Source organism: Tachysurus vachellii, chromosome 16 (assembly GCF_030014155.1).
Source record: "Tachysurus vachellii isolate PV-2020 chromosome 16, HZAU_Pvac_v1, whole genome shotgun sequence".
Lineage (NCBI taxonomy): Eukaryota > Metazoa > Chordata > Actinopteri > Siluriformes > Bagridae > Tachysurus > Tachysurus vachellii.
Window position 1 is genome coordinate 10,596,308 of NC_083475.1, and position 58,678 is coordinate 10,654,985.

General features: G+C 37.3%; 5 protein-coding genes across 9 annotated transcripts; 2 read left to right on the top strand and 3 right to left on the bottom strand.

The window, feature by feature from the left end:
- The first annotated feature begins 325 nt into the window (after positions 1–325).
- Positions 326–8,170, top strand: LOC132858631 (protein mono-ADP-ribosyltransferase PARP11-like). Its single transcript, XM_060888998.1, has 8 exons — positions 326–438; positions 819–974; positions 1,218–1,338; positions 1,434–1,509; positions 1,686–1,758; positions 1,871–1,998; positions 4,248–4,399; positions 5,037–8,170. Exons 1-8 carry the CDS (start codon positions 433–435, stop codon positions 5,351–5,353), a joined length of 1,029 nt encoding a protein of 342 aa, XP_060744981.1. The 5' UTR covers positions 326–432; the 3' UTR covers positions 5,354–8,170.
- A 1,025-nt stretch (positions 8,171–9,195) lies between these two features.
- LOC132859157 (protein mono-ADP-ribosyltransferase PARP11-like) lies at positions 9,196–12,884 on the top strand. Its single transcript, XM_060889790.1, has 7 exons — positions 9,196–9,351; positions 9,424–9,538; positions 9,676–9,751; positions 9,853–9,925; positions 11,519–11,652; positions 12,191–12,348; positions 12,425–12,884. Exons 1-7 carry the CDS (start codon positions 9,241–9,243, stop codon positions 12,688–12,690), a joined length of 933 nt encoding a protein of 310 aa, XP_060745773.1. The 5' UTR covers positions 9,196–9,240; the 3' UTR covers positions 12,691–12,884.
- Positions 12,885–13,183: 299 nt separating this feature from the next.
- On the bottom strand, positions 13,184–19,217 carry pyroxd1 (pyridine nucleotide-disulphide oxidoreductase domain 1). Of its 2 annotated transcripts, none has more exons than XM_060889788.1 (13): positions 18,955–19,217; positions 18,683–18,781; positions 18,500–18,580; positions 17,953–18,072; positions 17,629–17,757; positions 17,184–17,257; positions 16,566–16,747; positions 16,317–16,387; positions 16,123–16,225; positions 15,783–15,895; positions 15,031–15,153; positions 14,578–14,715; positions 13,184–14,074 (listed from the first exon to the last, which is right to left on the bottom strand). In XM_060889788.1, exons 2-13 carry the CDS (start codon positions 18,764–18,766, stop codon positions 13,826–13,828), a joined length of 1,467 nt encoding a protein of 488 aa, XP_060745771.1. In that variant the 5' UTR covers positions 18,767–18,781; positions 18,955–19,217; the 3' UTR covers positions 13,184–13,825. The 2 variants fall into 2 exon arrangements, with proteins under 2 accessions (XP_060745771.1, XP_060745770.1); XM_060889787.1 differs by having other exon boundaries at positions 16,317–16,390.
- A 3,652-nt stretch (positions 19,218–22,869) lies between these two features.
- On the bottom strand, positions 22,870–24,399 carry LOC132858760 (islet amyloid polypeptide). The gene is made up of 3 exons (XM_060889220.1): positions 24,320–24,399; positions 23,476–23,604; positions 22,870–23,038 (listed from the first exon to the last, which is right to left on the bottom strand). Exons 1-3 carry the CDS (start codon positions 24,397–24,399, stop codon positions 22,870–22,872), a joined length of 378 nt encoding a protein of 125 aa, XP_060745203.1.
- Positions 24,400–29,687: 5,288 nt separating this feature from the next.
- On the bottom strand, positions 29,688–57,362 carry LOC132858787 (mucin-2-like). 4 transcript variants are annotated; one of them, XM_060889244.1, is made up of 44 exons: positions 57,295–57,362; positions 57,114–57,143; positions 56,604–56,829; positions 56,025–56,154; positions 54,565–54,628; positions 54,373–54,452; positions 53,641–53,830; positions 53,430–53,549; positions 52,838–52,958; positions 52,592–52,727; positions 52,116–52,187; positions 51,879–51,951; positions 51,126–51,257; positions 50,870–51,019; positions 50,631–50,725; positions 50,417–50,549; positions 49,567–49,810; positions 49,238–49,278; positions 48,371–48,459; positions 47,472–47,626; positions 46,853–46,991; positions 46,466–46,564; positions 42,827–43,021; positions 42,249–42,491; positions 41,869–42,025; positions 41,559–41,672; positions 41,205–41,346; positions 41,095–41,126; positions 39,763–40,995; positions 37,237–39,696; positions 36,892–37,092; positions 36,435–36,673; positions 36,151–36,337; positions 35,833–36,034; positions 34,426–34,604; positions 33,968–34,037; positions 33,753–33,862; positions 33,611–33,642; positions 33,216–33,363; positions 32,698–32,735; positions 31,276–31,383; positions 31,134–31,173; positions 30,705–30,807; positions 29,688–30,169 (listed from the first exon to the last, which is right to left on the bottom strand). In XM_060889244.1, the coding sequence occupies exons 1-44, from the start codon at positions 57,338–57,340 to the stop codon at positions 29,998–30,000; spliced, it is 8,970 nt and encodes a 2,989-aa protein (XP_060745227.1). In that variant the 5' UTR covers positions 57,341–57,362; the 3' UTR covers positions 29,688–29,997. The 4 variants fall into 4 exon arrangements, with proteins under 4 accessions (XP_060745227.1, XP_060745228.1, XP_060745226.1 ...); XM_060889245.1 differs by having other exon boundaries at positions 37,237–39,270; positions 39,337–40,995; XM_060889243.1 differs by having other exon boundaries at positions 37,237–40,989; positions 41,098–41,126.
- Positions 57,363–58,678: the final 1,316 nt, after the last annotated feature.

Below are 58,678 nucleotides of genomic sequence, written 5' to 3' on the forward strand. Positions count from 1 at the left end.
TGAATGAATGAATGAATGAATGAATGAATGAATGAATTGTTGCACACTATGCTACAATAAATGTCCCCCTACCCTTCAAATGTTCATTTTGAAATATGTAAGTACGGGTTGCACAAATGAACAATTTAAGTAGTGTAAAATCTCACACAAAAGCTCATACATTTCACCAATCTGTGTTATTTTATATTACGTTCGTACATCCGTGTGTAGACGGATTATTTTTCGCATCCAGCTCAAAACTAACTACAATCTCGAGCTTGAAATTCAGCGCGTGGACTCTGACACGCCCCCTTCCACCCCTCCTTGTGTAAGCGCCTTGCGTCAACGGATGACGTATGCGGAAGTTTAAAAAAACAATAACAACTGAGCTTCTGGGGAAACAGAAACCGAACCTAAATAATGATGACAGAATTGGGATATTATTGCATTTAAATGAAGGTAAATGTGTATACATTGGTGGTCAGATCATAGCAATGGAATCAATAACAAATACAAATACAATAAATATATATATACATGTAGCCAGACAAAATAACAATCGGTGTAAAGTTGAATCAGCGATTATATATATATATATATATATATATATATATATATATATATATATATATATATATATATATATATATATATATATATATAAAGTGTATCATATAGAATAGTGTATCTCATCCATGTATCCTATGTTTAGACCCCATTGTTAAAGATGCCAGGTTATGCTGTTGTATACTGGATATATACATATTAAAACAACAGGACATTTAAATCCAGCTGTTTGCTACTAAATCCAGATGTCTGATGTTTGTCTTTTGGCACAGATGCATTGCTCCGTAACTGACAAGTGTGTTCAGCATGTTCAGCAACTGTGTCCCAAAAACAATGATGAGGAATCCTGTGAGGAGGAGATGGATACATCTGAGCCTAACTGGCATTGGTTTTACTTGGCTGAATGTGGAGTGTGGCATATGTTTGAGGTAGGTGTCTGTAAGAGAGCTTGATTGTAGTTATCGTGTGTCTGGAGAGCATCACGGTTTCCTGCTTGAACACATAATCAAAGTCTTCGGTTCGTGCTGAACTTTAGTAGACATGTTACTACAGAGGATTTACAAAACCTAGGTGGCCGGGAGATATACCAGATATACTGGTTGATGCTGGTTTATAAACGAACACTTGCATATCCTTTGTTTGACAGCTGCACTCTTTTGTGTTCCCTGTAGATTGATCCCAGTGCAGGATGTTCGGTGACCAGCGAACAGATTGAAACAAACTACAACAGGAATCAGCATGGGTCCATGGATTTCTATACACCTAAATATAGTTACAGATTAGATTTTTCAGGTGGCATTCCAAAGTGCATACTTAACACAGCTATCTGAAATCTCCTGCAGATAATGAAGGAGATCTGACATGTCTCATATGCCTTTTATTTGCAGTTATGAAGCAAATCAACGTCACGACTGGAAAACAGAGACCGATAAAAAGGGCTCTACATTCTGCCACTGGATTTAGGTAAATCATGTATGCAAAACAGGCAGAAGTTTCTTTTTTTCGTTCATTGTTTATCTATCTATCTATCTATCTATCTATCTATCTATCTATCTATCTATCTAAAATTTGTTGTTCTCTATATAGCATAACATGCAGTCAGTGCATTGACATTGATGGCTTTATTTATTTGTGCTCAGATTTATCTGTGATAACCTGGCTCTGCCAGTCCCTTGTCACTGGGAGAGAGTTAACACAGATGAGCCATATCAGGTATTATAACATCTCTATAAAATGTGGTAACATTCCGCTGAGCAAGAGCATAGCACACATAGAAAGAATTGCATTCTTTTCTTAATATCCACCTTGTGTCTCTGTCCAATAGCTCATCCCTCTATGCAGAGACACATTTGAATACAAAGAGGTGGCCAGGCTGTATGAGAGGACCATGTCTCAACCTATAAAATCCATTCAGAGGATACAGAACCTGGACCTGTGGGAGTTTTTCTGCAGGTGTACACCTCTGGTCTTTTATGTCAATGCTTTCAGCACATTTCCACACTTCTTTTCTTACATATTATATGTTACATGATACTCACCAGTAGAGATAATGGCTGTAGAATGGTCCTCATAACAGCATCGTCAGATAGCACCTGTTAAGAAGTACAATGAAACATTAGCAAATATAACAAATATATTGGCATTAAGTCAATGGACAATGGAATAAAATGCAATGAGGTAAGATAAGTGGTTGGGTGGTTTGATGGAGCCATCTTTATTTACAGCAATCTGGCAATATTATATATATATGTATACAGTTGTATGAAAAAGTTTAGGAACCCCTGACAATTTCCATGATTTTCATTTATAAATATTTGGGTGTTTGGATCAGCAATTTCATTTTGATCTATCAAATATAAGGGGTGGAGGGGGGCGTGTCAGTAATATTTCAGTAGTAAATGAGGTTTATTGGATTAACAGAAAATGTGCAATATGCATCAAAACGAAATTAGACAGGTGCATAAATTTGGGCACCCTTGCCATTTTGTTGATTTGAATACCTGTAACTACTTAGCACTGATTAACTGGAACACACAATTGGTTTGGTGAGCTCATTAAGCCTTGAACATCATAGAAAGGTGCAGCCAATTGCAAGTTGTTGTTCTCTTTGACTCTCCTTCTGAAGAGTGGCAACATGGAGGCCTCAAAACAACTCTCAAATGACCTGAAAGCAAAGATTGTTCAACATTATGGTTTAGGGGAAGGGCCAGAAGTGGCAGGCCATGTAAAATATTGGAGAGGCGAAGGTGAGGGATGGTGAGAACGGTCAAAAACAGCCCACAGACCACCTCCAAAGACCTACAACATCAACTTGCTGCAGATGGTGTCACTGTGTATCGTGCAGCAATTCAGCACACTTTGCACAAGGTGAAGCTGTATGGGAGAGTGATGCAAAAGAAGCCTTTTCTGCACACACGCCAAAAATCTTAGTCACTTGAGGTATGCAAACGCACATTTGGACAAACCAGCTTCATTTTGGAATAAGGTGCTGTGGAGTGATGAAACAAAGATTGAGTTATTTGGTCATAACAAGGGGCGTTATGCATGGCAGCAAAAGAACACAGCATTCCAAGAAAAACACTTTCTACCCACACTAAAATTTGGTGGAGGTTCCATCATGCTGTGGGGCTGTGTGGCCAGTGCCGGTACTGGGAATCTGGTTAGAGTTGAGGGTTGCATGGATTCCAGTCAATATCAGTCACAAAGTTGAAGTTACTGTTAGCTGGATATTTCAATAAGACGACCCAAAACACTGCTCCAAATCTACTCGGGCATTTATGCAGAGGAACAAGTACAATGTTCCGGAATGGCCGTCCCAGTCCCCAGACCTGAATATCATTGAACATCTGTGGGGTGATTTGAAGCGGGCTGTCCTTGCTCGGCAATCATCAAACCTAACTGAACTGGAGATGTTTTGTAAGGAGGAATGGTCCAAAATACATTAATTCAGAATCCAGACACTCATTACAGGCTACAGGAAGCGTCTAGAGACTGTTATTTCTGCTAAAGGAGGCTCTACTAAATATTGATGTGATTTTTCTGTTGGGGTGCCAAAATTTATGCACCTGTCTAATTTCGTTTTGATGCATATTGCGCATTTTCTGTTAATCCAATAAACCTCATTTTACTACTGAAATATTACTGTGTCCTTCAGTTATTTGATAGATCAAAATGAAAGTGCTGATCCAAACATCCAAATATTTATAAATGAAAATCATGGAAATTGTCAGGGGTTCCTAAACTTTTGTATACGACTGTATATATATATATATATATATAAAGAACTTACAACAGTAAATGATATGTAAAAATGTCTCACCAGATTCTTTTCTCTTTTTTCTGCTAAAAAAAAACCAGCAAGCTATCAAGAAACCTCAAAGCTGTCTGTCCAGGGAAGGTAATCTGGAAATTTCAAAGGAAGCACTTTTTTGTTTTACGTACAGTTCTATTTAATAAGACTAGAGGCTCCTTTCAAAAATGGCAAATTAATATCTCACAGAAAGCTTGCAGCGTTGCATACTCTCTGAACTGTGCTGTTATGGAAATTTAATCAACAGTCAGAATCAAGAATTCTACAGTGCTGTAGTATAAATTGTAAATAATGAGTGTAAATATTTGAAAATTATTTTTGACATTATTGTTTGTTAGAGGGCACATTAAAGTTTTTGCTATTGTTTTTTTATTTTTTTTTTCTGTCAAAGGAAAAAGGCCCAGCTGAGAAAGATAAAACGTATTAATGACATCGATGAGAGGATGCTCTTTCATGGGACAGGTCACAGTAACATCCAGGCTATTTGTACATACAACTTTGACTGGCGACTTACAGGAAGTCATGGTGACGTCTATGGAAAAGGTAAATTATTTCCTGTTTTTGTTCATGAAAACACATATGAATATACAGAGAAAGAGAGAGATAGAGTCCCTCTGAAACTACCAGAATGGCAAAGCCAATTAATTTGTTTCTGTGGTACGTCATAAACATATATGCTATACACATTTGGGTGTAAGGTCAAAAGAAGCATATGACATGTGAGTTTATGATTTGAGCTAAACCATCCAATTTTTAGGTGAGCGAAAATATATGAAAAGATAAGTCTTTTCTAATTGCTTCTGATAACTGCATCAAGCCTGTTTCAAAACTCATTTCCTCACCAAATTTTTGGTTGCTACTTTGGTGATTTTTTTACTCCAGCCTCCTTTTCCCCTGATGACATTGTGCTGGCAGTGTGTTTTGGGTCATTGTCTTGCTGAATTATGAAGTTCCTCTTTTCCTAATTTGGATGCAAATTAATTTCAGGGTTTTAAATTTCAGATTTTATTTCCATGCATTTATATGTATAGATGTAAAAAAAAAAAAACATAGACCTGAGCTCTTTCTGTAGGATTAGTTTATGGTTTCATTTACTTTGATTTACTGTTTGCGGCAGGAGGAGTATTTTCAGCATTAGATGAGTGTTGTGTTTATCTTTGTGTTCTCTCTTTCTCCACAGGAAGCTATTTTGCTCGTGATGCCAAGTACTCCAGCAAGTTCTGCCACTCCACCAGCAAACATAACTTCACACTGCAGAGACACGGCCTGGCACCGCCCATATTCCAGACTGACCCACCATATAAGTGCATGTTCCTGGCACGGGTGTTAGTAGGGGAATACACAGTAGGTCACCCACACTTCTGTCGCCCGCCTTCGAAAGACCTGAGCATCGCCAACTTCTTTGACAGCTGTGTGGACGATATGGTCAACCCGAAGATCTTTGTAATATTTGACAGCAATCAGATCTATCCTGAGTACCTTATCGAATTCTACTGATGAAGAGGCAGAGGACAAATTGGACTAGTCATTTTAATGAAGAAACAGGAATGGTTGCTTTAAAGAAAACAGCAAAGCCCTAGTATGAAGAGCCATGACTTGTCTGTGTCAGTGCCAAAGTTGAAGTGTGTACATGATGACAATGACATAGGACAGGAAACGTGGGCTTCAAATGCATACTAGGGTGTCCCAGCTCCAGTTCTGGAGGCTAGAGTCAAGCACATTTATCCCTTATTCAGAATAGTTATATATTCAAGTTTTTTTTAGGGGGGGTGGATTTCTCCCCATTTCCTTCAGTTTGGCCTGGCCAGTTGCCACCCAATAGATAACTCTCACCTATCACAAGGCTCATCAGCTACCCGCCAATATGTGTGGGGCAAATGTGCTTCATTTTAAGCCAGCCTCCTCATGTTAATGCTGCTCATGCTGTGTCTCAGAGCAGCATAACACACTCGGAGGAAAGCATCGTCATCACTCTTCTGCAGACATGACCTCATAGCTACCCGTGATTGGCTAGAGTCTCTGTGATTGACAAGGAGAGAGGTTATGCCATCCCTCCCACTCAGCAAGCATGGCAAGCATGGATGATTGTTTGGGATTAGAACCCATATTCCCAAATGACAGGGCACACACTTTTCAGTTGCACCTCTCGGGACGCATTTACATTTACCACATTTGACAGACACTTATCCAGATTGACAGAAATGCTCTGTGGTGCCCACTGAAAATACACTTATATACATTGAGTAGATGTCTGAGCAGGGACATAAGCAGACTGTACTGTACTGTATGCCTCCACTTGTGCACCTTTGACATGTAAATCATATTCTATCCATGCTCTTATTAGGGCTGCACAATAATGGCTTAAAAGATCATTGCAGTTATTTTGCTCAATACTGAAATCAGAATGGTCACTATAAGTATGTGGATACCTGACCATCACATCTATATGTGGTCCTTCCTCAAACTGGTGCTATAACTGGTACAATAAGATTTCCTGTGCACATGAAGAGATGATTTGCCAAAGTTAATAGGGAAAAACTTTAGTGCTTAGGATGAACTCTAATGGCAATTAAATACCAGGATCCCTCACCTGACATTAATACTTGAACCTCACTAAAGCTCTTGTGACTAAAAGGGCACAAATCCCCACAGTCACATTCCAGAATATACTGTAGTGTGAAGCCTGACCAGAAGAGTGAAGTTTATGATAACAGCAAATGGGGAACAAATACTGAGTTGGGATTTTCAGCAGTCACATATGGGTCTGATGGTTAGGTGTCAACATAATTTTGGCAATACAGTGTATATAATTATAGTGCCCTCATACAATTGGCTATTATATTATATTATATTATATTATATTATATTATATTATATTATATTATATTATATTATATTATATTATATTATACTATTTGTATGATGGTCTGGGAAAACCTAGCAGAGCTCACTGTGGCTGAATTCTGGATTTGTCCAAATTATTTATTTATTTGTTTGTTTGTTTGCTTATTTATTTAATATTTTATTAGTTCTAGATTATAAGTATTTAATTAATATACATATCACATTAGAGTGCAGCCAAATAGCTGTTTTAGATGCCAAAATTGTGACCATTATATAAATGATTATTGTGCAACTCTTTTTTCCATATAATTTCATGTCATTTGTTTTTTTTTTTTACCTACCTCACCATAATTCTACCTCATACCATGCAATTCTGCACATATCTCATTAAAAAAAGAATACCACAGTACATTTTCACTATAGTGCTTTTACAAATTGCCTGGTCAATGTACATCATAAAAACCATGAAACCATGGTTGACTTTTTTCAATGTTGATCTGCTGCTCAAGCATGTTTGTTCTGACCAGCATGGGAGAGCAAACAAACAATGCATCTATTCAATTTTAGATTTTTTTTACCCCACTTTTCCCATTGCATCTCTAATATACTGTATTTCAGTGATGTTAACTGTGTACAGTTTCTACACTATATGGCCAAAGTTTGTTGATACATTGACCATTGCACCCATATAGTCTGTGGAAGCATGCAGTTGTTTACACTGCATTCGTTTTCCTTCACTTGAACTAAGAGGCCCAGCTCTGTTTCTGCACAACAGTTTCTGACCTCACATCAGTGCCTGATCTCACTAATGCTTTTGTGGATGTATGGGCAAATTCCCACAGCCACGGACCTGGAGAGCCTTCCTGAAAATGTGGAGGTTATTATAACAGCAAGACACTTCTAAATCTGAAGTTTTATTATCCAGCAAGCATAAGAGTGTGTTGGCCTGGTGTCGTTAAACATTTGGTCATATATTGTACTTATCTAATGTCAGCTAAATCAAAAAGCATTGACAGATGTTTCTGTAAAGTAATGAAACTGACAGAAAGCAAAGGCACCTTTCAATCAAAGGAAATTGTTATGAAAGCACTGACCAAAACACTAAATAAATAATTGTATTACATAACTGAGGTTAGGATTGGGAGAACAGCAGGATGCGATGAGGCGTCAGTTCAAATCTGGAATCGTTTCAGATTTATTTCTCACTGGCTCATCTGATACTTTATTGTTTAAGTCCACTCTTCCAACCAGCGTAAATGGATTTCTACACAAACTGTGTGAAGGTCTGCAGATATGTTTCCCAATTTTGCTACTAAAATCATCATGTAATGCACATTTTAGTGTTTCCCATCAGATTTAATGCATGAAAAACATGTTGGTCTGTTGAGCTGAGTCATGTGTATTAGAGCAGAGAAACACGTTACATGAAATGTAGTAAAACACTGCAGTAAAGAGTCCAGTTGACCAGAATTGTTTCCCACCACTCTCCTTTAGCACCACTCACCTCTTCTGCTTTAATAATGACTTCAATCAAAAGTCAAATGACTAGCTCTGAGCTTTTAGTTACAGTAGTTACGGTTTTATGCTAGTGACTAGAAGGTTGTGCATTTAAATCCTAGCACTACCAGAAATCCTAGCACTACCACAAGACCTTTAACCCTCATCTGCTTGGTTCTACAGTATGTTTGGTGATATGTCTTCAGCCTTACTTGGCAATCCTTCTGCATAAGGAACACTATTTACTAAGTGACCACTATAGAAAACCTGTGATAGTGTACCTGAAGAGCTTCTTGAATGTGGTTACACTGATATTACATAACACAAAACAGCATGGTGTCTAAAAACAGTATAAATTGTATAGTCTTCATAGTCAACTACAGAATTATTGGCACCTATCCTACACATGTGCAAATGAAATGAATAATTAATAATGTGCATGAGTTTATTTTTTCTGTGAAACACTTTGCTATTACACCACTCACTTTTTGGGTGAGTCAATCAACATGGCACATCTTGTTTATCTTTTTTTATAACAACATTCTTGATCCATCATATTGTAAGGGCATGTCCCTTACAATAAACTTGTGTTTGTAACAGTAACGATGTTTAGGGGTGTCAATAATTTTGCCACAAAAAATATAAGAACATGAGTGATTTTTGATGAAGTTAAATAACTTTTATACGAGCATTTTTGTCTATAAAATAGCTGGCAATAATTCTGGAGATAAGTGTACATATTTAGATAGATAGATAGATAGATAGATAGATAGATAGATAGATAGATAGATAGATAGATAGAAGCTGCAGACTATGAACTCTGATTGTAACGATTTGTGTATATCTAGAAAAGGGAAGTTGTTAAGGGAAACAATAGCCTCTATTACAATGACACAGTTTGGACTGGAAAACACACAGGTGACGCTTCAATAAATGTTCCCTCCCTTCAGACAGGAGTGTCTGTTTGTTACTTTGGTTTTTACATAGTCCACGTTAAGTTGGCCCAACTGCATCAACAAGGAATCTTCTATTTATTTGCCATCATGTATGGTGGTTGGAAGGTAGGGTATAATGACACTGAACCTATGGACACTTCTGAATATTCCTCGTACTGGCACTATGAAGCGGAGTGTGGCATTTGGCACAGAACTGAGGTATAGTTTCATTTCAGTACCATTCAAAAACTCTTTCCTACCTGCTTTGCTAAAGCAAGTTTTCCTTTACAGGATGATCCAATAAACCCAATCAGCAGCTCAGATTTGGAAAGGCTTTACTTTAACAACCCATATGGAAATATTAATATCAACACAGCAGGAAGCAACGTCAGAATTGATTTTATTGGTAATGTCATTTCTCAGGCTATTATTTAAAACTTCCTATAGCTATTACAGTATATCTGTAATACAATATGGACCATAAATACAATAGACAATGAAAATAATATAAATAAATAAATAAATAAAATTGTCGACATACAGGGAGATTGAAGATCAACCTAAGGACAGGGCAGAAGCAAAAACTAAAGCGGTCTATATTCACTGAGCGTATCATCAGGTCTGTGTATTTACTAGTATTATTTGCTTATCTACACCATCTGATTTGTTGTTAACTTTTCAAGAAATGAAAGTGAAAATCCTGTATTTCTAATGAAACAGATGCAAATGTGCAGACAAGCCTCCATCTGTACCTGCGCACTGGGAGGAAATGGATCCTAACGCACCTTATAAGGTACAGCTTCCTATAATGGAAAAGCAAACTAGACATTTTTAGATTTTGTTACATCATACCTTGTCTGTAAATCATTTATAAGAGCATTTACAAAAGAAATTTTGTATTTATGAAAATCCTGTAGTTTTGGAAAAAACATTCATATCCTGCTATCATACAGTATGTGCGTGAAAATATATGCATAAGAAAATTAGCGTGAATCTTCAGATTTAAATCATGTAAATTTTAAAGTTACAGTACTGTTTAAAAAGCTTTATCTATGTAGAATATTAATGCACACATGTTGGGAGTATTTTTGTAAAACTCAGTCATGTTAGACACATTAATTAAAATAAATTTAAAAAAAATTATTTTAAATATTTGTCAAACCATTTTTTTTTACTCTACATCTAATTTAAATAGTCCAGAATTTTGCTCCAGATTTTGGGCTTCCAGGTGATGTTAGACTGTTAAATAATGTATATTTTATTGACATAGATCTAAGTAAAAATAACTTAATGGAGCTTTGTCTTTTATGAAGTTTTGTGGGCAATTGCAAATAAACTGTAATTTATGGGTGATTGGCATTCATCAACATGTGTACATGAGAACAAAGAAACTTAAAAAAAAATATATTTGTCGGGATTGTGCAAACATTTACACACAACTTTATTAAAAGGTTGATTTAGGGATTTAAAAAACTATTTTTTTTAAATAAAAAAAAGTATAATCCTCGTGAAGCTCAACAAGTGTAAGTCAAAATTCAATTTGAATACAATTTTGCATGCAGTGTTTAAACTGAATTATACTTTTAATCAGACACACAAACACTTATTTCTGAAGAACAAACACTAAGTCCTTGAAAACCTGAAAGTAAAAAATATTAACTAATTTTTTATAACCTACTGTGAATAATCTACTCATTGTTGTCTAGCCAAGTAGTGTAGGTTTGTGGGTAATGTGCCTCAAGCCTCGGTGAGTGCAGCTCTGGGTTTGGAGTCAGCTTCCGTTCAAACAATGGATCCCTCGATTCTCATCACTAGTCTCAAACATCCACTGTGCTGACTGTGCTGATATAATGCCAACAAGGGGGCACTCAATCCTACACAAGCTACAAAACCTAACAAGCATTCTAGTTTAAAATGCCTAAAATGCCTTAAAATGCCTAGTTTAAAATGTCAATCCACTATAGCAATAAGCCCACAAAGTTACTTTCTAGGTGAATAACAAACAAGTGACAGACATAACTTAGATAAAATTCATGATTTAACTGATAAAAATATACAAATTGTGTGTAGTAGGGTGCAGATTTTGGAATGTTAAAAGTAATGGAGGGTTGGCAATAGAATGTATTTCAGTGGAAATCATGCTCATTGAGCAGTGACAAACATCAGATTACTGGGTTCTGATGAAGTGTTATATGGGATATACTGAGCAGCGTTGGATGCTATGACAAAACATTTGTGGACACCAGACCATCACATTCATTTATAGTTGTAGCCCTCAAACTGTTGCCACAAAGTTAGAAACACACAGCTCTAAAGAACGACTTTGTACACTTTAATTCATTTTGTAAATGTCATTCATCAAATAATGTCTCCCCTTCTTTTCCAGGCTTTTGCTGTGAACTGGCAATCAAGTGAGTTTAAGGAAGTAGAAAAATACGTCCGAGACATTGGTCTACTCAAGGAACCCCTGAAGGTTATCTACAGAATACAGAATGCTGACCTTTGGGAGCTGTACTGCAAGTAGGTACAATATCAGTCAAGTTGTGACAAACCTGTTCATTAAAAGGCTTTCTTTATTTTTTATTATTTTGTACAAATTTAGATCTTTCACAATCTGGGTCCTGGAGCATGAAAAGCCTGTATGCAATTCACTAAGTTCAACTCATTAGCTAATAAACAAGAAGGATAGTGGTCTAGGACAAGGACTCACAAACAGTTTTATAATAATAATGATCTCACACACTTACACACGCATGCACACCACACACACACGCAAACTTTCAGAGTTGCAGTGACAAAAAAAAAGAGTTTCAAGATTCATGATCCAGCTTCACTTTTTCAAAGCCAAAGCTCGAGCACTCGTTGACTTATTCTCCTAAAAACTAAATGAAAACTGCTTGGTTGTAGAAACGATTAAATTTACAGTGAAAATTAAATATAATTATGATTAGAAAAATCATAACAATAAAAATATTTACTCAAACTATTATTTCAAAACTTTTTACAGGTATTCTATTTTGCCATTATCTTTATTGTATATTAAATCCTTTTCCTGTAGGAAAAAATCCCAGCTGATGAAGATAAAAGGTCAGTCAGACATTGAAGAACGAATGCTCTTCCACGGCACAGGCAAAAACAATTTGCATAATATTTGCTTGTACAATTTTGACTTCAGACTGTCTAACTCAAAAAGGGATGGTCACGTTTTGGGCAAAGGTTAGTCGGGTTTGATATTTTTTTGTCCTCATACTATATTTGGTTATTATTACAAAAGTTATACATTTTCTTCTAGGTACATACTTTGCCCTACATGCAGCGTATGCAGACCACTACAGTAAAGCTCGTAGCCAACGAGGTGACAACACACATATAATGTTCCTCGCACGTGTGATTGTTGGGAAGTCCACACTTGGACATCCGGATTTCTACAAACCTGATGGTGATCAAAATGAAAATATACATGACAGCTGCGTTGACAATACCTTATATCCTAGGATTTTTGTTGTCTTTGATCCTAACCAGATATATCCTGAGTACGTGCTGGAGTATGGAGGGTAATAGGGTGAGAAAATGATTGTGGAAAACAGAGACATTATTGGTCTGTTGATTTTGGGCTATAGAAGGTAGGAACAAATCTTTGTCATTTAGCTTTATTTAGCTTCTGTTAAAGTTTAATAGAATAAATAATAGTGCTGGAGACACTAATATTACATAAGTGAATATTGTAGACTTAAAGACAATTTTTTTGGCATAGTTACTACAAATTTCTTACTCACAAAGATCTAGATAAGAATCTATCATGAGTGAGTAGCAGCAACGGTTAGCTTTTAATGGTTAAATATTAATGATTTTTTGTCCTGGCCCACACTTCTGCTGTGTCACAGCTGTTGTAGGAAGAAAATATTGACTATCACGCTGCACTTTTAACTTTTTAATATTTTAATCAAAACTTCCCTTTCTGTCTGCTCTAGCTCCTTCTGGTCCACATAAAGCATAAGAGAGGATATGCCCAAGACGCCTGTTATGATTATAAACCTTAACTACAGCATGATGAGTGGCTCAACTATGGTCATTTATTTTAATTGTTAACATCAATTGAAATTTACATCCAATTTTATTTAATCAGGTAAAATATGCGAAATCAGAAAGGTATGTTCAAAATGAGGTCCAGGACAATGAATTCAGCCAACTAAACAGATAATAATAACTAACTAAATGTGTAATTTGCGGATAAGTCAATTTATAAAGGAGTTAATATAGAAATGATTTTCAATACTGAGGTCCACCATGTTACTCATAAGATGCTACTTAATACTTCTGCAAATGCAGGCAGAGGCAAATTGCCATTCACATGGAAATCTCTACAAGTTTTCACCTGTCCCACAAATAAGCCCACCCCCATTACTATATATGATTAGCAAGTAAACTTATAAAGAACAGGTCAGAGCTGAGCAACTCTGTTCCACTTGGGGCAAAGCCTATTTCCAAGAAGGAAATACCATCACTGGAAACCAAGGCAATTGAAATATTGGCAATATAAGTTACCTTTGAAAAACAAATCTTTGAAACGATATGGCAGCTTTAAACAACTCAAATACAGGTAAATTAAAATGATGTTGCACTTTATATTTAGGATTTTATATATATTATAATGAATTATAAAACTAATGTACAGGATCCTCAGCATTGTTAGTCAGTCAAAGTAGTCCTCAATGTCAATGTTGGGGTTAAGCAACTCTGCCCCATAGGATGACAAATCCATCTGGTTGAGAATGAGATTCTCAAAGGTCTCTTCCAGGTCAGTCTCTCCAATAAGGACAGCCCCCACCATACGGCCTTGACTCAACACCACCTTCACATATTCCATGCCTTTAGTGCAACGCACCAGCAGCTCATGATCCAGGCCCAGGCCCTGAGCATTAAACTTTCCCAGCAGCACCACCTGTAGGATATAAAACAAATAAATCCAACAATGTTCCACTGTGCAAAAATCATATAATTCTTCATAACTGAAGCCAATAAAGAGGTATTAAAAGTTGTTTATGTATGATTAGGAGAGTATGGTTTCTACCTGATAAATCACTACAAATTGTGTCACTTTAGTCCAGACAAACTGTTAAAACTTTCTACTCTGGTCTACTACAGGTACTAATAATAATATGATGAACTATCTACAGGGAGTTAGACTTGTCCGTTGACAATTTGGACAACACTCCAAAATGTCTGATGCAAATATGGTAGACATGGAATGATTTCAAACATGGCACTTTGCTAAGACACATGGAGTAAAACAGCAATGACTCAAAAACCAGGACTGTAAAATGACTGAGAAACAGGGAATAAGTAAAACATTATGTGAGAGGTGTACTGTGACAGGGAGAGAGAGAGAGAGAGAGAGAGAGAGAGAGAGAGAGAGAGAAAAAATAATATGTGAGCACTAATCACCTTGTAGTTGAAAAACTTGGTCATGTGTGAAAACAGCTCGAAGCAGAAGTCCAGCTCAATGGCCTCCTCCAGCTCATGGGCTGCTATACAGCGTGCAGCATAGAAGCCCATTTGACGTGCCTGAGTCCATAAGCGCATCTGCCACATGGGGGCACAACAGCCACAGTGAACATGAGACTCAATGCCACCAAACAGCACTTGATATGTAACAGTAAAGTGCTTATGATTTAAATTTTTATGGCAGGGACCTATGATTTGAATATGATAAAATTTAAGATGAGTATTCATGCAGACTAGAAAAGTAGATGTTAGAAAAGTAATATTTTTTGTATCAATCCTCCAAATTACTGAGCACATCAAACAGAATTACACACAGGCAATAACTACACAAAGTAATGTGTGCATGTACAAATGAACTAATGTGCAGGTGAATTAATTAATTAATGAACAAACCTGCTGCCAAAGGGGACTAGGCTCCCAACCTGCACTGCACACATCTCCAGCTGCATACACATCTGCTTCAGATGTCCGCATGCACTCATCAACTTTCAACCCACGATCTTTTGCCAGCTCAAACTGTATTCATCCAAATAAATAAATAAATAAAAAGCACACATTTAAAATTAATTTTCCAACATGTTTTATTTATGAAGAATATTTATATTTTTAATATTTATGAAGAAACACAGGTCTGTGGGGACTAGAGGGTGACACGGGAGTGGGTTTTCAAACCTCTTCCGTCCGATCCCAATCTGCAAAAAAACTGGGGAAAATCCCATCCTGTCCCAATCCCAGAAGAATGACTCCCATTCCTTCCCACTCCCGTGTTTTTTTTTTTTTCCCCATTGATTTAACCAGCCAAACCAAAACAAACAGATTATATTTTTTATTTATATCAAAGGTATATTTGTGTATTCCCGGTCCCGCCCACTCCCGCTGACATTTTTTCCTGTCCCGTTCCAGTCACGTGATTAATAGTGATTTTGTTTCCCATCCCACGGGATTCCCCCCGTCCCGTGTCAGCCTCTAGTGGGGACAAGAGGGAGCTGTGACTTTAGCAGTGTGTCAATCACAAATCTACAAAGGTTTCTATATCTATACACTATATATCTACAGACAACAAACGTTGCAACTATCTTTTTTCCTTCTTTCGCTGACAGGAGGGCTGGGTGATTTAAATGTATGTAACGTGTCTCAGTACTTACATTATTACCATGAAGAAAAGGATCGCTATTTGGGATAACACCTGTAGCACTGATTATAAAGTCGCAGCCATAGACCTTCCCATTGGTTAACTGTGCATAAACTGGCCACACACCTACGGAAAGAGTTTTCAAATATTTAAGGTACCTGGTGTACTTTAAGACTTGTCAATAACTCTACAATCTGCAATTACTAGAATGTCTGTGTAGTTTTAATAAAATTACACAGGTTTTAATAAAATATTTTCACTGTGTCATGCTGTACTGTGATTTTTCAGATTATATATCCCTTTTGCACCTTACTGGATCACCTAGATATGATATAATGCTCAAATGATGTTACCTAAATCACTGTTCTTTGTATAGAATAGTGTTTGCATGAAGTCCTCATGGGAGTGGATTGCTTCAATCTCACACTCGTATTCTACATGAACGTTGTGTGATACCTGGAAAAAAAAAAGAGTGGAAGGAAGTTGTTCTTGATAAAAAAATATATATAGGTTATATGTTTTTATACAAGTTTGCACACATACACACCTCCTCTGCTCCTCTTAGACTGATGTCTTGATGCCAATCTGGACCTAAGGCACTACCAAGATCTGCTGCAGCTGGTGTGAAAGAACAAACATTAGTATAGTACATGCTGTGTGGTTTAAACATTTTCAACAACAGGAGTTACAAATAATTAAGACACACAAAGTTTTAGCAATTCTGAGGTTTCAATTTACGCCAGCTGTACGCTCAGCCTGATTGTTCATGTGTGATCAAATCTAGGTTTTAGTGTACCTGCTTTAGGTTTTGTAGCTTTGTCTGTGGTGTATCGTGCTCTCCTGCATTGCAATGTTTTCTCAGGCTTCTCCATCTCCAGTGAGGGGACGAGGAATTGAGCAGCTCCAGCATCAAAGAACGTATTCCCTATAGCCTTGTCCTTTATGGCCCAGATCACTTCACAGGCCTCCACTTCATAGCTACAGACACAAAAACACATCAAGTGTAGTAATAGATTCAACCACAAGAGAGCATAGAGTCTCTATGCTTTTATAGTGTACAACAATTTTAAACTCTGGAAGGTTTTTCCTGATCAACTGATTATTTAAACTAGATATGTTAAACCAGAGAACACAAAAAAGTCCAGTTGCAAGACGCAGGGAGTGCAGGGAGAATTTAGGAACAGAGCTGGGAAACACTGGGATTTGTAACAGTGACTTTAGTGCAAATGATTACAGATATAAACCCACCTACATACTTTATGCAATTAGTTCAGCATAACACATTTGTAGCTGCAATGGTATGCTATGCATACTCTAGTCTATGTTTAAACAATAGGTACGATCAAACATAACTGCCATTAGCTTGAATAAAATTGACATTAAACATTCTGGGAATCTGTAAACAGGAACTTACACCAATTCCAATGCAATTCCTCCATTCCCAACAACTAGCATGCGCTTAGCTTTGGAAAGCTGCTTCTGGAAATCCTGTAAATAGAAAATAAGATAAGTGTCTTATGTCTGTGATCAAATGTATTACACCCTTACATTATTTTTTATCCTAACATTTAAATACTTTGGAAATACGTAATCGTAAAATCCATTTATTTACAGATACAACAAATGTTAAAATAATAATCAACAAATAGCGATAGCGGAGTGTGATGCAGAGAGCTTTTACATTTATTAAAATTGTTTTAATCTGTTTATAATTGATTTATCGTTGCAGAATGTCTGTAAAATAAGTTAAAGATAATAGATAATCAGGTATGTGTGAATAAAGGTGTGTGTGCAAAAGTCACTGAGAATATGTCAGTAAAAATGGAAGTGATTGGGTCATTTCAACAGCCTGTCAGTACCTGGGCGCTATCTGTGTCTCGTATGCCCAGGACATGAGGGTTCTCCTTGATGACAAGTTTAGGTCTGGCACCAGTGCACACACAAAGCTTCTGGTAATGGACGTTATGTCCATCCTCAGTCTGCAGCACCTACATGCAAAAACTCATTAACATCGCTGAAGAGTTTTTGATAAATACTACTAATAATAATAATAATCATAATAATAGATGAGGTACCTATCCAGAGCACTTGTCATGTACATACACACCTTACAAAAATAATTACAATAGTACTATTAGCAACCTATGATAAATATAAAACACACACACAATCATTTGACTCACGTGCTGTTTTGCATGAAGACCTCTCACTGTTGAATGAATAACCTTCAAGTTAGGATACTTCTCCTCTAAAATGTTGGATGGCTGTTCTTCCACATCAAAGTCCTCCAAAGTCTTGGACACCTTTGAGAAAGATGTGTCACATCCTTATATTACACAGTCAGTATCTCTGAGTACGGAGAGAGTACTGATTTTAATCATCTGATCCTTGAGAATATGAGGGACCTGCTACATAGAATTAGATTATAGACTTATTATTGAGATGCAGGAACATCAGGTGCAGTGATCTGTAATACACCTGAGCTGTCAGTATGTGAAAGTTATATGAATATTAATTTATATATATATATATATATATATATATATATATAAATATATATATATAATATTAATGCTGTTACCTATGCTGACATGAATATAAGAGTTTAGGTTTCTATTAAGTTAATGCAATACTGTTGACATTGGTGCACTGTGTGATGAGTGTCTTGGTTGCTTATGGATGAAATATTTATTCACCTGTATTTTTCACTGATTTTAAAAACGGACCTACCTGTCTTAAATTAGTCACAGTCTTTACCAGTGGGGCAGCGGTGAGAAGAGCAACTTCCTCCTTAGGAAACTGGAAGGCCAGCTGGACAGGAGCAAAGAACATAATGAGACATGGTTAGATGGAAACAAACAAATACAAAGCATAAACAACAGCTCACTATAAAGTCAAGGCGGATCAATTTACCTGTTCCGCACAGGTGACCCCTGAAATTCCTCCACCTACGACCACAAATCTGAAGTGTTTCTCTGCCAGGGAGCTTCCTGCCATACCACTCGAATACACCTACACATATCCGTATAAAAACACACACACACACACACACACACACACACACACACACACACACACACACACACACACACACGTTTATGTTTTCTGTTCTAAAGTGGAGTTTCTTGTCCTAGTCGTCCATCGGTTTGTTACTTTTCTCTTTATACAGTTTCTACAAAACTTACTTTAACAAAGCTGTTTGATGAATTGGACGCTTATTTACTGCCACACAGCGCATGCGCAATAAGTCTGAGACTAAAGGGTCCACTATAGGACACATAAAACCTCACATAGTGTGTTGTCGCTGTACCTCATACCCTGAGTAGTGCACTTATACATGTTATCACTTATAAATGACTTCATTTAGAATAAGTCATTTAGAATGTAACACAAAGATCACGCTTCGTTTTCCAAAACATTCACGACTTCCGTCTATTTACATCAGCGCACTACGGCAGCCGACGAGGCTCCAAACACATACGGTACTAAAAATGAATTGGATATTGAGCCGAGATTTTTTTTTTCTTTTTTCTTTTCTTTTCTTTTTTTTTTTTTTTTTACTTTTTTTATTTGTTTTTTTTTTTTGAGAACGAAAAAAGGGAATTTACAGAAAATACAGCATATAAAGTATGAAGTTGTTTAAAAAATAAAATGATTAATATAAATATACCATCATATTATATTTTAAGCAAATACCACAGGTTATTAAAAAAAAATAAATAAATATCTGTAATTGCCACAATATTCTGTTCTGAGTCTTGACTGTTTCAAAGTATCTCTTCTCTTCATTGTCTTCCATTATAATGTCAAGTGCAATATAAAATAATCAGGTTATATTAAAATATGATTATAATATAAATGAAATATTTGTATCTCTTTGTATTTATAGTATAATGAACTGCATAGATTCTAAATGTTGAGCTGTCTTTGTTGACTGTAAAATGATCATATTTACCAACAAATTATCCAAATTTGGTAAGGTCATTTTTGTCAGGAAAAGGAACCAAAGGCAAACATTTTTATTATTTAAAAATAAATGAGGAGCTGAACATAAAATTTGGTCATACAAAAGGTTTGTTATGATTTTGACATTTTAAATGACTTTAATAAACTGAATTAATCATAAATACTGCTGTATTGTTGAGTAAGAAGCATGAGCATTAAGCACCATCGCACTCATAATGGCACAAACACAGGTCTGTAGCCAACCTACATGCACCAACCTGGGGACAAAAACTTCCCCCTAGACTTCCCCCTAGACAGTGAGTAAATATAGCCATTTCTTTTGTATGCCTATGTTTATTAAAAAGTGATGTTAAACACTAGCCGTGAGGGCTCATGGGTATGCAAATGAGAGCCTGAAATTTAAATAAATCATCAAATTAACCTTTAACTCCACCCTGCCACGTCACACCTTCTCTCTCTCTCTCTCTCTCTCTCTCTCTCTAATAAGTAAAAGAAACATAAATCTGTAGCATGAGCATATTAATTTCCCTGAAAAGCGTGAACAGTCTTTACCCCCATCAGACTCTGAGAATGCTGATATTCAAGTCACAACATCCAAATTATTCCCAACCGTTACACACTAACTATTATCCACTAATTTATCATTGTCACTAACACTGCCTCTGTTAGACACACTTGGATTAAAAGAGAAACAGCGTAACAGCAGAATAGAAGTCAGTTTACTTTTGCCATAATAATTATACATACAATTATGCACAAATTATGATCACAAACAGTCTGGAGTGAGTCACGACAAGGTCGTCTATTACATGAAGACATTTTTAAGGAATGGAAGACCACCTGACAGGACACTGAAAGATTCTTCATCATTGTTATTAAATCTGTATTTTGGCATAAGAGATGGTGATCTTGTGTTTGACAATTGAAGGTTTGTGGAATTTATGACAGAAACTTTCATCAGTTTCAGACTCAGCCTGGACGACTGCCAGTAAGGTGGTGGTTATATGAGCCATGCCCCTGCTCCACAATCCTGATTGATTCATTCACATGACAACCATTTTCTTTGCATGTTTTATTTTTGTCCTTTATGGGCACAGCAGGCACGATTCCTACATGAAGCAGTTGTTCTACTTTGGCAATCGACACTAATGGACAAAAGATGCCGATGTATTAGATATGCTGTAACTGTGAGAAGTAATATGAATTTACAGTTGAATTTAAGTTTAAGGTAAGATTTATTTTATACTATAAACACAGACAGAGAAAAATAAAGCTCAAGTACAGGTAGATTTTAAAAATCCCTGTTTAAACAAATAGGTGCGTATTGTGGTGTTTTTTGATAATAACTTTTATAAAAGGGGATATGGATGAACAAATCACATTCGATATCATGTTCAGAAGAAATTACCATACAGTTATTATTTCCATCAATTATTCATTCATTCATCTTCTACCGCTGATCCGAACAACCTCGGGTCACGGGGAGCCTGTGCCTCAGGCGTCATCGGGCATCAAGGCAGGATACACCCTGGACGGAGTGCCAACCCATCACAGGGCACACACACACACTCTCATTCACTCACACACTATGGACAATTTTCCAGAGATGCCAATCAACCTACCATGCATGTCTTTGGACCGGGGGAGGAAACCAGAGTACCCGGAGGAAACCCCCGAGGCACGGGGAGAACATGCAAACTCCACACACACAAGGTGGAGGCGGGAATCGAACCCCGACCCTGGAGGTGTGAGGCGAACATGCTAACCACTAAGCCACCGTACCCCCTTCCATCAATTAATTTATCCCTAAATAAACATCACTATTATAATTTTGATGTTGAAGGGAATGACAATAAACTCTTGATTCTTCAAAGAAAATATCCATAAGAATACAACAGTGCACCAGTGACATGTGTGCACCTGAACTTAAATCAGTATTACTCGTAATTACTATTATATATATTCCAGGATAAAATAAACCCATCTATCCTGTTTTGCACTAAACATTTCGATGTGTGATATATTCTGAATTTTCTGTTAAGTACTCATATGTTGTTGTATAGTGAACCATATTTGATGGAATGGGTCTTATTGTGTATTAGCATTGCTTGGCATGTTTAAAGTTAATTACATTTGATTCTACTTACTGTTTAACAGCAGACTGAACTCATTTCATCATAGACCTGTTTTATTTTGAGCTTTGTCTTATAAGCAAGGGTTTACTGTATGATCAGATAAACAGGATTAGAGGTGAATTGGTCATTGGTGACTAATGTTTTCAGCATAAAAAAAGTGACACAGTGTTGGTAAGCGTTTACTTCTCCACACATTCATGTAAACAAGGGCAAATTCAAGGGCCATGATACAGCAGCAGACACTTTTTTGAGATAATTACAGACCAAAAGCATCATATGTTTGCAGATTTTGTTCAACACTTGTACAATACTTAAGCGAGCACACACGCACACACACACACGCACACACACACGCACACACACACACACCACCTCCAAAACCTTTGTTTTCTTTGCTGTTTATTTATTCTAGTGTGAATAATTAAAGCTAAAACAACATCTTCCAAAGTCTCTAAAGGTTTTAAATGCTTTAAATGTAAATTATTTTGTGTGTTAGATTTCACTGTAGTTCACTGTAAATTATACTTAACTCTATACTTTTAGAATGTGTTGTATATAGTAAGTTTCATATTGATACATGACTAATTAATGGTAGTTTCCATATATAAAAGGTATATTTAGAAACACTGCCAGAAACAATAATTTTTTTATTCATCTTTATGTTTATTTCTTTCTGATATATGTTTTCTTTAATGAGGGCCTTGTAATGCTATGATGACTTATTTAATATGCAAAATGTCCCTATAATAACATTACACACAAAATTGTGCTTTTAAGATTCTTTTATTACAAAAGAAACAAAACGGTACTGTGTATTATGATTGTTGAATGTTTCATTAACAAAAGGCACAGACAGGGAAAATAAATAAGTAAAATTACACTCAAATGAGACGCTGTCATCATTAGCAGCAGCAGCATCATCATAACCATCATCATCATGGACAGTTTTGTTACAGTGGGTCTTTGTTTGTACATATACACAAGAGATTTAAGAGGCAGTCATTGGGGTGAATGGAACATGTCTCTCTTGCCATAGGTGTTTGCGCCTATGTTAGTGGGGATGTAAACAGTACCAACGGTGTTACTGGAGCGAATGAGGAAGTCAGCCAGCCTCTGGGTCATACATGTGGCCGTGTTGCATCTTCTCTTTTCTATGTGGTGCTGCAGGCTGAACAGATACAAAGTAAAAAGGATTCTTTAATATCATCTTTATCTCAATACCTTGCCAGAGGCTCAAACAGCTTAAAACACCACTTTTAATCTAATACCGATATTTTTTAAATACATTTTAAAATTAATTTCATACTCGTTCTTAATATTTAATTTTGTACATCATAATATAGAAATATAGTCCTTCCTGATTATGATCATTACCAGGGATCAAGATAATAATACAACTATCACTGATAAAAGATGTTTATAATTGCGTTATTGCTAGAATAGTATTGTTCTCACCCACCCCAGAAGAGTTGCATCAAACTTATATATAATGAAAAAAAGGCTGGAAAAAACATCTCTTCGCATCTATTCACTCTCAAAAGCACTTTCTCTGTTTCATCACTACAGCAGTCACATACAGAGCATTTCACCATTTAGCTCAAATACCCATTGGCTGTGTTGAGTCCCCTCTCTGGTCGCAACCCGGCCAGTTGGAGGTTCATCAGCAAGCCTGAGTCCGTCCAACTTTTCCCATCTAGGGATTCATCCCCCTGTTCAGTGGAGGAGATGGAAAACCTGCATGTGAACAGCAGGCAATGGGTTCACAAAGGCCTTCTATGTTTCTTTAAAGTTAATAAAATAATATACAATACACAAAGACAAACACATATTGGAAATGATTCTAACCGGGAAGGCACACCTATCTCCACTGCTTGTGTTTTAGGGGGGAAAAAAATTAATTAATAATCATTTTTTTACTTCCCTTCAGCTGCACGTTTTGATGTATATTATATCTTGCACTATAAGTACTATATTTGTGTATTTGGAAAAAAAGAATGTTTTGTTTTTTTTGCTATATCAGCCAGAACTTATTAAAATGCAAAGACACTACCAGTAATATATCAGTGCTGATACATAAATATATATTATATATATATTATATATATATATTATATATTATATATATATATATATATATATATATATATATATATATATATATATATATATATATATACACAAATACTTAAGAAATAAATACCATTCATTTACTGTGTAATACCTAACACTTCATGTGCATTTAAATGCATGCATAATGTTTTTTTTATTATTATTTACATGCATAGAGTTATCATTTATTGAATCAGGCCATTTGGGCATTATTTAGAATTTGAAACACAATTCTACACAGACAAATCATGTAACCATGTTTAATTCTTCCTTTAAAGATTCTTTTTTTAATTGGTCCTTCATGACTTTTAATAAACACACATCATACCCATTAACTTACCTGTTTTTTGGTGCCGTAGTCACAAACTGCAGCAGCATAAGTAGCAGAAGAAGCAGGGCAGGCAGTTTTAGATGATACATGGCAGGATTCTAAATAGTACACCAAAATTAATTAAGAATGAATCTGAGCGATTCTAGTGCAATGGGATAATAAGGGATGTAGTCCAGTCATGTCTATTTTGAAGTATTCATGTTCATGTACAGTTCATGTAATATAATATATTTAAAGAATAAATATCAAACATCCAAAATTAATTACAAAAGACTGCATAAAATGCAAGTAGTGTAAAAACAATATATATGACAAACGTCGTCAAACAGAATGAAACAAACACTACAGAACAGCAGGATGTGTAAAGCATGTGTGTAAAAATGAGACTGTGGAAATTGCATGACACTGTAAACAATAAAAAGTAGCGGCATAATACTATGTAGCAGATTCGGAATATGTAATTAATAATGAAACAGAACAGTCGAATATGCATTAATTTACAATTAATTATTTTTTCTTCCATATATTACCAAAAGAAAATATTGAAAACTGTTTTTGTACCTGATTTTCTATAACATTCTTTAAAAATTCTATTTAACATAAAATACAAGGTAGCAGGATTTAAAAACCCACTGCATTTTAATTAACAATGCCACATTTACAAATGTGCCTGGTGGAGCTATAAAGAAAAAAACACACTTACCTTTTCTAGTTTAGGTGCAGGTGAGAGCTGCAGCAGGAGTTACTGGTGCTGTCACTGGTTTTCTCTAAGCCTGTTATAGGTTTCTCCCCCAACCACTTATGACATCACACTTCTCCAAATATAGCCCTCAATTTCCATGTTAGCAGTGGGTTGGGGAGGAGAATACAAAACCCACCGCACAGGTCAATAAACATCCTCAAGCCCTCGTCATCTTCTTTGCCATCCTCATCGTTGATAACAGTGACGTCAAGGCAGTGGGTTGCTCAGTTTGGTATAAACCTTTGGTATAAAATTTCATTAGTCTTCATTAGGACTTTTTCCTCTTGGCTGATAATTGAGTCTAGCTCATATTCTAGGTGATTCGAGGACAGTCAGATTCCTTTCATTTGCTTTGTACAACTCCTTATTAAACTTTCTTTTAAACACAAAAATACTCTGATACATTTTAGCAGGAGTTGAATTAAACTTATATTGAACAAATCAACTTGAAAAATTAAGGCTTTAAGAGCAAAAGTGTGCACCTGCATTAACCCGACTACCCCACCAAATATCTGAACTGAATAATTACAACCTAAAGTTCTTAGGTCAGAGCTTGTAGGGAAAGAGGTTATAAGCTACATACTGGCTGATGAACCATTACTGTGTCACACATTTGAGTTCAGCTTTATTTTTAATAAACAGACCTAAGCCAGAAAAGAACATGACAGTTACTGTCACCTCTACCTGAGCCATGATAAACTTGAAACTTGAGTTACACTCTTATCCAGAGCGACTTACAAAATTGCTTAAGTCTCCATCATTGGATGCATTAAATAGTGTATATATGTATGTGTGTGTATGTATATATATATACATACACACACACATACAACAAACAGGTAAGAAAGTGCTAGTTGAAGTGTTTGCTGAATAAGTAGGTCTTCAACAATCGTTTGAAAATAGCCAGTGACTCAGTTGTCCGGACCCCTAAAGGGAGTTCATTCCACCATCTTGGTGCCAGAACAGAAAAGAGTCTTGTAGTATACTTAAGTGTAAGTCTGTTTATCACAGCAAATTCTTTATATGTTTTGTTCTTTTAAGTTGAACTTAATGGTACAATCTTCATAATGACCTGTAATTGTTTTTGTAAACTGTTTCTAACAACAGAAATTGATACGAAATCCAGTTCAAGACATCGGAGGCACAAGCTGAAAAAAAGAGGGAACACATCCTCCTCTTGTTGACACCAATTAGTAGAACAGCTCTTACACACTTGGCTAAGTGCTCCATTTTCCCAATTTACCATAACTGAGTATTTGGTATAAATAGGTTTGCTAGACTAACTTTAAAGGATTACGATAATCCAGATTATAAATACATGCAGTCGAAAAACTGTAGATAGACTTAAGACACTACAGTATGTCAAATTGAAATGACAGACAGCAGAAGCATCTATTTAGAGTTTTTTGGTTTGTACAAAAAAACAATATTTCTGTTTTCTATGTTTGAAATTCTATGGAAACAGCATCAAAATGTTTTAAAAATATACATAATCATAAATGTAGTTGCATAAATATTCTACCATTTTGTGTGGAATAGCTTGCCCAACATAATTCAGATTAGAGGAATAAAGTTACCTTTAAATTCAATCCACTAAGGTTCAACCCTAATAGTTTCATTGTCAATATAGAAATTCTATATTTTACCCTTCTGATTTCATAAAACAACCAGCCATCACTAACCATACTAACCATACCACTTACCAAAGCAGTAGGATATTGTAAAACTGCTTCTATCCAAGAGACACTGATCCAGCACTGCTGTGATGAGACTTCTTAACTCAGTAACCAACAATGGAATGTCTGGAAAGATGAGAAAATAAAGCTTCCATACCAGACTTGGGAGGAATAAGGTCTAAAGGTTCTTTGACATGCTGACAGGTTGGTCCACAATGTACAACTAACTTTATTTAGGTGCATTTAATTAATCTCGAACCCAGTGTACTGATTTTTCGTATAAAGTAATATATTAAATTAGAGCAGACTGGCTCACCGTGTTCCTGCAGGAGCCATGTATGAAGCTTCAGCCAGCATAGCACTTAATGAAATGTACGTCATTCCGTTTTGACCACACATAGGATCCTACTGGTTTCAAGCCAGTGATAAAGTGGGACAACAAAGTATCATCCCTTGTGTTACAATGGACAAATGATCTTTAAGAATAACTAAATGAATGTCAAATGTAATGGACTGAAATTACCATATTTTAATAAGTGAACTTTATATAAAGATAAGAGAAAAGAATAAAAGAAGATAGTAGAGAAATGGGGGGCACGGTGGCTTAGTGGTTAGCACGTTCGCCTCACACCTCCAGGGTTGGGGGTTCGATTCCCACCTCCGCCTTGTGTGTGGAGTTTGCATGTTCTCCCCGTGCCTCGGGGGTTTCCTCCGGGTACTCCGGTTTCCTCCCCCGGTCCAAAGACATGCATGGTAGGTTGATTGGCATCTCTGGAAAATTGTCTGTAGTGTGTGATTGCATGAGTGAATGAGAGTGTGTGTGTGTGCCCTGCGATGGCAAGCCGTCCAGGGTGTATCCTGCTTTGATGCCCGATGATGCATGAGGCTCCCCGTGACCCGAGGTAGTTCGGATAAGCGGTAGAAAATGAGTGAGAGTGAGAGAGTAGAGAAATGAAAGTACTGTAATACTGAAAGATAAAAACTCAATATTTATACATCTGTGGTATATATCCTCTAAATCAAATGAGTGAATGAATGAACGAATGAATGGATGAATGAATGAACTTAAAAATGTGAACTGTATGTCTGTTTATCACAGCAAAGTTTTCAATCAGTATTCATTTCCAACATAATGGTGACATGATTGAATCTTATTAATTGACTATTTTTAGGAGACTGCTGCAAAGATGTGCTAACTTTTGCGGGGTTTTGGACCAGTTTGTGGTAGAAATATGTTATATAAACTATAAAACATATTTCTACCACAAACATATTTCTACCATATTTCTACCAGCTTCACCCCTTCATACTGTCATATGCAGGGGTGAAGCTGGAACACACATGACCTCTGAACCTCAGAATACAGGCATGAAATTCTATATGTAACATCACTTCTTATCCAGCAAAAGGAGCGGAGGAGGCCTATGTGCACTGACATGTGAGCTGTCTGATAATGAGATGGGTACTTACAGTATGTCACAGTGAATCCATACTCTCCATTACTCCAACTAATTATTCACAAGTTCATGTTTCCCATTCTCTCTTACTCTCTCTCACACACAGACACACACGAAAAATAAATAATCATGGTTTATACAGCTCAGCTCCCACGCACTGAATTGCTCATAACACAAGCAGCTGTTGACATCAGATCATTTTATTAAATTAGGAAAGTAATTTAACTTGGGGCAACGGAAGAGATGCTGGAATATAATTGAGCTGTGGCTGAAGTGTGCTTCAGTGAGGTGAGGAGATACAAAAATGACATCAAAACTGTTGATGGGAGTTACATTCCAGACATTTTTTCTGAACTGAGAAATAAGATTTCTAACATATCATATTTTTAAATGTAATGTTTTTCTTGTTTCTGAAGAATATGAGAATATTATACGGTAACACAGTGAATGAATCTAGGCTGCCTCAGGGGCTCATGGTCAGCTATTTCATTCTGAATCGGGTCTCTTTCCATGGGCCTAAAGAAACTATGCAGATTTTTACTGTGGTGTTACTGAGGAGGCTGATTACTGGTTTGGTATGTGGGACTCTTCTATCATTACATCACATTCTGTCAATTTGGGGCTTGTAGTTCAATTTCCACCCAGTGGGTCTGCTTTAGTCCTCACAATGCTTTTATTCAGAGCTGATTTCTCAACAGCACAATGAGAGAAAGGTCAGAAAATACAGAATTCCAAATGTCCACAGGGAGAACATGTGAAACTATACACAATAAGCAACAAGATGAAAGTATGAAACTGATGACCCCTGGACCCTGAACTGCAGTAAAATAACAAATATTCAGAGGTTACCACAACCATTCATACATGAGCCATGTAGATGTATTTATCAGAAATCAGAAAATCTTTATTTATCCCTATTCAGGAAATTATTTAAGTCCTGTAATCCTTTGTTTTCTGCCAGTCTGCCATTGGTGAATGTGTTGCAGACACACACTGCGACTGCTGTTTAACTACTCAGACAGGTAGTTATGAATAGTATGATCTGTATTATCCAGGATGGCACCCACCTTATTCAGTGTCCAGGAGCTCACTGATGCCCTGATCCAGGTCTATAGGTGGGCCTGGGGATCCCAAAGCACCATCTGCCTTATCATCAGGAGCATGCCCAGACGTTGTTGGGAGAACATACAGGCATGTGAGGGCCATGCACTCTACTGACTCACATTATGAGCTGCTGTGACGAAAGTCGTATCAGCAAGTAATTAAAATTTTTTCTACCAGCCCTCAGTGGGTTGATCATTCACTTTTAACATATGATGTAACATGCATTATTATTTACATATTATAAAACTTTACTGTATATACAGTATATTTGAAATGTTGAACATAAAATAAAATAGCCACACAATACTTTGCATTTCTTTAATCACTGATTATACCATATAAATACATTGTTAAGAGATTATAGATGATCATTTACACATATTCTTGAAAAGAAAGAAAAAAAGAAATTAGTCCATGACTATTGATATTTATTACATTTCCATTTAGACTTGATATTCTTCAATTTTAGTATTTAATCAGATGAATTAGAATATGTAGTGAAAAAAATCAAAAATCTCACAAGGAATTCCTGTGAATTTTTGGCACTGAATAATCACAGTAGGAAGCGGAAAACACAAGATATTAAGAAAAAATCATAATGCATTGATCATTTAAAAAATATTAAGTCATGCAAATCAAATTACACCAGATATATTTATGGATTATAGTTTTAAACACCAGGTTCAATGACCATTGCATTGTTATTTTTTATCTTTCATGGTCCAATTTTTCATGCTGACACTCACAGCTAGTGATGTGTCTGTAGGTGTATTCAGTAGCTGTAGCTCTACCACAGTTCAGAGAAATCGTTTTTTCCTCATAGGCTTTTGCTCTGCAGCAGGTCTGATTATTCCACAGCTCTTTCCCAGACTTTACCCACCTATAAAACAGCACATAACACAACCGTAAACATACAACTTTCTAGAACATGAAATCTTTTAAAATTTTAAACACTAAAATGTACTTTTCATTCTTGCCTGCAAAGATCACATTGCGTTAAGAGCCTAGTGTGATCAAACAAATGCAGTGGTCTGCCTAAAAAAAACAGTTAGTCTGCCAATGATCTAGTGTGTAGTGTATGAGGTTTGTAAGTGGTGACAACCATTTGTGGAAATCACACACTACAGAAAATGTAGAGATGCCAATCAGCCTACCATGCTTGTATTTGGACTTGGAGAGGAAACTGCCAAAGCATAGGAATAATGTGCAAACTCCAAGTATACAAAGAGGACATAGTAATCGAACCTCGATTGAGGTAAACATGCTTGTGATGGTGGGTGTTGATCTGTTAGCATGTGAGTTTATTATTAAAAATGTGTTTATTTAGGCTTATATTTATAAATCTTATTCATATAGGCGTATCCCTTGTAAAGGTTAACTATGGCCAAAAAATCTTAATAAACAGAAAGTCTTACAGGGAACTTGATGCACAGTTTCCATCACAGGTGGGCAGCATCACTTCCATGGTGCAGTTCTCTACAGTCATTCTGGACAACCTGACTCCACACGTTGTGTTGCCTAGAATATTTATACAAACCTCATGAGAACCATATTAAACATTAAGTAAGGTGTGTGTGTGCATGTGTGTGTGCGTGTGTGTGTGTGTCAGCACAAATAATGACTGTGGTGTCTGTTATAAATTATTAAAAATAATTAATTAGGATTTTGATTATATAAAATATTTGACTGATATGATTAAAGGATTTAAAACAACATTTGTTTTTCATAGAATCCCTGTAAATGTATCTATACACTATAAATTTTGTAAATGTTCCAAATCCTTCCAAAATATTGCACTGTGTTTGCTTCAAAGAGAAATAATAATAAAAAGATGTTTCACGTACATGAATAGCAGCAATGATGCTCATCCCAAACTTGGAGTTCCTAGATATGCACAGATCAGGTGGTCAGACAGAATTCAAGATCCATATCAGTAATACTATATGCTAAGTTTCCAAACATTAAATGTGTTATAATTGAGCTCACCTCAGGACAAAACTGTTGTGGACACACAGTCCGCTCTATTTCAGTGCCTGCATTTGTACAGCGATATGATAGACACGGGCTCTTAGGGTTCCTCCATGTTTCACCCACCTGAGGTGTCCATGAAAAAAACATCAGTACAATACACTTTAATTTATCCACTTGTTTTTTCTCTCATTTGTTATTTTAGTGTTAGTGTTATAAAGTATAAATAGCTTATCATGCATTTACAACAGCCATAAATATTCAACTGGAAGAAATTGATCACTATTCTAATTATATATACCAAAGGATTCATTTGGGTTCTAGAAGATGGGGCAACTCTACTTGTTACTGTCAGGACTTCTGCTTGGATATTGTAGTGGAAATTTTCACTTTAGAGATGTTCATAAGAACCTGTCCTTCTATGCTTCTGTTATTGTGACTAGAGATTGCAGTTGTTTTCCTAAAACAGCTTCCAGTAGACCTTTCCCGTGAGACCTTGGTAGTTCCCGTGGGACCTTGATAGGTACAGATTACTGTAGCTTGGTCAGAAGATGAGCAGGCGATGCTTCTAAGCCAATGGTTGATGATGTTTTGCTTTTACATGTCCTGTTTCATTTGAATCCTGTCTAAAATATCCTGATGTTATCAATGATCGGGGCCCTTCCTCTCTCATGTTACACGCGGAGTGTTGGGTCCTGCTGCGCAGCTGATCACAATAAAAACGTGAAACCATTTTACTCTTGCCCATGCCTACCAGTGTGATATTTTATGCTTTAATTCTCTCAAACCTCAAAACGTCCACGACAACATTGTCTGCTGGAACATTATGGGGTGTTCAGGCAGTGTGTTTTCTGTCACATGTCTTGTAATACTCACCTGTTTGTAATTGGTTTAATTATGTGTATTTATTTCCTCCGAATTGCAGTTAGCTTTGTGGAGTCCTCTTCTTTTGTCTGCTTTTGTGTTTCTGTTCCTGTTTCATGTTACTGTGTATTTATCTTCTGTGTTTTTTAAATAAATCTGTTTATTTTGTTATATCTGCATTTGGTTCTGCTTTTATCCCCGTGTCCACAGACACATTCATGTAATGAAACACAGCTCCATACAGTATTTTATAAACCATATTATCTCTTTTTTTGCCACTTGTGTTTGCATGTTTTCTAATGCAATAAAATTCACACTTCTGTAAATGTGGCAGAAGTTTCCAAATACTGTTGGAGCCACTTTAAACATACCATTTCACAATAGTTTTGTTATTAATTAAACAATAACAATTAAATGCTAATTAAAGGAAAGCATTCTATAATTTATAAAATTATGTGAAACTCATTATGTGTATCTCATCATTGTCTTTAACATTATTCTACGATTCATATTTCTGTTAAATTATTATACTTTCTATAGTCTCACTGCACATAGACAAAAAATGGGGGAACTCACCTTATATGTTGTTCTATTGTATTCACAAGTCTGCTCAACTGTAAGAGAAACGGGAAAGCGATGCTAATTACAACAATCCAGAAATACATTATTTCTTAACAAGTTAGGTGTTAAAAAGTGACAATATGCATTAGTGTTTGAAAGGTGATCCATACTATACATGATAAGAAATGTACAAAAAAATCCATGCTTAAGAGATAAAGCAAACAATGTAGAGACCGCTAATTATATCTTAGGCATTTTTGTCATGTTTCGTGCAAACACCATGAATGTCTTGTTGATTAACAGACCTTCTCTTCAGATTTTACAACAATAAGGTACAATTATTGACCTTAAAATGCTTGGTATCAATATCTTTCTCTTAATAATTAGATAGAAATAAATAGACATCACTTTATACTTTTATGTTCAATTTATTCAAATTAAACCAAGTAGTCTATTTAAAATGGAAATTAAATTAAATTAATGAAGAAAATAAATGAAGATAACAGCACATAGAGGCCAAAGTGATAATTTACCACATATCTGGTTGTTGCAGCATCCAGGGACAAGGACAAAGCCAGGACTGCATGTGGGAGGTGGAAGTGTCGGTTTTGGCCAGCATTCTGTCAGTGTTTGATTATTGCATTCACACATGTGGCAATTTGACTCCCATATTGCCCCAACCTTAGACAGAGATTTGGAGTGTAATTAGAGACTTGGTAGAAAAGACATTATGTTTTTTTGTGTTTGAGTTGTGTTTAATATTGCCTTTTCTTAAAAATCTAAAAAAAAAAAAAAAAAGTGTGTACAGTTTGGGTTAATATGGGTTAACATTCTATTAATGTTAGAAGTTTCTCAGTAAATTCTGAATAAGTTTTGAAACATTTTTGAATCTTTAACATTGCATCCTAGGTAATAGGTAATATCTCACCGGCATAGGTTCTCCCAGTGGGCCTTTACAGTCTGAATAATCACAGGAAACACAGGAAATATCAGTTTAAGAATAATTACTCAGAAATGATAAAACAATAGACAAACACACAGCAACAATTTGTATTACAAAAACAACTCACTAGTGCATGTAGATACACAGATGTCTTTGTGTGGATCGGCAAGTAGTTGGCTGTCTGGGCAGAAACAGCCAGACCTCATTGTATCCAAATCTTCACCAGGAACACGAACACTATGTGAAGAACACACATAACACAGACTCATGAAAACTATGAAAAGCATTGTTACAAAAAACTAGATAAGTTGTTTGTAAACAAACAAACAAACATGCTCTCACCCGCCACGACAAAAATCAATTGGAGTTCTCCGGCATTCTTCGAAAATCATTCCTTTAGGACAAGTAACGTCTGAAAAAGGAAACATGCTTTAAAACATATAAAAGAATGGACAAAATAAAGCATTTACAGTAATTCTGGCAGAGTAAACACAGAATGTCTATAAGTTTTACTCTTTTAATGCTTGGATGTGTTTCTATGTAGAAACAGTTAATTGTGAGTGATCCAGCTTTATCCTGACCTTTTATCAATTGTATTGTCATATTACTTCAGACAACTTAACCTACAGTAGTTCTTGTTACAAATTTTGCATTTGGAAGTTTGCATGTCAACCTTGGTTCTGAACTTTTTAAAAGAAATTAAATACAGATTTTCTAAATTATCTTGATATCTACCAGCTAGTAGGACATCTAAATTTGCTGCATATGGCTCAGGCGTTCAAGTAAAAAGGCAACCTTACCACAAATTCCACTTGTGAGATTTCTCCAGGCTACACAGAAGCCCTTCTTATTGCAGTGATCAGCTAGACGCTCTAGTGGGGAGCACAGAGTTTCATTGTTTCGGGCCACACAGTAATCAAACTTGCAGTTACTTACTAGCTTCTCCACATCAATATCCTTGCTGCATTCACTGAACACACTGAAATCGAAACAGAAAACATACATTAGTAACATTTACAAAAAAATCTTTAAATGAAAAAAGAAAAACAAAACAAATTATTTTCCCATGACAGTGTCTTGGATCTTTTATCTGCATTGTTAAACATACTGTAGACTTCTAGTTTTAGTGTAATCTTTCATATCTGTTGTCTCTGTTGTTTTTCTTATGTTCTATTTTTTTAGTAAATTTGTTTTTGCTGCGGTATAGTTAAAATTTCTGGCTCCTCTAAGAGATAAATTATCGGTTAGTTATGAGTAACTGCATGCCAAATTATCCTTTCTATGCTATCCACGTTTTTTGACCAGACTGGGGAAAAAACGTGGATAGCATAGAAAGGATAATTTGGCATGCAGTTACTCATAACTAACCATTAACCATTAGAGCCATTTATCCTTTATTATTATAAAGGATAAATGGCTCTAAATAATAGCTTTAATAGCTTAAATAATAGCTTTAGGGCCATTTCTTAATTCATTGTAGTCTTAACACGAACGTCTACTGTAGCTGAATTTATTAATGACTCAGTGATGGAAACTTGAATATAATAATAATAATAATAATAATAAACAATAATAATAATAATAATAATAATAATAATAATAATATAAAATTATACAAAATGATTTACTTATCATGAACCTATTACTTTAGGAAGTAAATTGCTTCTGTATCTAATTAAAAAAATTTTTTTTATCAGAATAAAGCACACTGTTAATTGTCTGTACATCTACTTGACAATAAAAAGTCTTATACCCCTTTCCCTTCAAATGAGGGTAAATAGTGGCTTTCATACAGATTATTTATATTTTAATTATTTTAATGCTAGTTGTTTAGTACATGTACATGTAGACATTCTATAACACATTCATAACAGACTTTTTTATTTCCTGAAAATGTGTTTTCCTCATTTTTTCTAAAAAAAAAAGTTTAGTCCTTTTTTATTGTTGATTTTAGATTTTCTATCTAAAAGTAAGAAAATTTTGTCAAAGCTGAGGTCCTGCTGAAAACCATAAAATGCAACAAATCATTATAAATCGGTATAACATCCTTACATTCCAGAAGTTTGAACCCTTTCCCCAACTATTGTGCATTTACTCAAATAATCTGTTATGAAAAATATGTTTGCAAATCTAGAGACAAAAACCTTGAAAAAGTCCCATGACCTTGAAGTTCAAACAGAGCTAAAGAAGACCTAGCTAAAGCTTACTTATGTCTGAGGAGCTCACAGAGAGGAGCCTTGCATGGTGGTTTTGGAGTAATTGGTGGAGAACATGGGACATGCCGGGGGACCTGTTGACAGTAAGGTTTCTGTGGATCATCCTCTATCCACTCAAATGCAGTCTTATCGCAGCAGCCCGCACTCTCAGCAGAACCATTCCTACGCATACATGATGTACCTCCACAAACACCTGGAAGAAAATAGAAGGTAGAACCTTAAATGATAAACTACACTATGTCATGATATAAATTATATAAACTACACTAATTCACATTTAAAAAGCATGCTAAAATGCTGGAAACCTACCACACTGCCCCTGTGTGTTATTAGAGAAGTGTTCCATTGCCAAATTGATTTGGAGTGTGTTCCTTGCACTGAGAGAGATGTATGAGCGAATCTCTTCAATGTAAATGTAAACATTGGTACTTGTTCCCACAAACCTAAGTCCATCTGCTTGATAAGGTGGGTTTATTGTTACTTTATTCAGAGTAACCTAGAAAATATAACAGATTCAAACAAACACAGCCTAAACATGCATCTTGTACAATATGTAAAAACAATAAAATAGCAATTAGAAAAAATAGACCTACCTGTACTATTTTTTTAGGAACCCGAAGGGCTTGAAGTATTGCTGTGCTGTTATGATACTTCACAATGATACCCTTAACACAAGAAGCAGATGGCTCACAGTAATAATTGTCAACACTGATTCTGAGATGGTGATGTGGAGTCCTTTCCTCCACCAGAATATATGTACAGTTTTCTAGGAAATCAAAGTCCTGCCCTTCAAATGTAGTATAATGGGGGTCTCCATAGACATCACATTGACCTAAGGGAAGCATAGGGAAATCTCGGCATACAACCTCTTAAAAAAAACAGGAACAGAAACTCAGATCATAGCCCTAAATAAGCTTTTATGTTTGGTGTGGGATAAAACAAGATAAATATACTTATTCATTCATTTACTGGCTAACTGGGTGTTATACTGTGGTTAATTGACAGATTTTTTTATTTTTTTTAAACAGTAGAAAAGACCACTGTACTCACAATCACATTGCCATCTTTCACAACAGCCTTGCTTATCTTTTACCAACTTTTCAGTTTTTCTGGGGCACGCTGGCTTGACCTGTGCTGGGCATTTGACAGGACTAACAGTAATACCACCCATTATGCAAGTATTATTGTAGCAGCCGTCAATCCACTGATCACCATTTTTCCATGATTTGTTTCCATGTAGATCCTTGCAATCTGTCAAAAAAAAAAAAAAGAAATGAAAAAAGAAAAACAATTACTATTGGAATTAGAAGTGTCTTTATATCAGGTCTAAGTAAATAATATTTTTACACCCCCTTATAAAAGTACAGGTAGGTCTTATAAAACAACTGAACATACCTGTGGTTTGAGTTGTGCTTGGAGTAGTTGAGGATTTGGTTGTAGCTGTACTACTTGTGCTTCCTGTTTTTTGGGATGTGGTTCTAGGTGTGGTTACTGAACTTCTGGTTGTGGTTGAAGTTGTGCTTCCTTTAGTTGTTGTTTGAATTGTGGTTAATGTACTTCTGGTTGTAGTTGAGGTTACTTTAGCTGTAGTTTGAGTTGTGTTTCCTGTACTTCTGGTTGTTGTTTGAGTTGTGCTTCCTGTACTTCTGGTTGTGGTTGGAGTTGTACTTCCTTTAGCTGTAGTTTGAGTTGTGGTTCCTGTACTTCTGGTCGTGGGTCGAGTTGTGCTTCCTGTACTTACGGTTGTGGTTAGAGTTGTGCTTCCTTTAGTTGTAGTTTGAGCTGTGGTTCCTGTGCTTCTGGTTGTGGGTCCAGTTGTGCTTCCTGTACTGCTGGATGTGGGTCGAGTTGTGCTTTCTTTGGTTGTAGTTTGAGCTGTGGTTCCTGTGCTTCTGGTTGTGGGTTGAGTTGTGCTTCTTGTACTTATGGTTGTGGTTAGAGTTGTGCTTCCTTTAGATGTAGTTTGAGATGTGCTTCCTTTAGTTGTAGTTTGAGCTGTGGTTCCTGTAATTCTGGTTGTGGGTCGAGTTGTGCTTCCTGTACTTATGGTTGTGGTTAGAGTTGTGCTTCCTTTAGTTGTTGTTTGAGTTGTGGTTCCTGTAATTCTGGTTGTGGGTGGAGTTGTGCTTCCTTTAGTTGTTGTTTGAGTTGTGGTTCCTGTAATTTTAGTTGTAGATTGAGCTGTGGTTCCTGTACTTCTGGTTGTAGGTCGAGTTGTGCTTCCTGTATTTCTGGCTGTGGATTGAGTTGTGCTACCTTTAGTTGTAGTTGTGGTTCTAGATGTGAATTCTGTTGTAGTCACAATGTCTTGACTCCCATTCTTTATGGGTTTTGCTGTTCCAGTTATTACCGAAAACTCTGATTCAGTTGTGCTTCCTGTACTTCTGGTTGTGGGCCGACTTGTGCTTCCTGTACTGCTGGTTGTGGTTAGAGTTGTGCTTCCTTTGGTTGTAGTTTGAGCCGTGGTTTCTGTGCTTCTGGTTGTGGGTCGAGTTGTGCTTCCTTTAGTTGTAGTTTGAGCTGTGGTTCCTGTAATTCTGGTTGTGGGTCGAGTTGTGCTTCCTGTACTTATGGTTGTGGTTATAGTTGTGCTTCCTTTAGTTGTAGTTTGAGATGTGGTTCCTGTACTTTTGGTTGTGGGTCGAGTTGTGCTTCCTGTACTGCTGGTTGTGGTTGGAGTTGTGCTTCCTTTAGTTGTTGTATGAATTGTGGTTAATGTACTTCTAGTTGTGGTTAGAGTTGTGCTTCCTTTAGTTGTTGTTTGAGTTGTGCTTCCTTTAGTTGTTGTTTGAGTTGTGCTTCCTGTACTTCTGGTTGTGGTTGGAGTTGTACTTCCTTTAGTTGTTGTTTGAGTTGTGGTTCCTGTAATTGTGGTTGTGGGTCGAGTTGTGCTTCCTGTAATTGTGGTTGTGGGTCGAGTTGTGCTTCCTTTAGTTGTTGTTTGAGTTGTGCTTCCTGTAATTCTGGTTGTGGTTCGAGTTGTGCTTCCTGTACTTATGGTTGTGGTTAGAGTTGTGCTTCCTTTAGTTGTTGTTTGAGTTGTGCTTCCTTTAGTTGTTGTTTGAGTTGTGCTTCCTGTACTTCTGGTTGTGGTTGGAGTTGTACTTCCTTTAGTTGTTGTTTGAGTTGTGGTTCCTGTAATTGTGGTTGTGGGTCGAGTTGTGCTTCCTGTAATTGTGGTTGTGGGTCGAGTTGTGCTTCCTTTAGTTGTTGTTTGAGTTGTGCTTCCTGTAATTCTGGTTGTGGTTCGAGTTGTGCTTCCTGTACTTATGGTTGTGGTTAGAGTTGTGCTTCCTTTAGTTGTTGTTTGAGTTGTGCTTCCTTTAGTTGTTGTTTGCGTTGTGGTTCCTGTAATTGTGGTTGTGGGTCGAGTTGTGCTTCCTGTAATTGTGGTTGTGGGTCGAGTTGTGCTTCCTTTAGTTGTTGTTTGAATTGTGGTTCCTGTAATTCTGGTTGTGGTTCGAGTTGTGCTTCCTGTACTTATGGTTGTGGTTAGAGTTGTGCTTCCTTTAGTTGTTGTTTGAGTTGTGCTTCCTGTACTTCTGGTCGTGGTTGGAGTTGTACTTCCTTTAGTTGTTGTTTGAGTTGTGGTTCCTGTAATTGTGGTTGTGGGTCGAGTTGTGCTTCCTGTAATTGTGGTTGTGGGTCGAGTTGTGCTTCCTTTAGTTGTTGTTTGAGTTGTGCTTCCTTTAGTTGTTGTTTGAGTTGTGCTTCCTGTATTTCTGGTTGTGGTTGGAGTTGTACTTCCTTTAGTTGTTGTTTGAGTTGTGGTTCCTGTAATTGTGGTTGTGGGTCGAGTTGTGCTTCCTGTAATTGTGGTTGTGGGTCGAGTTGTGCTTCCTTTAGTTGTTGTTTGAGTTGTGGTTCCTGTAATTCTGGTTGTGGTTCGAGTTGTGCTTCCTGTACTTATGGTTGTGGTTAGAGTTGTGCTTCCTTTAGTTGTTGTTTGAGTTGTGCTTCCTGTACTTCTGGTTGTGGTTGGAGTTGTACTTCCTTTAGTTGTTGTTTGAGTTGTGGTTCCTGTAATTGTGGTTGTGGGTCGAGTTGTGCTTCCTGTAATTGTGGTTGTGGGTCGAGTTGTGCTTCCTTTAGTTGTAGTTTGAGATGTGCTTCCTTTAGTTGTAGTTTGAGATGTGGTTCCTGTACTTTTGGTTGTGGGTCGAGTTGTGCTTCCTGTACTGCTGGTTGTGGTTGGAGTTGTGCTTCCTTTAGTTGTTGTTTGAAGTGTGGTTAATGTACTTCTAGTTGTGGTTAGAATTGTGCTTCCTTTAGTTGTTGTTTGAGTTGTGCTTCCTTTAGTTGTTGTTTGAGTTGTGCTTCCTGTACTTCTGGTTGTGGTTGGAGTTGTACTTCCTTTAGTTGTTGTTTGAGTTGTGGTTCCTGTAATTCTGATTGTGGTTAGAGTTGTGCTTCCTTTAGTTGTTGTTTGAGTTGTGCTTCCTTTAGTTGTTGTTTGAGATGTGCTTCCTTTAGTTGTAGTTTGAGCTGTGGTTCCTGTACTTCTGGTTGTGGGTCGAGTTGTGCTTCCTGTACTGCTGGTTGTGGTTGGAGTTGTGGTTCCTTTAGTTGTTGTTTGAATTGTGGTTAATGTACTTTTAGTTGTGGTTGGAGTTGTGCTTCCTTTAGTTGTTGTTTGAGTTGTGGTTCCTGTAATTCTGGTTGTGGGTCGAGTTGTGCTTCCTGTACTTATGGTTGTGGTTAGAGTTGTGCTTCCTTTAGTTGTAGTTTGAGATGTGCTTCCTTTAGTTGTAGTTTGAGCTGTGGTTCCTGTACTTCTGGTTGTGGGTCGAGTTGTGCTTCCTGTACTGCTGGTTGTGGTTGGAGTTGTGGTTCCTTTAGTTGTTGTTTGAATTGTGGTTAATGTACTTTCAGTTGTGGTTAGAGTTGTGCTTCCTTTAGTTGTAGTTTGAGTTGTGCTTCCTTTAGTTGTTGTTTGAGTTGTGTTTCCTGTAATTCTGGTTGTGGTTGGAGCTGTGCTTCCTTTAGTTGTTTGAATTGTGGTTCCTGTACTCCTAGTTATAGTTTGTGTTGTGCTTACTGTTTTTGTAGTTATGAATTTAGTTGAGGTTCCTGCACTTCTGGTTGTAGTTTGAGATGTGGTTCCTGTACTTCTGGTTGTGGGTGGAGTTGTGCTTGGTATGCAGTCCACTAAGGCACCGTGGTACATTAATACATGGGATTATTATTTTTTTTTTGAAAGCACATAATTTGATTAAAACAAAACAGTGTAAAAATATACAAATTATTACAACTCACCACAAATCATTTGCCCATCATTGCAGTTACTATGATAAAAACAAGGTAAGCTTTTAGGACATGTAACAAAACATTTGCTCATATTTCCATACAAAATACAAACTAACCAGCATCCATTGGGTGTAGTCACTGTAGCACCAGGTTCTATCACAGTGTTGTTGAAATAACAGGTGCAGTTTTTCAAACTGGAACACATTTTTCTGTTCTCATCATAATATGGAATCTCAGCAGGGCACCGTGGGTAACAACCTTATCCAAAAATATGCCAGTTAACGATTTTGAATTTTGAAAAATGATTCAAATGGAAATTTAAATAAACGCTTAATAAACTTTCATTATCTCCCCTAGGAACCAAACCCTTATCCCAAACTCAGTTACAAAATTTGTTACTGCCTAAAAAGCAGGACTATGGCATAAATTTAAAAAATAATTGAAAATTCATCAAAGTGAAAAATTAAAACCTTCAAGCTTTCCAGAGAATTTGTTGTCTTTCCCGCAAGTCTTAATTTGTTGAGGACAGGCTTCATAATGCCAGCTGCTCTGACCCTCTTTATTATAATAGTCACAATAAACCGCTGTGGAAGGCAAGCACACATAATTACATTTTACAATCACAGTACAAATATATTTCTACACACTAGAAAGTAATTTTATGATTATCATTTGTTATAAGGGCATGGCTTCTTTCTTTTTTTTCTATAAAAAAGTTTTTTTATAAATACCAAAAAAAAAGTAATAGTAAATGTGTTTTCAATGTTGCAAGATACTTACGGCACCTATCAGGAGTCCTCCATTTGATACAGACATTTTGAGTTGTGCAGGCCTCAGCATATGCTGCAACAACTGTGCAGAATCCCAGAAACTTGCCCTCAAAATCACAGGAGCATGACTCCAGAATACAGGCCTGATAGTAAGGTGTTGGATCAACCTGCAAGTTATTTCAAAGCCATACATTATGCAATGAAAAGTTGTTGCTTCTTCTGAAAATCTATATACATAAGAGTGTTTTAACATATTTCAGAAATGTATTTGATCAAGTGTATTAATTTTTGGACAAAGGCAAAATACAAAAGATTCTTTAACAAATCTTTTTATCTAAGTTTTAAAAAATGAAATATGAAAGTTATTCAAAAACATCCATGGTAGAGAACCTTTAGGTGGCAGGTTTTGAATATGTCACTGCGTAGAATCATGCAGCGTTTCTCTGCCCAAGCTGCACAGTATGAGTGACGTTCACAAGGAAACAGTTCCTGGGTCACATCCGAACAGGGAGGCACGGCTGTCTTCCAGCTGTTCCCAAACTCCAGTGTGCTGAAGACTACAGAGGAGCTCCTCGTCAGCAGGTCATTCGTTAGCTTTCCATCAAAATCACCACACAGTCCACGCACTCGACCCTGTCAGTCCACACACGAAAGAACCATGAGCAAGACAGGCTTGAGATGCACAGTAAAATCTAGACACAAGTATTTGGATTCACAACTATGAAATTGACATGAATAAAAAGAACTATTCATAAACAGCAACAGGTACATACTTCAAAAGGACAACAAACATTTCCAGACTGTTGACTTTTGGCATACAGATTGGGCACTCATTTGGCATGCAAGTTAACACTAAGCTATGCACACCTATTCATGGTGGTTTGTTTAGGCCAAAATGTGAAATCTCAGATACATGTCAACATTCCTGAAATCTGTTCACATGGTAATACAAATACAATGCTCCTTACATTCCATCCGGTCTGCAACTCAATTTTGATTCTGGTTTGCTTGTCCCAAATCACAGTCAGGTTCAGTTCTGGCACGGAGATAATGATGTACAGACCCACAGTGTGGACAGAGTACAGTGAAGGAGTACTGAAATTCAACCCTTCAAGGAGCCTTTCAGTTACGGTCATATCACGAAGAGTTAGAGTCACTTCATTCTGTTCAAGGTTAATAAATTTTGTTAAGTTACAACAAACTTAAATTATGACACAATCTATAGATATACTGTATACTTGATTAATTAAATGTCATTAGTAGCATTTCAAATTTTCAATCCTGTCTTTCTAAAACAATGGTATTGTTACGGTGCAGGACAAAGGCGAGTGAGGATCCAAATGCAGTTTAGAGTTTAATAGTCCAAAACACAAGAAACAGATGAACAGACAGGCAGACAGAACAAGGCAGCAAACAGGGCTAACAGGACACAGGAACAGGCACACCAACATCCAACATCAGACAACGACCAACACCAGGGAAGTGAACAAACAGAGTATATATAGCTGACAGGAACCAATGACAAAGCAGAGACAATCAAAGACAAAGACAACACACCTGAGGAGATGAATGAGTACAATTAATGTCCATGGAAACCAAATAGTGGGCGGAGCAAACAATTAGCCACAGGGAAAGACAGCAGACAGAAACAGGACAGAAACACAGACAGACTCATTACAGAGCCCCCCCCCTAGGAGTGGATTCCAGACACTCCAACGCAGAACCGGGGGGCGGCGGAGCGGAGGCGGAACAGGGGGCGGGAAGGCGGGCCAGGTCCATGTGGCGGTAGAGGGCAGGGCAGAGCCGGCGAAGCTGGAGGCCAGGGCGGAGCCGGCGAAGCAGGAGGCCAGGGCGGAGCCGGCGAAGCAGGAGGCCAGGGCGGAGCCGGCGAAGCAGGAGGCCAGGGCGGAGCCGGCGAAGCAGGAGGCCAGGGCGGAGCCGGCGAAGCAGGAGGCCAGGGCGGAGCCGGCGAAGCAGGAGGCCAGGGCGGAGCCGGCGAAGCAGGAGGCCAGGGCGGAGCCGGCGGAGCAGGAGGCCAGGGCGGAGCCGGCAGAGCAGGAGGCCAGGGCGGAGCCGGCAGAGCAGGAGGCCAGGGCGGAGCCGGCAGAGCAGGAGGCCAGGGCGGAGCCGGCAGAGCAGGAGGCCAGGGCGGAGCCGGCAGAGCAGGAGGCCAGGGCGGAGCCGGCAGAGCAGGAGGCCAGGGCGGAGCCGGCAGAGCAGGAGGCCAGGGCGGAGCCGGAAACCAGGGTGGCGCCGCAGGCAGGGTCAGTGACCAGAGCAGGACCGGAGACCAGGGTGGCGCCGCAGGCAGAGTCAGCGACCAGAGCAGGACCGGAGGCCAGGGTGGCGCCGCAGGCAGAGTCAGCGACCAGAGCAGGACCGGAGACCAGGGTGGCGCCGCAGGCAGAGCCAGCGACCAGAGCAGGACCGGAGGCCAGGGTGGCGCCGCAGGCAGAGCCAGCGACCAGAGCAGGACCCGAGGCCAGGGTGGCGCCGCAGGCAGAGTCAGCGACCAGAGCAGGACCGGAGGCCAGGGTGGCGCCGCAGGCAGAGTCAGCGACCAGAGCAGGACCGGAGGCCAGGGTGGCGCCGCAGGCAGAGCCAGCGACCAGAGCAGGACCGGAGGCCAGGGTGGCGCTGCAGGTCGGGCCAGAGACCATAACGGCGTTGGCGGCCAGGGTGGTGCTGGAGGCGCTTTGAACCTGTAAAGATGGACAGGAAAGGGAGAGACTGACAGAGACAGGGAGACAAAGCTGGGGACCACTTGTTCCGTCGACCCGGTCGGTTCGGCTGGTTCTGTCGACCTGGTAGACCCGGCTGGTTCTGTTGACCCGGTCGGTTCCATTGACCCGGTCGGTCCGGCTGGCTCGGTTGACCCAGTCGGTCCCATCGACCCGGTCGGTTCGGCTGGTTCTGTCGACCTGGTTGGTTCCGTTGACCCGGTCGGCCCGGTCGGATCCCGTATTTCAGCGGGTTCAGCAGGTTCGGGCGTTTCAGCAGGTTCGGGCGCTTCGGCGGGTTCGGGCGCTTCGGCGGGTTCGGGCGCTTCGGCGGGTTCGGGCGCTTCGGCGGGTTCGGGCGCTTCGGCGGGTTCAAGTGCTTCAGCAGGTTCGGGCGTTTCAGCAGGTTCAGGCGTTTCAGCAGGTTCGGGAACCTCAACAGGTTCATGTGCTTCAGCAAGCTCGGGCGTTTCAGCAGGTTCGGGCGTTTCGGCGGGTTCGGGCGCTTTGGCGGGTTCATGTGCTTCAGCGGGTTCAAGTGCTTCAGCGGGTTCGGGCGTTTCAGCAGGATCAGGCGTTTCAGCAGGTTCGGGAACCTCAACAGGTTCATGTGCTTCAGCAAGCTCGGGCGTTTCAGGTGCCTTCGGTGCTCCAGCCGGTGCCGTAGGGATGCCGGCCGCCCGGACCGACGCCATCGGGGTGTCCGCCAGCTTGGCGATCAGCCGGTTCCCCCGGGCCTCGCCTGAGCTTTCCGGTCTGGCACCCATGTGGACGGGTTCGGTCACTGGTGTGCACAGGTCTGGGTCGGACCGAGGTACTGTAGGGGCCTCGGGCGTCCGTGGCTGGCCTGGCTCCGCAGCCCACGGACCCCGACGCCTACTGCCCCCCCCCAAAAAATATTTAGGGCCGGTGTCCGACTCTGTCCTGTGCACGGTTAGGGAGGACCCGCCCAGGAGCAACGCTACGTTGGCCAGGTCCGTGAAAGGCCCCACCTCTCGGCCCAATGGCACTAGGTAGCGCAGCCCGTCCTCTAAACCATGCCGGAACAGGTCCTTGAGGACCCTCTCCCCAAAATCCACCTGATTGGACAAGTCCAAGAACACCTCTACATATTCCTCTAGTGGGGAATCCCCCTGACATAAACGAAACAAAATCTCTGCTGGATCCATTTGGTTGGTCGTTCTGTTACGGTGCAGGACAAAGGCGAGTGAGGATCCAAATGCAGTTTAGAGTTTAATAGTCCAAAACACAAGAAACAGATGAACAGACAGGCAGACAGACAGAACAAGGCAGCAAACAGGGCTAACAGGACACAGGAACAGGCACACCAACATCCAACATCAGACAACGACCAACACCAGGGAAGTGAACAAACAGAGTATATATAGCTGACAGGAACCAATGACAAAGCAGAGACAATCAAAGACAAAGACAACACACCTGAGGAGATGAATGAGTACAATTAATGTCCATGGAAACCAAATAGTGGGCGGAGCAAACAATTAGCCACAGGGAAAGACAGCAGACAGAAACAGGACAGAAACACAGACAGACTCATTACAGGTATGGAACATTAAAGAGAAAAGTGCATATTTATATTTATTATATACATTATAAAAATCGATTCCATGGTAAAAGTAAAAATCATCCAAATACATTTTAAGACAAAGGGAACAGCAAAACCCACTAATATATCACAATGAAACCTCAATAACAGCAGAAATTAACCTTAAAAATGATTTTGTCACAATAAAACCTATTTAAATAAAAATTGAACCCAGATTTTAACCCATATTTACAATAACACAGAGTTGAAAACTTAGCTTCACAGTGTGAACATATGCATAAAATGCTTGGTAGGATAAAGAAACATAAATATTCAGGTACCTTGAGTTTCACTGAAATGTCCCGGGAACATGTTAAAACTTCATCACAGCAAGGGACACTCTCTGCTTTAATGGAAAACAGCTTACTGGGGCCCACATCCTAACACACACATACACACACATGTACAAATATTTCAATGAGTGTCCTTTAACATTTTTAATAGTCATTCTAACTATATGTGTGTGTGTATGTGTATATATATATATATATATATATATATATATATATATATATATATATATACATATATATATATATATACATATATATATATATATGTATATATATATATATATATATATATATATATATATATATATCATTTATTTTTTTTAATTATTTTTTCTAATCAGATTTGTTGTTTCTATATGTAGGAACATGACTCACCTCTACCAGAGTGTACTGACAGTGGCCATCAAAACGATACCATTTGGAATCAAAGGTCTTATATTGTCCATTTCCAAACACTTCACACACTCCTGGGCATGGATCACCTTTACAGTCCCACTGTCCTCCTCTGCATGTGCTGAATGATGAGGTTTAACATGTAAGCACCAACACTGCAATAGTTTCTATCTACCCCCATTAAATTGAAACGATTTTAAGATTTAGAAAAATCAAATTGTTAATTGATTTGATTCAGACTCATCAGTTTAAACTTTTAAATCCTAAATGTGGATTACAGCATATAAAAATTAAGTGATACACTACAACTGTCATCAATTAAATTATCATTAATGATTAACCCCACATAAATAACTATTTCTGTAGGATTTTCTTGTTTTTATCTATGACTGCAGGCATATCCGCAAAGAGCTTACAAAGAATGCATGGTATATCAATTGTTGAACGGTATCATAATTGTTTTCTAAAGATTAAACATACCGTGGCTCACTGTAAAGGCTACTGTAAAAGCAATCATCAACAAATAAAGAAAATAGATAACCTGTTTCTTTATCTTGTTTCTAGTTAAGTTTAATTTGAAATCATAAAACATTTAATTTACCATGTCTTACAGTTCGACTCCACGACCTGCCCAGATGCATAAACCATACCCATGAATTCACATGTGCACTTCTCTCGAGTCACACAGCTGCCATTATGGTCTGCATACTGGCCTTCTGGACAGTAACAGCCACTGATACAACTCTGATCAGAACTCTGTGAAGGCAAATCAGAAATAGAAAATCATCACTTTAATTTATAAATGTTAAAAGTTATGACTTCTGTCTCAGAGCCATGATGTAAAATGAATGTGCATCAATGTACATAGATTCATTCTTACTTTTTTATGGTCATATTGTCTGATATTGAGCATATTTTCAAATGTATATGAACAAATTTATTGTCTGATTTATAGAAGCAATTGACATAATCTTTTCTGTGTCTATGAAATTTTAATTATTCATTCATTCATTAATTTTCCAACGCTTATCCGAACTACCTCGGGTCACGGGGAGCCTGTGCCTATCTCAGGCGCCATCGGGCATCAAGGCAGGATACACCCTGGATGGAGTGTCAACCCATCGCAGGGCACACACACTCATTCACTCACGCAATCACACACTATGGACAATTTTTCCAGAGATGCCAATCAACCTACCATGCATGTCTTTGGACCAGGGGAGGAAACCGGAGTACCCGGAGGAAACCCCCGAGGCACGGGGAGAACATGCAAACTCCACACACACAAGGCGGAGGCGGGAATCGAACCCCCAACCCTGGAGGTGTGAGGCGAACGTGCTAACCACTAAGCCACCATGCCCCCCAATTTTAATTATTAATTATTTAAATAATTAAATAATTATTTAATTATTTTTTATTTATTGTTTTATGGATTCAATTATATCTCAGCTCATTCGTAATGCAATGTGGTAGCTTGGAATCTGATATAGAAATACTCACAGATGGATTGCTCAGGCCTTTACATGTCTTTTGCGCTGTGTTTACTGGTGCTTGTGCACAATGGACACATATTTGTCCATGTGGACAGTCTAGAGGACAAAGTTAGAACAAAATTAAAGGTTTCTTATTTATGACACAATAGCAGTTGATGCTATACAATTATTAATCCAATTGCAATCCAAATAGGTTGGAATTATACGTTATATCCTTCAGAGGGCATAAACCCAGGTACAGGTCAGGAGCTTGACAAATCCTTAACAGATAAACACCGGAAAAATATCACTTCATCGTATTTTATTTGGAAACTGTCTAGTCTCAGTGAAATTGTGCTCACTGTAGCCTCAGATTCCTATACTGGGATGACAGGAATAAAACCCAAATCAGTCTTCTGTTGTTGCAGCCCACCCACAACCACTGAGAACAGAATATTTTCTGTTCACCACACTTTAATAGACTGTCTGTTTGAGTTAACAATCAGGTCATCACCAAAATATTTATGCCCATAAATGTCTTTGTTTGTTGCACTATACTATGTAAAGTCTAGATTGTTGTATGTGTTGTTTTTGCAATATAAAAACTATCCATCTAGCACTCACAAGCAGTCCATAATCAATTCCACTGACATGACATTTCCCCTCTCATTCTTATGTTTGATATAAACAATTAATTAACCCTCTTGATCTATTTCTGTACGAGTTTTTGCATAGCTCTGCTTGCCATACTATTGGTTGATTATAAAACTATCCACTATATGTAATCCACTAATATTTAGCCACTATACCCTCTAATGTCCACATTCGTAATAATGTATGACTAGTTAGTTATTAACAACTCAATATTCCACATATAAAAGAAGGAAATCTTTACCACAAACGTTTGAACACTGGAGATTTCCGTTTTCACACAGGCTGCAAAACAAATATCCAGCATAATTCAATTATAATTCAATTATATTTCTATTACATTTCATTTGTTTCATTATAAATGTAAATGTTTGTTTTTTGTTTTTTTTTTGCATATGCTTCTGTAAATGTAGTAAACATGATTTTGCAAAGAAAAAAACATATTTAAATAAAAGTATATTCTAAAACATGCTAAAATGTGTCTATTCATTTTACTGGAGTAAGTACTTAGAATTCTGTAGTTAGTCATTTATTCCAAAATAAATGTGAATGTGATTGAAAAGCAGAGCATACCAACTGCGTCCATCAATAACCACAGGACCTGGAGGAGTTGTTCCACCTGGGTAGTTGCATTGGCAGAGGGCACGAGGGCTGCACCTTAGTGGTGTGTTGAGATGGGTGCCATGTGGGCATCCGCAGCCCTCCACTGGGTCATCTGGCATGTCACAGGTTGGGTCTGGACCAGACAATGAGCGGCATGTTCGATTACATGCCTGCATGGTGTAATCAAACCTCAGATTGCTCTCACAAGAAGGAGCTGGAACACAGAGTAAAGTACTGTAAATATGAAATCATTGGTAACAAATTTGAAGCTTGAATCTTTGAACCCTTGAATCTTTTAATTTTTCAACATAAAATTTTATTGACATCAGTTTCTCATATAAATCATAATTTAAAACCTACTACATATATTTAAGTAAGTTATTATATAAGTTATTTTGGTTATTATTATTAACAGGAAACTGTGTTAAGTAATGTCCTTGAGTATTTAAATGTTAGCTTTCTTTGCTTTGTTAGTGGGAAGTTGTGTTGTATGTTTATAGTTTTACACGTCATTCGGGGAATTTTGTGTAAAATTGGAAAATGATCTATAACAGAATACATTGATTGGGGTGATTTATATGTATATTCGATACAATGCATTCCGTGTGATTAACTTGTGGTTAATTAAATTCTCAAATTTTAAATTGTAATTTAACCCGTATTCTATTGTATTTTATGTATTGCTATTAATTATTCAAAACTTTAATATTGTATTATATAGTTTATAATTATAAGTTAATGCCAATATGATTAATCTGGCTTGTAATGTTTTGCTTGTATTGCTTACAATTCAGTAGTTTGGTACTTAAAATAGACTCACTGCAGGCTGTTTCTGCTCTCCAGTCACCAATGATGATGTCCTGACTGGCACAGGCTTTAGCATAGTTTCCCAGGCCAACACAGACACGGTCCTGTAAGCCAGAGGAAGCTTGGCAGGTTCTCTGAATGCAGGCCTGGAAATTTAAAGAAAACATTTCTAATTGTTGCAATTGTTCACTAAGTAAAAGAAAATGTAACTATCTGTTGTTTCTTACCCGTAAATAAGAGTTAACGGCCACATATTCATGGCACTGGGCAAACACACCATTTAGGTCTGACAGCTGGTTGCACTGATCTTCAGCAAATATCGCTACATAGAAGTAAGGTACAATACACATTGTATTTTTCACCAAAAAAAAACAACTTAATGCACACACAAGAAGGAAATATCAAGTAAATCAATATTGTTTTCATGTTTTCCTTTCCTTTCCTATGATAAAAAGAACAGCTGTACCATTGCCAGTATTGCTGCATTCAGTGGGAATATCTGCCTTGCAGTCCCCAAGCGCCCACGATCGAGCAAACGACTGAGCTGAGTTTTCCACAATACCACTGCTCGTAGTGAAGTCATCTTCTGTGTTGTTGTTGTTTGATCCACAAAGACCTGTAATGATGAGATGTACATACATCAACACATAAATTAGAGGAACTAAGGTGCTTAGTCATTGGCCATATTGTGTATATGCTCTGCACAATGAACAGTTTTATACCTGTAGTTGCATCTCTCTGAGGTAAATACAAGTACATTTGAACTTCAGGAGAAACTTGGACTTGCATCTTCATTCCAAAAGATGTCTGGACCATAACAAACATTGAAGACTGCCAGTAGACTTTCACATGTTCTTAAATGGAAAATGAAATGTTTTACTTGTATGAGACTGGTAGCAAGTTACATTTACTCTATTACATTTAGTTTTTTATTTTTATATTGTGAAGAAAAAAAATTACTTGGTCATCATTATCTTTACATATTACTAGGATGCTTTTCCCATGATGCTTTTTTTTAATTGTTTATTAATTTGATAACTACAGATTATTAGTTTATGTGGCTTTCCATTGGCTGCTACAGGTTCACATCTAAAGTAATGACATTATGATGTAATGACTCTTGACTATTGTTTCACCAATCAATCTGCTCTAATCAGTTTATACTTGACAACCCTAAAAAGTAGTATATAATATGCTTGTGTTTATGCAGAAAAAATGTGGTCATTTCAGCTTACAAAAACATGTTTCAGAACAATGAGTTTCACCAATCATACAAGCATTTAAAAAGGAAAACCTTTATTGGTTGGTGACAAATCAATTGTGATTGAGAATTTCAGCTTGTATCCTTGGCCTTTTATAGAGTTCACTATATATGTAATTTTTTTCACTACACATTTTTTATCTGTTTGTCTGCCATAACTAGAGACATAAACCTTCATAAAACATAAATCATATTTGTTTTGTAGAAAACTTACCAGTCTGTAACAAATCTGTGACCGTGGCATTTTCCCCAAATTGTACACGGTTTAATGAGAAGGTGTATTGTTCCTAAATATACACAAATATAGTCAAACCACTTTGTAAAAATATCTGGCAAGAGTATAAGTATGTTCATACTTCTGTAAAGCTGCTTTGAGACAATGTCAATTACGAGAAAGCACTATACAAATATTGAATTGAATTGAATTGAATTGAATATAAAGGAAACACACCTTAAACACTTTAAGGCACAATTCTCCTATTGTCACATCAGAAACCTTGATGGTCACAGTCCAGTTTAGTCCCTGTGAAAAGAAATGGTATATTGTATCTATTCTAATTAGAATTAGCATTGCAGTATACATAAATATAGAGAGAGTGTCAAAAAAATGTGAAAAATAGTCAGGTGTCTGCTAGTAAGCTGCAGAGGAAAATGTATTTGTTGGTTCAGCAAAAACACTGACAAAGGCTTACATCCAAATAAACAAAGCAATGGCTTAAACAAATTAAGATCAATGTTTATGAAAGAGCTACCAGAGCCCCGAGTTGGATCAAACTATGGGATGACCTGATATGTGCTGTGCACAGGAGATGCCCTTACAATAGTTTTTTTATCTAGAATGTTTTGAGGCCTGCAGGTTTGGATTTTGTTTTCCCTTAATAATAAAAACCTTCATTTAAAAACTACATGTGATTTTCTTCAACTTACCCTTGCAGCCATGTAGGTACATTTTCCAGGTAGAGAATATTCTTTTCCATCAAAGGTTCTGACAAACCAGCCTTCAATGGTACATGGAGTCACACAGGTGTTAGCTGAGCAGATCCATTTTCCTTTAATGCATTTACTAAGACAAAAACAGAGGTTAAAGTGTGTTCACTAGAGCACTACAAAAATCTTATGAGACCAGACCTAATTAGAACATATGACAAGAACATTAGTGCTGAATGTTCTCACCAATTTTGGCACTTTGTGCTGTGGCTTTGACCAGGATTATAAATAATTCCCCTGTGCAAACAAGGACAGTCCTCCACCTTAATACTGTGGTAGCCTTCTTCTAGATTGTTCAGGACCAAACCTGAAAGAATAAGGAAGAGAAAAAAAGAGAGAGAGTGAGTAAAAGAGCAAGTGTGGAAAAACAAATGACAAGGTTCACTTTATGATAAATTAAATATACATGTCTCAACCTGTAAGAAAGAAAGCAAAGAAGAATACAATTAGAACAATGAAAGGTTGGTTCCGTACAATGGTGTTTTGTTTTGCAGTTTACTTCATATTACTGAAGAATCTACCTAAAATTGCCCTTGTTCTCCATTCTCATTACATATGAAATGGAGGAAATCCTCATTGTCCTGTCTTCTTCAGGTTATCGGGTCAAGTAGGGAAAATTGCACAAGCTTAAACAAAACCATGAGCTGATAACCTACATTTGTCATTACTTTGCTTATGCTATCAGTGTTCCAATGTACTTAATAATTAAGCACACTTTAAAATTGCTGGTTGATGGCTATCATTCCCAATGCAGTACTGAGAATTAAAGAATACACACCAGTTTGAGGAAGGCAAGTGCTGGTTTTGAAATCTGTCTGAAGCTGGGGATTGGAGCAGGTGGGAGGAAAAGCAACAGCTTGATCCTTATATTGCAAATCTCCAGGACAGCGATGTGCCTCTGCAGGGAATTTCACATTTATCATTTTTAATATAATTTGTGAATAATGTAGCCCTTTAAATAATATGCTCTGCTAAAGAAGCACACTTACCACATGAAATTATAGATCGAAATTTTTCCATTTTATTTTCACTTTCAACATCACAGGAGCGAAGGAACTCCTCATAGAAAGCACATTGTACCAACTTATGTGCATTGTACATGTTTTTCAGGCAGAGACTTAGAAAATCATCGAAATCTGCAGTGCATTCTCTGGCCTGACTCTTAAAATTTGTACAGATCTGTAAAATAAAACAATGTTTGATTTATTCATGCATGCATTTGATTGTGTCGTGGTTGCTAGAATTTGTATTGAATGCAAAATTTGGCATAGCATGGTAATGATATCCAATGTTTCATATTGAAAAGTGAAAGTCTTTCAGCTATTAGATTCTACAGTTTAAGAAAGAGAGGAAATCCTGCTTATACATTTCAGAGGACCAGAAGACCTTTTTTCCACTTTTTTCTACTTCTCTGAGGTAACATATTTGCAATTAATGTTTTTTTTTAATTTTGCTGTATTTCAGATTTAGCTGTTTCCTAATATGTTTGTTGGGGTAAAAGGTGATACACCTTTACAAATTATTAGGTAAGACAACATTAATAGAACACTTGTCACTTTAATTCTAAAGAAACAATAAAAAAAATATGCTGCAAGTAAAACTCATTTAGCTCCTTATACACAATTTCTGAGATATTATCTAGTTTCAGGTTGATACAATTTAAGAACTAGTTTCCAGAATCCTGTGGCTCTCTGAAATAGGGGTGTTTTTGGAATCCTTACCCCATTGTTATCATCTGCTTGAATGGAATCTTCAGTCAAACAATTACCACGCATGATATTATTTGCAAGAAGCTGCGTTTCTGGAAAAATAAAATAAAATTGCTGAGATATGCTCATAAACCTTAAGAAAACTTAATAATTTTAATAAAACATAAAAGAGACATAATTGCATAGCTGAATTTTGACATGAACCTGATGAACTCATACTCCCACATATCCCAGTCATCACATCCATTGAGGCCATGTCCAGTTGCACCTATAATACATAATAAGACAGTAAAATTGTAAGCATACTACCACATCTAGTGTGTGTGTATGTGTGTGTTGACTAAATCTTGTACAAATATTTTTTCAAGGTTATTTTAAAACCCTGATGTCTTTCTACAAATAGTACATCTATTAAGGTTTATCAAACACAATGGTCCGCTTAAAGATGTCTAACACCTAAGTTACATAGATGTTCTTCTCTTATGATTTAATGAAGTTACACTGATCAGCCATAACATTAAATCCACTGAAAGTTAAAGCGAATAACTTTGTTTTACTTGCTACACTGGCACTCATCATGGGTTGGGATAAATTAAATGATAAATTAAATAAATTAAATTCTCCAGGTTGATGTTTTGGAAGCAGTTAAAATGGGCAAATGACTGGGTCAGAACATCTCTAAAACAGCAGATCTTGTTGGGTGTTCCTTGTATGCAGTGGTTAGTACTTACAGGGTCATGGGCATTTAAGGCTCGCTAATACATGAGGGGAGCAAAGGAGCAAATCCACAGAAGAGCTACTGTATTACAAATTGTTGAAAAAAGTTAATGCTGGATATGGTAGAAAGGTATCAAAACACAATGCATTGTATCTTGAACCCTGGTCCACAGCAGAAAGTGCCTACAATAGGCACGTGAGCATCAGAACTGGACCATGGAGCAATGGAAGAAGGTGGCTTAGTCTAATGAGTCACATTTTCTTTCATGTGCATCATGTGGCATGTTCATGTGCTTTGTTGCAGCTCAAGTACAAGGTAATGGTATTCCTAATGTCAGTGGCCACTTTCAGTTGGATAATGCTCCCTGTCACACTTATACAAATGTTCAGGAATGGTGTAAAAAAACATGACAAAGAGTTTAAGGTTTTGACATAGCCTCTAACTTCCTTAGATATTATGGCTGATTAAGTATCTGTGGGCTGTTCTGGACAAACAAGTCTGATCTCACAACTGCTGTGTATCTGCTGCTAACATCTTGGCACTGGATTCTATAGCACACCTTCAAAGGTCTTTTGTTAAGTCTATACCTAGACGGGTCTATACAAAAAGATGTTTTGTCTTTACAAGGGGGACCTAAACAATGTTTGACAGGTAGACTTAATGTTAAGGATGATCAGCATATGTTAACAGCAGGAAGAGAGTTATATCAAGAACTTTATAATAGGTGTGTATGATAATTATTATATTACTTACAAACAAATGTGTACATTGTAAATATGTATAGCTTAAATTATTTTCCACTGATCAAAATTTGTATTCAGATTTACCTATCTTCAAATTTACCTTTCAGACTGACTTATCCGTTCACCCATTCACTCTGAATAATTATTTGTAATTGCGATTGTATAGAGATACTCAAAACGTCTTGCTGATTTGCTGTACTAACCCAAAGTGAAGTGACACCATCAGGTAAAGTATACCAGGTGACAGAAAGTGGCAGAACTTTGCAGTTAAGCCTGGTATAAATGCCAAATCTATATACCCTCAGATAGGTCTGGGAATAGGGCAGAGAGACTCTGTAAAAGTATATCATAAAAACATCAGTAAGTATCGAATCCATGAAAATACAATTGCATGTGATGGCTAATTTAAAAATGTTTTAACAGAAATCATTTAAATATTTGCAAACCAGAAAGTAATAAAACATAAGGCTAAACATATAAAAAATATAATTTTCCTGTAATCTTGCAGAATAACTAAATACAGTAACATGTTATTTGACTTTAATCAATAAGGATAGTTTACATGTGCAGTATTCACTTCTAATTAAACATAAAAATATAATACGTTAAAAATGGATTAATATTAATTTATATTCAGAGCATTTAGCAGAAGTCCTTATCCAGAGTGATGTACAAAAGTGCTTTTTAAGTCTCTATCATTGAAGGCTGTCAATTAAGTCTAAGGAAGTAATGATTAATTAATATCTCATTCTTCTATTTATTCCAGGTGTCGTGTGAAATACCTGTTTCCTTCCACAGTGAGGTTTCCATCCTGAATGATGGTAGAAATTTTATTCACCAAAATCTCAACTCTCTTCATGAAGCCAGTTTTATCACGCTGGACAGAGATAAAACATTCAACTCCATTATAAGTGAAGTGTGTCAGTGTTACAGTACATGTGGTTTTCACATGAAACATGGTCCCATTGAAAGTCTGCATGACCCCACTGCCAAAGGTCTTGCAGACATCTGAAAAAATAGTGGAAGCAAGATAAATATATTTTGTTGCTACAAATTAATATACATGACAATTTAGAGGGTATTATAATGAATTAAATAATTACATGTAATTCAAATAAAATAATAATGTATATAATAATATAAAAACGAATAAACTATAGGAAATTGCCTAGCCATGCATTGTTTTACACCTGTGCACTATTTGTAAATCAGATACATCTTACATGACATGCAGATGATCTAGTGGTTTAAAATCCCAACATGTGTATTTCAGTATAAGGGTAACTACTTACTGTGTTGGGTTGAGACTGAGCCAAAGTGACCTGAGAGATGTATCAAATCAACATTTATAATGCCATAAAATTGAATAATTTAAATAATATTTCGGTTTTATTGTTCATAACACAATATGCAAAGCATGTACAATGGAGTTTTAAAATCCCATTATAATTGAATCCAAGCAAAAGCACTTACCTGTGATAAAGACAAGACTCACTAATAGTAGCCTGTGCAGAGCCATGTTTGGGCACTTCAAAACATAAATTAAGTGCATGAAATACTCCTTCCTTCATGACTTTTATACCAAACCCATTTCCCTACTTTGAACAACACAAAGATATGAATTTAAGATTATGCATCAAACCCCTCCTTTTGCAATTCAAAGGAGCATCTTAGATTTGATCTTAGATCCTGCTGTAAAGTAATCATAAAGCACAAGCTATCAATGAACTTGATCACAGGGACTGTGACAAGCATAATGTGCCAAACAGGTGCCAAGAATAATGTTTGCTGCAGTGGCTTTTTTCCAACTTCTATAGAGCTCTGTAGCTGGACTCTTAGTATGTATGTATATGTATGAGTTTCACTTCAAAACTTCACATGCAGTTTTTTTATTCCTTCTTTATTACAGTACTATAGATATGACTTGTCATTTTATCTGTCAGACCTTCCAAAGTCAGAGATAGCGTTGGATACAGGTAGATTTAAAATTAACACAAGTGTACGAACTTTAACCATAATCACCATAATAAAACAGTTTGTATCCCTATATATATATATATATATATATATATATATATATATATATATATATATATATATATATATATAAAATATTCATCAGTTTGAATGATATATACAGATCAGTTTGAATATAGAAATTTAATGTGTGATGCTGAATGTCATCATTGGTTATGCTTCACAAGTAGGCTGTGAGTTAGACGAAAAGGTGAGATTCTGGAGTGAGTTAGATGAGGTGATAGAGATTTTTCCCATATGGGAGAGAGTAGTGATTAGAGCAGACTTCAACAGACATAATGGCGAGGGGAACAGAGGTTATGAGGAGGTACTGTAATAGGTAGGTTTTGTGTTAAGGAAATGAACCTAGAAGGACACTTATTTCCAGAAGAGAGAGGAACATAGAGTTACATATAAGAGTGGAGGTAGGATTATGCAGGTAGACTACATTCTATGTAGACGAGGCAATCTGACAGAGATTAGTGACTGCAAAGTGGTGGTAGGAGAGATTGCCAGACAGCATTGGATAGCCAGACAGCATTATATGGTGATGTGTAAGATGTCTTTGGTAGTCAGGAAGAAGAGGAGAGGAAAGATAGAAAAGAAGACCAAGTGGTGGAAGCTGAAAAAGGAAGAAAGTTGTGAGGAATTAAGACAGAAGCTGAGACATGCTTTGGGTGGTCAGGATGAGCTTCCAGGTAACTGGGAAACTAGTTGTCATCTGGAAGGAGAAAAGAAGATAAGTAAACATGGTGGTGGAACAAGGAAGTACAGGACAGCATTCAGAAGAAGAGGATGGTCAGAAAAAGCTGCACCACATGTTTGTGGATTTAGAGAAAGC

Excerpts from the sequence above, each read along its gene's own strand:
- LOC132858631 (XM_060888998.1), top strand. Across the intron at positions 1,339-1,433 it reads TTACAGATTAGATTTTTCAG|TTATGAAGCAAATCAACGTC; the intron begins GTGGCATTCCAA and ends TTTTATTTGCAG. Across the intron at positions 4,400-5,036 it reads TGGTGACGTCTATGGAAAAG|GAAGCTATTTTGCTCGTGAT; the intron begins GTAAATTATTTC and ends CTTTCTCCACAG.
- LOC132859157 (XM_060889790.1), top strand. The coding sequence starts at position 9,241 with ATGTATGGTGGTTGGAAGGTAGGGTATAATGACACTGAACCTATGGAC. Across the intron at positions 9,352-9,423 it reads GCATTTGGCACAGAACTGAG|GATGATCCAATAAACCCAAT; the intron begins GTATAGTTTCAT and ends TTTCCTTTACAG. Across the intron at positions 9,752-9,852 it reads TTCACTGAGCGTATCATCAG|ATGCAAATGTGCAGACAAGC; the intron begins GTCTGTGTATTT and ends CTAATGAAACAG.
- pyroxd1 (XM_060889787.1), bottom strand. The coding sequence starts at position 18,766 with ATGGCAGGAAGCTCCCTGGCAGAGAAACACTTCAGATTTGTGGTCGTA. Across the intron at positions 17,258-17,628 it reads GAGACACAGATAGCGCCCAG|GATTTCCAGAAGCAGCTTTC; the intron begins GTACTGACAGGC and ends TTCTATTTACAG. Across the intron at positions 16,226-16,316 it reads GTCTAAGAGGAGCAGAGGAG|GTATCACACAACGTTCATGT; the intron begins GTGTGTATGTGT and ends TTTTTTTTCCAG.
- LOC132858760 (XM_060889220.1), bottom strand. The coding sequence starts at position 24,399 with ATGTATCATCTAAAACTGCCTGCCCTGCTTCTTCTGCTACTTATGCTG. Across the intron at positions 23,605-24,319 it reads ACTACGGCACCAAAAAACAG|GTTTTCCATCTCCTCCACTG; the intron begins GTAAGTTAATGG and ends GTTCACATGCAG. Across the intron at positions 23,039-23,475 it reads GGACTCAACACAGCCAATGG|CCTGCAGCACCACATAGAAA; the intron begins GTATTTGAGCTA and ends GTATCTGTTCAG.
- LOC132858787 (XM_060889242.1), bottom strand. The coding sequence starts at position 57,340 with ATGGCTCTGCACAGGCTACTATTAGTGAGTCTTGTCTTTATCACAG. Across the intron at positions 49,811-50,416 it reads GAGAGCAGAAACAGCCTGCA|CTCCTTCTTGTGAGAGCAAT; the intron begins GTGAGTCTATTT and ends TCTGTGTTCCAG. Across the intron at positions 41,127-41,204 it reads ACTACACCCAATGGATGCTG|TAACTGCAATGATGGGCAAA; the intron begins GTTAGTTTGTAT and ends TTTTTATCATAG.